Source organism: Oncorhynchus tshawytscha, linkage group LG03 (assembly GCF_018296145.1).
Source record: "Oncorhynchus tshawytscha isolate Ot180627B linkage group LG03, Otsh_v2.0, whole genome shotgun sequence".
Classification (NCBI taxonomy): domain Eukaryota; kingdom Metazoa; phylum Chordata; class Actinopteri; order Salmoniformes; family Salmonidae; genus Oncorhynchus; species Oncorhynchus tshawytscha.
This window is the reverse complement of record NC_056431.1, coordinates 27,880,081-27,941,028: the sequence shown is the minus strand read 5'-3', so window position 1 is coordinate 27,941,028 and position 60,948 is coordinate 27,880,081. Positions and strand designations below refer to the sequence as shown.

At 41.3% G+C, this 60,948-nt stretch overlaps 4 protein-coding genes across 12 annotated transcripts in view; 2 read left to right on the top strand and 2 right to left on the bottom strand.

The window, feature by feature from the left end:
- Window positions 1-2,252: 2,252 nt before the first annotated feature.
- Window positions 2,253-14,346, bottom strand: LOC112232505 (dual specificity protein kinase Ttk-like). Of its 4 annotated transcripts, none has more exons than XM_042313537.1 (25): window positions 14,251-14,346; window positions 10,795-10,887; window positions 10,437-10,659; window positions 9,769-9,875; window positions 9,337-9,480; window positions 9,010-9,121; window positions 8,783-8,867; window positions 8,124-8,233; window positions 7,951-8,032; window positions 7,684-7,792; window positions 7,273-7,495; window positions 7,049-7,155; window positions 6,809-6,952; window positions 6,428-6,594; window positions 6,071-6,210; window positions 5,480-5,612; window positions 5,199-5,291; window positions 4,862-5,019; window positions 4,134-4,285; window positions 3,874-3,998; window positions 3,690-3,764; window positions 3,374-3,550; window positions 3,168-3,267; window positions 2,949-3,034; window positions 2,253-2,861 (listed from the first exon to the last, which is right to left on the bottom strand). In XM_042313537.1, the coding sequence occupies exons 1-25, from the start codon at window positions 14,252-14,254 to the stop codon at window positions 2,775-2,777; spliced, it is 3,036 nt and encodes a 1,011-aa protein (XP_042169471.1). In that variant the 5' UTR covers window positions 14,255-14,346; the 3' UTR covers window positions 2,253-2,774. The 4 variants fall into 4 exon arrangements, with proteins under 4 accessions (XP_042169471.1, XP_042169483.1, XP_042169477.1 ...); XM_042313549.1 differs by lacking the exon at window positions 14,251-14,346 and adding an exon at window positions 11,287-11,429; XM_042313543.1 differs by lacking the exon at window positions 14,251-14,346 and adding an exon at window positions 11,287-11,427 and having other exon boundaries at window positions 10,795-10,902.
- Window positions 14,346-27,529, top strand: LOC112232538 (receptor-binding cancer antigen expressed on SiSo cells). Its single transcript, XM_024399576.2, has 6 exons — window positions 14,346-14,434; window positions 14,733-14,811; window positions 15,032-15,184; window positions 15,804-15,911; window positions 18,633-18,727; window positions 26,954-27,529. The coding sequence occupies exons 1-6, from the start codon at window positions 14,352-14,354 to the stop codon at window positions 27,069-27,071; spliced, it is 636 nt and encodes a 211-aa protein (XP_024255344.1). The 5' UTR covers window positions 14,346-14,351; the 3' UTR covers window positions 27,072-27,529.
- Window positions 27,530-33,802: 6,273 nt separating this feature from the next.
- sybu (syntabulin (syntaxin-interacting)) lies at window positions 33,803-48,274 on the bottom strand. 6 transcript variants are annotated; one of them, XM_024399519.2, is made up of 8 exons: window positions 48,090-48,274; window positions 43,025-43,079; window positions 42,523-42,709; window positions 41,390-41,584; window positions 37,846-37,945; window positions 37,357-37,506; window positions 35,740-35,892; window positions 33,803-35,600 (listed from the first exon to the last, which is right to left on the bottom strand). In XM_024399519.2, the coding sequence occupies exons 2-8, from the start codon at window positions 43,046-43,048 to the stop codon at window positions 34,439-34,441; spliced, it is 1,971 nt and encodes a 656-aa protein (XP_024255287.1). In that variant the 5' UTR covers window positions 43,049-43,079; window positions 48,090-48,274; the 3' UTR covers window positions 33,803-34,438. The 6 variants fall into 6 exon arrangements, with proteins under 6 accessions (XP_024255287.1, XP_024255279.1, XP_024255310.1 ...); XM_024399511.2 differs by having other exon boundaries at window positions 35,740-35,895; window positions 48,086-48,271; XM_024399542.2 differs by having other exon boundaries at window positions 41,390-41,530; window positions 48,090-48,271.
- A 7,548-nt stretch (window positions 48,275-55,822) lies between these two features.
- The window catches only part of LOC112233055 (growth/differentiation factor 6-A), a 6,314-nt gene continuing 1,188 nt past the window's right edge, over window positions 55,823-60,948 (top strand). The window contains exons 1-2 of the mRNA XM_024400438.2: window positions 55,823-56,444; window positions 60,527-60,948. The exon at window positions 60,527-60,948 is cut by the window's right edge and continues 1,188 nt beyond it. Of these exons, the coding sequence (XP_024256206.1) occupies window positions 56,093-56,444; window positions 60,527-60,948 (774 nt within the window). The 5' untranslated portion in view covers window positions 55,823-56,092. The remainder of the gene's footprint in view (window positions 56,445-60,526) is intronic.

Genomic DNA, 60,948 nt, shown 5'->3' with positions numbered 1-60,948 from the left:
TTTTGCTTTGTCATTATGGAGTATTGTGTGTAAATTGACGAGGGGAAAAAATATTTAACACATTTTAGAAAAAGGCTGTAACGAAACTAAATGTGGAAAAACTCAAGGGGTCTGAATACATTCTGAATGCACTGTTATTTAGACTGCTAGCATTTTTACTTTCAAAAGACACATCATTGGCCTGAAAGGTGAGTCCAACGAGGCCAGGCTGTTCTAGTGTTAATCACTGGCACGGCGACCAATCAAAGTAGATCAGCTTTGTATTAGGTTACATGCTGCATATTAAAACACCCTAAAAGGAAATTTAGAGAATTGCCTAACAGTATGCTAATACACACAATAAGGTACGAGGTTGTGGTATATGCCCTATATACCACGGCTAAGGGCTGTTCTTGGCAGGACGCAACACGGAGTGCCTGGATACAGCTCTTAGCCGTGGTATATTGGCCGCATACCACGAAGCCCTGAGATGCCTTATTGCTATTATAATCTGGCTACCAACATAATTAGAGCAGTAAAAATAAATGCTTTGTCATACCCGGGGTATACTGTCTGAAATACCACGGCTGTCAGCCAATCAGCATTCAGGGCTCAAATCACCCAGTTTATAATAATAATAATAATAGGCCATAGCCTATATAGACTGGAACAGTGGTCACCAACCTTTTATTTGTCGAGATCACTTTATGAGTCAAAATGCAAGCAGAGTGCAATTCTCTGCTGGGCGCAAGTGATCAAGTGCACCTACCATGTATTGTGTAATATCAATTAAATGATCAATAGCCTATAGGGCCTAACTATAGTGCAAAAGCACAGGGCATATTTATATTTCCAATTCAATTACATTTCTACAAATTATGAGCTATTTACACTGACTGGAAATATTGTTTCATGCATTTGCCTATTTTCATTTACAATAAGAGGTCATATTTTCTTAATGTAGGCCTTCCCCTTAATATAACATAGAGTTGCTTATATTTCAAAACTTGAGTCTCAAACTAGACGATATGAAAACACTGGTAATAGGCCATTTTTTTTCACTGGACATGGAGGGAGAGTGCGAATTGAAGTGGAGAAGAGTGTTTCATGATTTCTAAAAGTGCTGAATAAAAACAGCATTGGTGTTGATCAGTCTCAATGTCCTGAAACTGAAAAAAATTGAAGTGAGCTTTGTTTGCCCACTTGTTTTTGCTAGTTTTGTGAGTCAAGCTAGCTAATGTGGAGTAACCTACACAGCAATAGCTACTGTTCACCGCACATGATACCATGTGAAGTGACAGAACCCAGATATTATTAAAAAAATAAGCTGATCGTTATTAAGATGTTATATTTTCCCTGTAAATAAAGCAACATTCTAATTCATTATAGGCCTAAATCAAAGATTTAATATATAGTACCAGATTTGATGTAAGATGTCTTTAAAATGTATTATGAGTGTCCCGAAAGGCATCTGCCCAATAAAATGTATTATTGTCAATATATACCATATCCCTTTCCCACCCCTCCTAGCTATGAATTTTACCAGGCTGTAAATGCATCTTTAGGCCAGTGTTTGATTTGACCTGAAATAGGTGCCAGTACTCATATTTAGTTGCAGGAATTCAATACCTTCAAGATATGAGGTGCAGCAACTCTATCAGAATAAAATCTGAGGTGCCTTTACCCTTTACCCCCCCCCAAGTACTGTGCTTAGGTAAAAAGACAACAAATTACCTGTTTAACCACACTGCTAACCTTAAAGACCAAAAAGCTCATTATTGTTTTCACAAAGTATTACAAAAGACAATGTTGACTTTGTGGCTGTGCTGTCTAGTGAAAACCATTCCTGTGTGCAAAAAGGTGAAAAAGAGAGATGTCTGGTGTCATGTCATGAAGAGCATGTAACAGTCATGCTGGAGGTAATAGAAAATGGTGCACGCAGTATTGGTCCATTTTCATAGCTGTCCCTGATGTGGTGCTGAAACCCTTTGGTTGGTTTTGATATGAATTTGAGACAGCATTATTACCATACGTTGAAGTCATCCCATTTTACATTGTCAGAGCAGGTTATTCCCCCCCTCCACATAAAATGCCCCCTTTTGTCCATTCAGCAGCTTCACTGTAATTCATTCAAGACCACTGGTAGGATACAAATAACTGAAAGTCTTGAATGAATTATATAATATATATATATATATATAATATAAATATAATATATATACACACTATAATCACTATATCTGTCTATCCACAGATGAAACTGACAGCTGAAATAAACAAACATCAGTTAGCTAGTTTATTTGAGCATTTTTTTGCAGTTACATGCTTGAGAGTACAGTAAAATGTGTAAAGTAAAGAAACACAAAAAATGTCAGTCTAAAAAAAGAAAGAAAAAAGTTTAGATTCGTATCTGTCAAGATGCAAGCAAGGGGAAGTCATGAGGACATAAAACATGGAGATAGTAGAGCGCTGTAGGGCAGATATGGACCCCGGCTTAAAAAGCTTCCTTCTTTCCTCTCATCCTCTGTGTCAGCACTGATCTGACATACTTGGATAAAATAAAAGTAAAGGTTCCACTTCAAAGCTTTCACCAATCCAGACATGTCAGATCAGTGATTACTTCAAGGGGAAGGAAGGATACATTTTCAAACAAGGCCAGTGTACTGCCAAGCAGGATGTATTTTTCAGGTTGTGCTGAAGCATGGGTAAAGCACGACTTAGACTATAAATGGAGTCCCATCTGCTGACACCTATGGTTTTTTTTAGGCCATCAGTGGAGCATCTACATGGCCAGATCACATCTTCCAGTTGAGCAGGCTGGATGACTTTACACACCCTGCAGCATCCAGTTTTCGACCACTGTTGCACATTTTCGCCAAGTTCTGTCGATTGCAGAGAAGACGCCAGTCAGTTAAAAGCAAATGACAATAAGATGAATATTATTGAAATTCACACATTGTTATGCTCACATTAGTTGCCCTGGCAATGCTGTTGGGAGACTGTAAGGCAGCGAGCTCATTGAGGATCCTCTTCAGATCGTTATTGTCAGGAGGTGCTGAAAGGAGATATAGAAGACAAAATTACATTTGTTGCAATTCTTTTTCTTATTAATAAAATATAATAAAAAACACTTGGTATTATGGCAGGTATAAGTTAAAAATATGCATAATGTGTGGACATTTATGTACCTGGCACAGGTGACTGTTGCTGAGACTGAAGCTTTAGGTATGAATGCTCCAGCAGCTCCACGATGGAAATCCGCTCTCTTGGGTTTCGTACCAAGCACCTCTGGTGGTAGAAAAACAAAACAAAAAACATATCCCCATCAGATCCATGTAATTCACAGTAAATCAAAACTCAACCAAAAAGCCAAATACATAGCGGAATCACTCACCTTCAACACATCTAGCAGATCCTTCTCTGCAATGTCAGGGAACTCTATCTCATGGGTCGGGTCAATGATGGCGTGTAGCTTGGTGATCTGGTTGGTGATGGTCTGGAATGGAGTCTTCCCATAGGTCATGCAGTACATGATGCAACCAAGGGACCACACATCACCTTTAGTACTAATCTATGAATCAAAGAAACAAAAATATTTATTATACATCATTTCACATGCATATACTTCCAGCATTGATACAAATGAGTCCATATGGAATATGCATGTAATTAAAAATACATTGTTTTGGAAGGACGGGACATCAGCTCACCTTAAACCGTGCCTTCCCTGGCTGGGATGAAGTGTCTTTGATGGCTTCAGGGGGCATGTAGTTCAAGGTCCCCACCTGTGTTTTGGATATTTTTCTTGAAGATCAATATCCTTATTTTGGCAAGCTTCTGGTTATGCATACATACATTATGAACTACAGTTGGAGATGGGGGTTGTGCTCTTACCTGAGAATCTTTCATAATGCTTGTCACATCAGGCTGGATGCGGTTTGCAATGCCAAAGTCGATCAATTTCAGCGAGGCATTCACAATCACAAAATTGGCAGGCTTCAAGTCACTATGGACAATACCTACACACAAAAAAGTAACTGAAAAAACTAAAAAAGATTCTTATAGAGCGCAATGTTTGGGTATGAGGAACTTAGAAAACAATTGTTACTGATGAAGAGAGATACAGAGTTCAAGACAGATGGAGAGATAATAACCATGTTTGTGGATGGTCTGGACTGCCTCCAGCATATTCTTCCAGTAGAACTTCCTCTCCAGCGGGTTGACAGTTTTACGGTTCCGTAGCCAGGTGTTGAGGTCCAGGTTACCACATTCCATTAGCATGTAGATGTAGCTGTTGGTTATTTCACTGGAACACAAGAGAACTCGACTGATAAAATGCACTGCTCACTGGGAATCCCATGACATGTATAGTGGGATGGAACAGAGGACCACAATCGAAATACATTGTGTTGGGCCCTCCCGAGTGGCACAGCGGTCTAAGGCAGTGCATCGCAGTGTTGAGGCGTCACTACAGCCCGGGGTTTAATCCCTGCAAGCTGACTTCACTTGTCAGTTGAACGGTGTTTCCTCTGACACATTTGTGCGGATGGCTTCCAGGTTAAACGAGCAGGTGTTAATAGTGCAGGTTAGCTAGCGGGTCATGTTTTGAAGGACGCACGACTCGACCTTCGCCTCTCCCGTTTGGGAGTTGATACAACATCGATGAGACAAAAAAAATGTCAAACTTAAATAATAGATTTATGTTGTTATCATTCCTTTTTTTATATGTAGGCCATATGACTATGTATTTTATTTTTATGTATGTATCAGTACCACCAGTTTTTGTGTTTTGGATGTATAGTGTATGCATTTTTATAAAAATCCAAATAATTTATTGCTAGACCCTAGCGGAATAAGTCAGTAGCAAACACTGAACACTCACTAATCATACAGCTTGATGATCTGATCACTGTACTGCTGCAGGTGATTGAGATGCTCGATCTCATTCTTGTAGCTCTCCACTGTCTGGGGATCAGCCTCCTCCAGGTTCACATACTTCACAGCAAACAGCTGATTCCGTTGGTCCAGAACCTGGTACACCTGAAATGACAGAGGACCTACCATCAAACCAGCTGGCTAATCGGCCATCCAACCACCTGTAGTACTTCCCTGGTATCTTAAAATGTCCAACAAGTAACTGTCTTTCGTTTTCCGTTGCACAAGGTTTTTGAGAGCTTTTGTTACATTGTGCCTTAATGAACAAGACAACTGGACCCTACCTTACTGGATCCACCTCGGCCAATCATTTTCAGGACGAGGAACTGTTTGCCTTTTATCACGATGGACTCGTTTGAGAGAGCAGTGGTGGAACCCTGAAGTAAGGGACAAGTGCAGAGTCATTCAACCATCAAGTTCACATTTCATTTGACATAGGCCTTTAACTTAAACAGAAAACTCACAAATAGAGAACATAACTAGCTAGGGACATGAGTTAGTTCCTCCTGACCTGACTGCGTCTCAAGTGATCAGGGAAATCCCATGGATGGCGTTTGTGGTTTACCTGGTGGGTCTGTTGGGCATAGGACACCTGGCTGAGGGGGGTGCACGGCTGCTGCTGGGCAGGGCCGGCTTTATGGGCTGCTGAGAGAGGGGCCGCAAACGGGGGGTTCCTCTTGACCACGGGGGTAACGTAACTGAGGAAAAAAGGGAATTGAAATGTCAAAGAAAGTCCTATTTTCTGCACCACTGCTTCCCATCTTTCCTCTTGATTCCAAGACGAAACACACTCAGATCTCACCACACTGTCTGCCGTGACTGTTACTTAAGCCACGTCACAGGATGGATGACAGTCTTAACTTTGAACTATGCCAGTTCAGATTAAAATATGCTCATTTTTCAAGAGGTAGTTCTCAAAGTAACCTTTTCAAAGTAACTTTAGTTAAACAAAATATATATTTTTTATTGAGGGTAGCTTTACTGTAGCGCAGCTTCTTGCAGTGGGAAGTAATATTTTCAGGTTAGCTTCCCCAACACTGACAATACCATTTCCTAATATATCTCAAGAGCTGAAATAGAATCATTAGATTATGGTGATTAGGATCATTGCACAAGAGCTTTTATGTCAGATACATGTCCACTCCAGCCCCCTCACCAGTTGGCCCTGGGGTCTTTGTAGTTGGGCGTCTGGCAGGTGACGGGTGGGTTGAGTCTGGACGGGAGAGGGAGGGATGGGGTGGGCAGAGAGTCTGCCAGACGTGGAATGGGTCTGAGATCAGGAGGGGTGTGCTTCTCCTGATGACGACCAAAAACACACACAGATAAACCCAAAGGTTAAAATAGAAGAATCCAAATGAAAACAAGTGTTAAGTGTCAAAACAGAGGCAAAAAGAGAGACAGAAATGTAGTTAACTCAGCCATAAGAATGAACAAACTAAATTGGAGTTTGATGCTAGCACTTTTCATGTTGATGACACAGTAGTAACACCAAAAATAAAATAGCAAGCCAAACCTCTGGAGACACGACTCGGCTGACACGGGCTGGCATTTTCCACCCTGAAGACAGCTCCATGCTGGAGGGTTTGGGCTGTGTCTGGCTCAGAGGTAAACGGGCGGGAATCTCCAGCTCCCTCTCTCTACCATAGTTTGACAGACTCAATGACCCGTGGGACTGTGGCTCTGTAAAAAGAAACACGTATAAAGAATCTATTCAACTAAAACTTACATCAGGTTTGCAAGCTTGAAGCCATTATCACTTTGTAGTCAGGATGAACAGGGTCATGTTCATTAGGTACCAAACAGGAGAAAACAGAGGGACTACATTTTCCATTGCAATGCCCTAACGAACACCACCAAGACATAGCATAATTGACTAAATTTAAATGAAACCTACCTGGGACACTCTCTCGGTCTTCTGCGGGGAGAAACTGGTAATTCCCGACTTTTAGCTTCTGCATTGCCGTCTCAATTAGTTCAGTGGGCTTTGCGTTCACCTGAAGGGCTTTCTGTAGTATTGAGGTGCCTTTCTTGACCTGACCTATTGGAAGAATATGAACAAAAATCTCTTTAGTATCAGAACTCTATATTACGCACAATCGTTTATGTAAGATACAAATACAAATGGGCAATCTACCTTGAGCCACCTCAAACTGAGCATGTGCTATGTGCACAAAGGCAAAGCCTTTGCAGTTGGATCTCACAACGATGAAGTTGTCCCGAGCATCATCTGGATCATCAATACTACAGAGGACATTTTTAGACAGCCATCAAACCAACAAACCAATTCTAGAACACTAGAAACACATCTGAATACATGCATGTTTTTTTATTTACAAAAATATCCTTTAGTACACTCACCCTTTGAGTTCGGCAAATCGGACCAGCATCTTGGCATAGCTTTCGTTTTTGCTGTACATTCCCAATGGCAGTCTGGAGAAGACTCTGGAATAGCAGTCCTTCAGCTTTAGGAGAAGGTTGGTGTCCGTCTGAGGATTGCCCCTCTTCTCCAGCTTAGTCAGATAGAGCCGGCAAGCCTCAGGGGAGTTGGAACCGATTATCTGGTTTATATGGTCAGTGGTATCTACCATTGAAACAGCAGAGAACATATGAGTGAGGAACTTTTTTTTCCCTCACAAGTTTACCAATCGGTTAGTGAGCACCTCTTTGAATATGTGGGTGTGCACCAACTAATGCTTTTCACTAAACAAGCTTTTTGTACCGTCAACTACTAGGTCAAAATGGCTTCACTTCAATGTAAACGGTTTTCACCTTCCACCCTAGTGGCATCTCTCCTGTCTTGCCTGTGCAGCAGTGTCGTGGTGGAGTCTACCATTCCCATGTCCTCCCATGGGCGTGGCTCAGGGCTAATGATCGGTGTCTGAGAGAGCACATCAACAACAAATCAATCCAATCAACTCGTCTTTAAAATAGGATTATGTGAGATATCATATGCTCTGCTCTCCATGTTATTTCAACAACCCCCCCCCCCGCAATCTATAATTACAACTGAAACAGTGGGGATTTTCATTCACAGACCTTTAGATTGAGGAAGTCTCCATCTTCAACACGCTTTTGGGCTGAGGACAAGGTAAACATGGCACTTGAACCAGATGTTTGCCTAAAAGAAAGTTCCATTCATCAGTTTAGGCTTTGTAATCCTGTGTTCTGAACGTGTTTCCTTGAAATAGGTAAAAAATAAAAATGCTTACCTGGACAAGCTACTTGGGATGAGAGCCTCCCTCCTCTTCACCTGTCTTCCATCACTGTCATCATCATCCATTTCATAGATAGAGCGATGGACTACAGGCACTCTCCCTGGCTAGAAGGGCAGGATAATAACGAACAAGAGATGATTTAAAGCCAGAGAAGTGATGGGGGGGGGGAACTACTTTAAAACTAGGGCTCACAATATGATATTCTCACGATACTTAGGTACCGATACGACATGTATTGCGAATCTCACGATTCTATATGTATCGCGATTCGATACTGCGATTTTATTGCGATTTGATGTTCCTAACATATTGCTCACTATATGTCTGCTGCAGAGACAAGAGAGCCATAATGAAAACAAGGTTTGATCAGGCATGAAAATAAAAGTGCGAACATGTTGGCTAACAATTTAAAAAGATGGAGAACAAGCTACAGGATGAAAAATACCCAGGTTTTGGCAGAGATACAACCAACTGGCGCTAGCTAACGCTACCTAGCAAAAAACACAATCGATACATGGAGTCAAAGTATCGATACAATATCGTCCAAAGTAATATTGCGATATGCAACTGTATCAACCCCCCCCAACACTATTTAAAACTACTACTAATAAAAACGAATGTAGAATCTTTAAAAGACTAAAATCAAACTTTACTATGCCAACGGCTCTCTTTCGTTGAGACCCAGACCTCCAAGCTGGAGCCTGGTCCTCTAGGGGTCCATTCCGTGGTTCCATTGTTCTAAGGGAATGAGAAGAACAGTGTCAACAACAAAAATTTCACGAGACAGAATAGAAGAATGTAAATCCAAACAGAGAGAAGCTTGGTGTGAGAACATGGCACTGTAAAAAAATACACAAAAAAAAAACACTTGTTTTTTTACCCCGAAGAAAATATACTGGAGAGCTGCAAGTCGCCTGTACCGTCAGAGTCTCTGGAGACTTTGCGAAATTCTTTGCCATTTTTTGCAGAACCATTTATATTATAAGTTGAGACTGAAAGAAAAATTGTTTTAACAACACATTAAGACAATCAATATACAGTACTAAAACCCTAAAGTAGCATAATAGTGATTTCATTCAAATCTAGGGTGAAGAAACATGTTCATGTATTATACTATTTTTTGTTTTTGACAGTTTAAAAAAAGAGAGAAAATGGGCTTCCGGTTAATACTGATCTCAAATGGGATTGGAAATTGGACATAACTAACCTGGTACATTTTCCTTATCCTCAGAGGAAAGAAGTTCTGCTTTGCCCAGTGTCAAGTTCTGCATAGCAGCCTCCAGCAGGTCATTGGGTTTGGCATTCAGTTCAATTGCCCTCTGAAGTATCCAAGTACTTTTCTTTGTGTTGCCTTTTGAGATGGGATAGTAAAGAAATAAGAATCTTACTGACTAGATACCAATAATACCTTCCTGCAGCAGTATGGAGTTCCTGAATGGGAGTTTCACAGATTGGACTGATGCATTCATCATTGGCATGATATGAGTAACATGTTAGAGATTCAATAGTTGTATTGGGTGAATATGAAAAAGCTGGTAAAACCATGGAGCCAAAGTTGAATAAATAACCCAAATTGTGTTGCCTGTGTGTATAAATCATCTATGCCAGTCGAACCAAAGATAGTTGTACATCTCTCTACCTTGAGACAGTTCAAACTGAGCGTGTGCAATGTGGACAAAAGCGAAATCCTGGCAGTGTGTAGTCGCAACATTGAAGTTGCCCTCTGCCCCACTGGGGTCTTGAATTCTGAAAGAAATTAAAGGACTCATTCGACAATGTGAAGGAAATAAATAAATACCAAAAGGTTGTCGGTTAAAGGGGCAATCTGGGATTGGTACATACATTTTTAGACTTAAATTCTGAAATAAGCCATTGGTTTTTTTGAATAAAATAATTTACCAGTATAAATGCCTCCAGAGCTTAGTTCAACTGTCAGAATCCGTCAGAGACCTCAACATCTAAACGTATTTCACTTCCATTATTTGTAAACCATGTAATTGTAAACAAACACTGAATAGCTTCAACATATGGATAGAACTATTATTTTGAGCTCATGGATGGTCAGTCCTTGCATCTGTGAATTTGAGAATGGTTACCTTTTTGCTAGCCTTATCACTCAGCTGTTAACCAAAAAGTGGCAATGTGGCCACTTTGTAGTTTTCCCAAATCCTAGATTGCCACTTTAATATTATTAATACACACCACACTTTGTATTTAGCCGATGTAGCTACGTACAGTCAACAGAGGAACATGTTGCAAAACAAAGCTCAAGCCTCTCATGGTACAGCATGATCATGGTTCACTCACACATTCAGCTCTGCAAATCTGACCAGCATTTTGGCATAGCTCTCATTTTGGCAGTGTTTTCCCAGTGGCATAGTTGAGAATACACGGGTATAGAAGTCTGTAAGCTTTGTGAGATGACTAGCATCCAAGTGAGGGTCTCCTTTCTTCTCCAAGACCATCAGATATGCGAGACACGTTTCAGGCGAATTGGAGCCAATGGCCTGGTTGATATTATCAGTGTCATCTGCATGAAAATGGGAGGAAAAAAAGACAGTGAGTGACCGTTTGCAAACTCAGTGGTCTTATATGGGCATATCATTATGTACAATATATGAGGCATGTTGTCTTCGCCATGGAACGAATTAAATGGTTTTATTACCTTCGATTAGACATCTTGTTTTAATTCGGTCGAGCTTCTGACACAACATGGCAAGTTGGTGCTGTCTGTCGGTATGTTCCTCCTCCAACATCGCTGCAAAGAATGTAGCTAACGTCACCGTCGATAAGTTAGCTAATGGATATTGAGGCAGTTACTGACTGTAAGCCTAGCTAGCTATTCACACATATGACATCTACGCTATAGTGCGATATATACTCCTGATGTGTGAATCAACAAGCATACAACGGACCCTGATGTAAATAACCAGCTCGCTGGGATATGTGTTGCTAAATTAACGTCCTTAGCTAGCTAACCATTTGCATCTCGTCTAGCCAAAGAAAAGCTAGCTTAGCTAATAACGCGTTAGCTACTAGTTCTAGCTAGTTAGCTACCGGATTATGGCGTATGCCGTAGCACAAAGATTTGCAAGGAAACAAAGCTATAAAGAAATCAAAATCACAAAATCGCACATTAGATTAAAACGCATCTCACCTTTTTATCAAATGTAGTTTCACGTGAAATAATTACACTTCCCAGCTAAAAAAAAAAACCAACAACGTCAGTCTGTCTGTTTATAACACACTTTCAAATCTACCACGTCCAAGTACTTCGTCAGCTCATTGGCCAGTTTGTATGGATGACTACGCCCCAAATATTCAAAATACTTCGCCCACTTCGATTAAAATAATTTGTAATTTTGTAATTATGGAATTGCTCAAATGTACTTAAGTATCAAAAGTAAAAATATAAACCATTTCAAATTCCTTACATGTTCTATTGACGGATAGCCAGGGGCACACTCCAACACTCAGTAATATGTGTTGGAGTAAAAAGTACATGATTTTCTTTAGGAAAGTCGTGAAGTAAAAGTTGGCAAAAATATAAATAGTAAAGTACAGATAGCCCAAAAAACGACTTTAAGTGGTAATTTCAAGTATTTGTACTTAAGTACTTTACACCACTGGTTAATGGTCCTAATTGTTTTACTCATAATAAATCCATAGTTTGCCTGGGTGACATTTATACTTTTATTAAACAAATGCGTTTTTTTTATGCCTATAACATTTCACAGAACAGCTCAAATAAAGCCAAAGTCCTATGATATGTTCTACCACTGGGGGGCAGAAGGCCAACGCCTACCATAGCCCAGAGATACTTAGTGTGCCTCTTGCCCCGGCTTTGGTTCCACATCCTCTCCCCAGTTTCAAGATGGCAGCCATGAGGCAATGAAGAAGCGACAAATATTTATGGAATAAATAATGAGAACGGATGCTAGGTAGCAGCTGTTAGACACATATGCTTGTGATATGACTGGTGTCATTATTGCAAGTGTATTGTTTCGAGAGTGAAATTTACAAGGAAAAATACGTTGCATATCGGTATGCTGTTTTGCTAAGTTAGCGCTAGCTAGCTAAACACATGAATTCTGGGGACGACCACATCTGATTCGACAGCTGTCAGCTAAGCAAGTATATTGAGCTGTACGGTGAGTGTCTGTATTTTAACAATGAACACACTGTCTATATCCGTTTCAGACCCCCAAAAATATATCTAACGTTACCTAGACTTGATTAGAATGCCGCGTTCAGAACAACTGGGAACTCTGAAATCTCAGACTTAATTGCGTCCAAAACAACTCGGAATCCAGAAATAAACGATCTTCAATGGAAAATCGATATGAACCGTAATCCAACTCGGATTTCCAACTCGGGAACTCGGACCTCTTTCTTGAGTTTCGACTTTCCGACCTGCATGATTTGAGCTCGTATTTGTATGAGTTCTCAGTTGTTTTGAATGGGTGCATTAGATGATGCAGAAATTGAGCCCCACGGTGGTCTCATAATATCCATAAAACCTAGCGTTCAAACAGGGAAATGGTTCCAATAGTTCTTCAAACAGAAATTTTACCCATAGAGATTTTCGAAACAGTTCATTAAGGGTTGTTTCGTGTAGGCTTACCCTGGCGTGACGTTTTGATAACCATGGAAATCTCTCGGACAATGTGACTTATCAATACATTTATTTTTTAACCATTATTTAACTAGGCAAGTCAAAACAAATTATTATTTACAATAACGGCCTACCAAAAGGCCTGTGTGGACGGGGGCTGGGATATAATTAAGACAAAACACTTCACGACAAGAGACAACTACATAAAGAGAGACCTTGCTGACAACAGCATGGTAGCAACATGGCAGCAGCACAACATGGCACAAACATTATTGGGCACAGACAACAGCACAAAGGGCAAGAAGGTTGAGACAACAATACATCACGCAAAGCAGCCACAATTGTCAGTAAGAGTGTCCATGATTGACTCTTTGAATGAAGAGATTGAGATAAAACTGTCCAGTTTGAGTGTGTTTTTGCAACTCGTTCCAGTCGCCAGCTGCAGCGAACTGAAAAGACAAGCGACCCAAGGATGTGTGTGCTTTGGGGGCCTTTAACAGAATGTGACTGGCGGAACGGGTGTTGTATGTGGAGGATGAGGGCTGCAGTAGATTTCTCAGATAGGGTGGAGTGAGCCCTAAGAGTTTTATAAATAAGCATCAACCAGTGCGTCTTGTGACAGATATACAGAGATGACCAGTTTACAGAGGAGTATAGAGTTCAGTGATGTGCCTTTGGGTACTCCCTTGGTGATGGGCAGTGGCTGAGACAGCGAATGTTCTGACTTTATACACTGCACTCTGAGAGTAGTTAGCAAACCAGGCCAAAGACCCCTCAGATACACCAATATTTCTTAACCGGCCCACAAGAATGGAATGGTCTACCGTATCAAAAGCTTTGGCCAAATCAATAAAAATAACAGCACAACTATTTACTCTCAGATTTGAAAATGCTAAGTAGCATCAAAGTAGACGACATGCTAAACTACAAATCCCTGCAAGCTCCTACACATCATCTCTAGCTGACACATTTGCTAACAGGCATTGTCAATTTAAAACTTGCACAAGACGGTTCACATAATTGCCCATTTAAAGAAATGTAGCCAATTTATTCATTACTACATTTAGCTAACATAGTTAATCCAGAGATGCTTACCTTTGCCTCGATTTGGCAGTCTCGTCCAGATCCTGGCATTTGTAGTTCTTTATGATGGCCACATTAGAAGCTAATTAGCATTTCATTTTTGGGGTTAAATACAGGCAGGTATTTTGTTAGTCACATTGTCCTAGAGAGATTTACACAGTTATCAAAATGTCACGCCAGGATAAGCCTACACGAAACGCAGCCCTTATTTTTTTTTAATATCTAAAATCCCTTATGGTAAACATTAATGGTGTAAAAACAATTGGAACCATTTCCCTGTTTGACTGCTAGGTTTTATGGGTATTATGACTCATACTGTGATACTTTTTAAATTGCCAGGAGGAAGTAGTAACCAGGAAGAAAATAGCTAGCTAACTTTCTAGCTATGCTAATGACAAAAGCTATTACAGCTAGCAAACTTACTCATTTATTTGATGGATGTTGATGACAGTCTTGCTTGAAAATTCTGATTATAAATCAAATTAGCTAATAATGGTATGTCCTCCTTTTAGCTCAGCTTCACCATGGCCATCTCTCAGTTTCGCCTTTTCAAGATTTGCACATGGCTTGCAACCTTCCTTTCATTCTTCAGAAGGTTAATATGCAGGTAAGGAACAACCATTATGTTGAATTGAAAGAAGCAAAACTGATCTAGAACCCTTTGCCGTGTCAGATTCGGTCAAATCTGACAGCCGTAGTCTGTAAGCTTTCCAGTCACTTTACTTAATGTTGAAATTAATGATATAGAATGCCATTCCTTGAGCACTACCAAATACATTAGCATAGAAATCAAATTCTATTTGCATGTGAAAATTGCTTCCCATGGAATGCCTTTGCTCTAAAAATGTCTGTTTTTGTGGTGGCCCACAGTTTTGACGGTAAGCACATTTCCTGTTTTGACATAGATCTGGGAGGTTGCGTAAGCTAAGTGGGGATCAGATATCTCTTCCAACGACGGTTGATTTTTCATCAGTACCCAAACCGGTCAGTGATATACAAGTTTATAAGATGCATCATGTTAGCAATAATATGCTGTAAGTGCTTAGTCGATTCGCTTTACATCCCTAACAAACCTTTTTCCCCCCTATTGTCATTAATTACATCATCAAGCATTTATTGTGCAACCAACAGTCAATTTTTACTTTGTGGCACACTTAAATCCTTTCTCTTTATTTTCATCATTATTTGACCAAACCCTGTGCAGGCAGAAATTGAAGAATGGAGCTCGTGGGATGAAGATGGTCCCACAAGTATCAAGATTGAGGGCGGTAATGGCAATGTGCCACCACAGTCCGGCGAGGAAGTGGAACCAGACTACTTCAAAGACATGGCTCCCACCATCAGGAAAACACAGAAAGTAGGCTGGGTCTTCATTTAAAGCTGAAATCTGTGCCACTGTTCGCCCCAGTGTCTTTTGTTGTTGTGTTTGTTTTGTTTAGTTGATGAAACTCAGGAGGGGAGTGTCAGACAGCATGATAAAAAAAAAATGCAGTACTGCACATACTCTAGTATTATATGTGCATGCAATGATGTCCAAGGGGGAAAAGGTGTTTGTTGTTTGACTTAACTTCTTTGTTGAAATATCCCAAATGGATGAGGCATTTTCACAAATTATGGATTCCAACTTAAAGTGCATTTCTCAACACTAATTAAAGGTAGACTCAGCAATATACTTTTACCAGAAGGGAGGAGCAGGGTAACTCCCAACACAAACATAAATTGTCTAAAGGGCGAGGCTGCACTGTACAACATTTTGTTTTCACCGAGCTATCACATGGCATGAGAGGGCTAAGCAAACTCCCGTGCACATGCACTGATGCTTAACAGTATTTGTTTTGGTGATGAAGAGTGCAGCCTCTTGCCTCACACTCTGTCGACAATATCGCTGGCCACACTGCTGCTTGTAGTCGCGCCATATCATATTGTTGAGTCTTAGTAGTTTTAACTTGTCTCTTTTCTCTCTGTCCCCACCCTAGATTGTACTGAAGAAGAGGGAGCCACTCAACTACGTGGTACCCGATGGCAGTGCGGGCTTCTCCAGCAGACTGGCAGCCACTCAGGACACCTCCTTCATTCAGCCATCTGTGAGTTTGTGTAGCATCGCCCAGAGTACAGTGCCTATAGAAAGTTTACACCCTCTTGAGCTTTTTTTCTCACATTTTGTTGCCATAAAATGTAATCTAAAATTAGATATTTTTTTTAGACAGCGCAGCTGTTAATAATTTGGAATGAGATTCTAACAACTTTACACAACTCTTAGGGCAACAAACTCAGCAAAAAAAGAAACGTCCCTTTTTTAGGACCCTGTCTTTCAAAGATAATTAGTAAAAATCCAAATAACTTCACAGATCTTCATTGTAAAGGATTTAAACACTGTTTCCCATGCTTGTTCAATGAACCATAAACAATTAATGAACATGCACCTGTGAAACAGTCGTTAAGACACTAACAGCTTACAGACTGTAGGCAATTAAGATCACAGTTATGAAAACTTAGGACACTAAAGAGGCCTTCTACTGACTCTGAAAAACACCAAAAGAAATGCGTGAATGTGCCCTTAGGCATGCTACAAGGAAGCATGAGGACTGCAGATGTGGCCAGGGCAATACATTGCAATATCCCTACTGTGAGACGCCTAAAACAGCGCTACAGGACGGACAGCTGATCGTCCTCGCAGTGGCAGACCACGCCTGCACAGGATTGGTACATCCGAACATCACACTTGCGGGACAGGTACAGGATGGCAACAACAACTGCCAGAGTTACACCAGGAACGCACAATTTCTCCATCAGTGCTCAGACTTTCCACAATCAGCTGAGAGAGGCTGGACTGAGGGCTTGTAGGCCTGTTGTAAGGCTGGTCCTCACCAGACATCACCTGCAAGAATGTCGCCTATGGGCACAAACCCACCGTTGATGGACCAGACAGGACTGGTAAAAGTGCTCTTCACTGATGAGTCGCGGTTTTGTCTTACCATGGGTGATGGTCGGATTCTCGTTTATCGTCGAAGGAATGAGCGTCACACCGAGGCCTGTACTCTGGAGCGGGATCGATTTGGGGGTGGAGGGTCCGTCATGGTTTGGGGGCGGCGTGTCACAGCATCATCGGACTGAGCTTGTTGTCATTGCAGACAATCTCAAGATTTTGACCCCCCCCCCTTGTTCATGGACACATTATTCCATTTATGTTAGTCACATGTCTGTGGAAGTTGTTAAATTTAGTTATGCTCATACAAATATTTGCACATGTTAAGTTTGCTGAAAATAAACGCAGTTGACCGTGAGAGGACGTTTCTTTTTTTGCTGAGTTTATATCCATTGTTTTTGTTAAAATTGCTCAAACTCATAACATTTGGTTGGGGATCATTTACAGACAGCAATATTTAAACTTGGATTATTTTACGCCGATTAAAGTCAGGACTGAGACTAGACCACACAGGACACTCAGCACCTCTTGGAAAGCCATTCTGGTGTGTCTTTGGCATTAAAATGTGTGTAATTGTCTCGCTGAAAAAATGTATCTCAGGTTTAGGTTTACAGAAGACCGAGTCGGGTTTTCCGCAAACTTTTTTTATCCTGACAAACTCTGCAGTCCCTGCTGATGACAAGCATACCCATAAAATTTTGCCACCACATTACTTGAAAATATAGAGGGTTTCACTCTGTGTTGTATTGGATTTGACCCAATCCTGTAGTTTTTAATATTACTTATCAGCCTTGTTGCAAACATAATGGATCATTTGGAGTGGATTATTTCTTATTTTTAAATTGTATTTTTTTATAAAATGTACACAGGTGTATTTATTTCCACTTTGTCATACAGGCCAGTAATATGGAATGAATGCAATGTTGTTGCATTCAGTTTTCTGAAAACCTGACTGTGGGATAGACCCACTAGAAATACTTTTTAGTCCTGAATGAAATTTGCTTGAAAATCTGATACCAGTTTTTTGGGATATTGCTGTCCGTCAAAGATTTCCAACCAAATGTAACGAGCTTGAGCAATTTTGACGAAAACAATGGATTTATATTGCCCTAAGAGTTGTGCAAAATTGGTAGAATCTTATTCCAAGTTATTCACACACAGCTGTAATGGCTGCCAAAGGTGCTTCCACCAAGTATAGACTCAGGGGGGTGGAGAATTATCCAATTATGATATTTCAGTTTTGCTTTCTTTCCCTTAATTTGGAAAATGTTCTATAACTTTCACTTTAAAACTATGGAGTAGGTTGCCTTAATTGAATCTCTATCTCCTTGTACGGTGGATTAGCGGTACTTATTATTTTGATGAATACTGATTTTTGCAGGGGTGGTGTTTGAAGTTAGGGTGGGGTTTTTAACTTGAATGTTCTAATGCACACTGCTAATCTCTGAAATAGTTGTAAACCGGTGTCTTTTGAAAGGGGACGGGCTGGTGAGGGGCTTTGAGAGAGATGGTACTGCTCTATCCACTGTCCAGATTTCAAAACCTCAGCCACCAAAAAACGGAGCAGCTAGACAACGCCTGTCCAATTTCTTGTTTCAAGGATTACAGACCATCTCTCTATAGCAATATGAGGAAGTCTGAGTCTCTTTTTAGTTCACCATCTCAAATGTCTGTTTTAGTTGGACCAGTGCTCTGACATTGTTCATTCCCAGGAGTGCACAAGTCCTCCAGGGCCACAATTCTCTGTATTCATGTTGAATAAAGGTTTTATAGTGTTGTGAAGAATAGTTGCTAATGGAGATTAGGTCCCACTGCCATCCTATACTGTGTCAGCGACCGTGTCCTGACTGCATTCCTGTCCTCCTCCTCTGTCCCACAGTCTGAGCTTGGAGACATGGATACCTGGCATGAGGACGCCAACGCCTGGGAGGATGAGTCGTCAGATGCTGCCTGGGAGGCCGATTTGGTGCTCAGGTGATAGCATTTTTAATAATGTGAAGAGCAAGGGTATTCAAATCTTACACTACAGGTCCAGAGCCTGCTGGTTTTCTGTTTTACCTGACAATGAATTTCACCTAACTGGTGTCCCAGGTCTAAATCAGACCCTGATTGGAGGGGAAGAATGGGGGGGGAGCAGTGGAACTGGCTTCGACGTAGTCTGTGCGGGACTGATTTCTTCCTCCTGCTCCCAACTGCTATCCGCATAACTGGTTCTGAACCCAACCGCTGTCTTGTGATGTTATTTTAGGCGTATGTACGCAGCTCACTTCTCAGCCACAAGTGGCCCGTTTATATTAAGCTATCAGTAATAGTGGGCTATCAGCCAATATGCTAGACGTAGAGAGACTTGCACTTTCTCTTGAGCTATTTTTATAGCCTACCTTTTTAGAAGTGGGAGAATTTTCAGACTGAGACAAATATGGGTTAGAAATATGTATTTATAGGCAATGTAGTGAACAATAGCCTAATCATATTCATGTAGTACATTTCCTTGGAAAGATAACTGCCAGTGATTCTCCACCCATGCATTGGCAGCCTACTCTATTTCAATGAGACCACACATATACACTACATTACCAAAAGTATGTGGACACCTGCTCATCGAACATCTTTTCAAACTCATGGGCATTAATATGGGGTTGGTCTCCCATTTGCTGCTATAACAGCCTCTACTGTTCTTGGAAGGTTTTCCACTAGATGTTGGAACGTTGTTGAGGCTTCCATTCAGACACGAGCATTCGTGTGGTCGGGCATTGATGTTGGGCGATTAGGCCTGGATCGCAGTCGGCGTTCCAATTCATCCCAAAGGTGTTCAATGGGGTTGAGGTCAGAGCTCTGTGCAGGCCAGTCAAGTTATTCCAAACCGATCTCAACAAACCGTTTCTGTATGGACCTCGCTTTTTGCATGGGGGTATTTTCATGCTGAAACAGGAAAGGGCCTTCCCCAAAATATTGCCACAAAGTTGGAAGATCAGAATTGTTTAGAAATGTCACTATATGCTGTAGTGTTAAGATTTCCCTTCACTGGAACTAAAGGGCCTAGCCCGAACCATGGAAAACAGCCCCAGACCATTATTCCTCCTCCACTAAACTAAACAATTGGCACTATGAATTGTGGCAGGTAGCTTTCCCCTGGTATCCGCCAAACCCAGATGGGTCCGTCGGACTGCAAGATGGTGAAGCGTGATTCATCCCTCCAGAGAATGCGTTTCCACTGCTGCGGAGTCCAATGGTGGCGAGTTTTACACCACTCAAGCCGATGCTTGGTATTGAGCATAGTGATCTTAGGCTTGTGTGGTGCTGCTTGGCCATGGAAACCCATTTCATGATGCTCCCGACGAACAGTTCTTGTACTGCCGTTGTTTCCCTTGGCAGTTTGGAACTCGGTATTGAGTGTTGCAACTGAGGACAGACAATTTTTATGCGCTTCAGCACTGTGAGCTTCTGTGGCCTACCACTTTGCGGCTGAGCCCTTGTTACTCCCATCATATGGCGGTGGCATCATATGGCGGTGCCACTTTGAAAGTCACTGAGCTCTTCAGTAAGGCCATTCTACTGCCGATGTTTGTCTATGGATAATGCGTGGCTGTGTGCTTGGTTTTTATACACCTGTCAGCAACGAGTGTGGTGGAAATAGCAAAATCCACATACTTTTGTGTACGAGTCGTGCTTGATCTCACGCCCAACTAGATGAGAGATACATTGCTAAAGTTGAAGCAGCGAATTCTGAGTGTGTGTGAATGTGACAAAGATGTGCTTTTAATACAATAGGAAGGCCAACGCATACAAAGAAGAACGATGACCGTTTCCAAATAATCTGTGCAACAACATATAATTTAATCCAGAAGTCATCTGTCTGCCTACTCCCACCCACAGCATGAAAAAGGCTGACCTCACCGCAATGATCTCTGTCGGGACCCACAGGCAGCCCTCTACTTCGAGGTTCAGATTTGAGTTTGAGGGGTCTAGAGAATATTTTAAATGCAATTCCGTTTTTGAAAATATTTTTGAGACCTATACCATGTAGATATGGCTCCTGATATATTTGTGTATTGGGAATACATAGACTCTCAAGGATTCAGTTGAAGTCGGAAGTTTACATACACCTTAGCCAAATGCATTTACACTCAGTTTTTCACAATTCCTGACCTGATCCTAGTAAAGAATTGCCTGTCTTAGGTCAGTTACGATCACCACTTTATTTTAAGAATGTGAAATGTCAGAATAATAGTAGAGAATGCTAATTTCGGCTTTTATTGCTTTCATCACATTCCCAGTGGGTCAGAAGTTTACATGCACTCAATTAGTATTTGGTAGCATTGCTTTTAAAATTGTTTAACTTGGGTCAAACGTTTCGGGTAGCCTTCCACAAGCTTCCCACAATAAGTTGGGTGAATTTTGGCCCATCCTGACAGAGCTGGTGTAACTGAGTCAGGTTTGAAGGCCTCCATCCTCGCACATCCTTTTTCAGTTTTGCCCACAACTTTTCTATAGGATTGAGGTCAGGGCTTTGTGATGGCCACTCCAATACCTTGACTGTGTTTTCCTTAATCCATTTTGCCACAACTTGGAAGTATGCTTGGGGTCATTGGAAGACCCATTTGCGACCAAACTTTAACTTCCTGACTGATGTTTTGAGATGTTGCTTCAATATGTCCACATAATTTTCCTTCTCATGATGCCATCTATTTTGTGAAGTGCACCAGTCCCTCCTGCAGCAAAGCACCCCCACAACATGATGCTTCCACCCTGTGCTTCACGGTTGGGATGGTGTTCTTCGGCTTGCAAACCTCCCCCTTTTTCCTCCCAACATAACGGTCATTATGGCCAAACAGTTCTATAGACCAGAGGACATTTCTCCAAAAAGTATGATCTTTGTCCCCATGTGCCAAATCATAGTCTGGCTTTTTTTATGGAGATTTTGTAGCAGTGGCTTCTTCCTTGCTGAGCGGCCTTTAAGGTTATGTCTATAGGACTCGTTTTTACTGTGGATATAAATACGCTTTTACCTGTTTCCTCCAGCAGCTTCACAAGGTCCTTTGCTGTTCCAGGATTGATTTGCACTTTTCGCACAAAAGTACATTAATCTCTAGGAGGATGAACCAGACTTGTGGAGGTCTACAATTGGTTTTCTGAGGTCTTTGATGATTTCTTTTGATTTTCCCATGATGTCAAGCAGAGGCACTGAGTTAGTCGACTGGTCGATTGTTTGGGCAATAGGCTGTAGGTCGACTGAGATTTCTTTAGACGATCAGTAGCAAAACAAAATGAATCATGGTGTATAAGACACCTGTCAGATTTGCGCCTGTCTGAGTGGACTGTGTGGAGGCTGTGGGGATGGCACAGTCCATCACATTTGTTCTACTGGAAATGTATATGGTTATATTACGTAAGAACAGTGGTGCGACACTAATAACAATTATTATTTTATAACAAATGTGCTTTCTCCCGCGACAGCGGTCGCTCTCTGCGGAAACACATCAGTGCGCTGTTGAATTGGCGCCTTTTCCTAGGCTATGTGAGTAATATCAACGTTAAACAGCATATTGGTGTTGAAAACCAGTGGTGGCAAAAGTACCCAATTGTAAAAGATAACTTAAACCTCTTGATACTACCCATCCCGGGTCCGGGAGCGTTGTCATCAACTGACACTAATTAGCATAACGCAACGCACATAAATATTACTAGAAAATATTCCTATTCATGAAATCACAAGTGAAATATATTGAAACACATTTTAGCCTTTTGTTAATCACCCTGTCATCTCAGATTTTGAAAATATGCTTTACAGCCAAAGCATGACAAGCATTTGTGTAAGTTTATTGATAGCCTAGCATAGCATTATGCCTAGCTAGCAGCAGGCAACCTGGTCACAAATCAGAAAAGCAATCAAATTAAATCGTTTACCTTTGAGCTTCGGATGTTTTCACTCATTTGACTTCCAGTTAGATAGCAAATGTTCCTTTTTTCCAAAAATATTATTTTTGTAGGCGAAATAGCTCCGTTTGTTCTTCACGTTTGACTGAGAAATCGACCGGATATTACGGTCATGAAAACGCTGAAAAATATTCCAAATTAGCTACATAATATCGACAGAAACATGGCAAACGTTGTTTATAATCAATCCTCAAGGTGTTTTTCAAATATCTATTCGCTAATATATCAACCGGGACTGGTGGCTTCTTAGTAGGATAGAGAGAAACAATGGCCTTTACGCACAAAACAGAGAGACTTCAGCTGACCACTGACGCAATGTTGACGTTCAGGCTCATTTTTCAAAATAAAAGCCTGAAACTATGTATTGTGACACTAGACACATTAGGGAAGCCATAGAAAAATGAATCTGGTTGATATCCCTTTCACTGCTCAATAGGGACGCATAGGAACGCAGAGGTTTCTAAATAAGAGTCACTTCCTGATTGGATTTTTCTCAGGCTTTCGCCTGCAATATCAGTTCTGTTATACTCACAGACAATATTCTTACAGTTTTGGAAACTTTAGAGTGTTTTCTATCCTAAGCTGTCAATTATATGCATATTCTAGCATCTTGTCCTGACAAAATAGCCCGTTTACTTTTTGGGATGTTATTTTTCCAAAAATAGTGCCCCCTAGATTCAAGAGGTTAACGGTACTGTTTTTGTTGTATTTATTTTTTCGTATTAAATTCTTATTTTTTAGGATAGCTAGGGCACACTCCAAGACTCAGACATCATTTACAAACCAAGCATGTGTTTAGTGAGCCCGCCAGATCAGAGGCAGTAGGCTAACCAGGGATGTTCTTGTTAAGTACATGAATTAGACCATTTCCTGTCATGCATTCAAAACGGAACAAGCTCTTTTGGGTGTCAGGGAAATTGTATGGAGTAAAAAGTACATTATTTTCAATTCGGATGTAGTAAAGTAAAAGTTGTGTAAAATATAAATACCCCCAGAAATGAGAAGTTGTATTTTTACTTAAGCAATTTACACCACTGTTGAGAACAATGGTTGGTGACAGCAGCGGTGTTAGGAGACGAGAACAGCCCTTGCCTTAATTTTCTAAGAAAAGTGAGGCGATAGGAAACCCCAACTTAATTAGGTCTATAATCAATAGCCTAACTGTTAAATGTGTATGTGGTAAGAATAAGTATGTGAACCCTTTGGAAATACCTGGATTTCTGCATCAATTGGTCATAAAATTTGATCTGATCTTCATCTAGGTCACAACAATGGACACAGTCTGCTTAAACTGATAACACAAACAATTACACGTTTTCATGTCTTTATTGAACACACAGTGTAAACATTCACAGTGCAGGGTGGAAAAATATGTGAACCCTTGGTTTTAATAACTGGTTGACCCTCCTTTGGCAGCAATAACCTCAACCAAATGTTTTCTGTAGTCAGGAGGAATTTTGGACCTTTCCTCTTTACTAAACTGTATCAGTTCAGCAATATTCTGGGATGTCTGGTGTGAACTGCTCTCTTTAGGTCATGTCACAGTATCTCAATCGGGTTGAGGTCAGGACTCTGACTGGGCCACTCCAGAAGGTGTATTTTCTTCTGTTGAAGCTTTTCTGTTGGTGATTTGCTTCTGTGTTTTGGGTCGGTGTCCTGTTGCGTCACCCAACTTCTGTTGCGCTTCAATTGGCAGACAAAGAGCCTAACATTCTCCTGCAAAATGTCTTGATAAACTTGAATTCATTTTCCTGTCGATGATAGCTGGCTGTCCAGGCCCTGAGGCAGCAATGCAGCCCCAAACCATGATGCTCCCTCCACCATACTTTACAGTTGGGATGAGGTTTTGATGTTGGTGTGCTGTGCCTTTTTTTCCTCCACACATTGTGTTGTGTTCCTTCCAAACAACTCAACTGTAGTTTCATCTGTCCACAGAATATTTTGCCAGTAGCACTGTGGAACATCCAGGTGCACTTTTGCAAACTTCAGATGTTCAGCAATGTTTTGTTTTTTTTGGACAGCAGTGGCTTCTTCCGTGGTGGCCTTCCAAGAACACCATTCTTGTTTAGTGTTTTACGTATCGTAGACTCGTCGATAGAGATGTTAACATGTAACAAGTCTTTAGCTGACACTAGGATTCTTCTTAACCTCCTTGAGCATTCTGCGCTGTGCTCTTGCAGTCATCTTTGCAGGACGGCCACTTCTAGGGAGAGTAGCAACAGTGCTGAACGTTCTCCATTTATAGACCGTTTGTCTTACAGTTGACTGATGAACATCAAGGCTTTTGGTACTTTGGTAACCCTTTCCGGCTTTATGCAAGTCAACCATTCTTAATCTTAGGTCTTCTGAGATCTCTTTTGTTTGAGGCATGGTTTGCATCATGCAATGCTTCTTGTGAATAGCGAACTCAAATTTAGTGATTTAAAAAATGTATAGGGAACGGAAGCTCCTAACCAACATCTCCAATCTCGTCTCATTGATTGGGCTCCAGTTTAGCTGACTCCTGACCCCAATTAGCTTTTGGAGAAGTCATTAGCCTAGAGGTTCACATACTTTTTCCAACCTACACTGTGAATGTTTAAATGATGTATTCAATATAGACAAAAATACAATCATTTGTGTTATTAGCTTAAGCACACTATTTTTGTCTTGTTGTGACTTAGATGATCAAACTTGACTAATTTAAGCATAAATCCAGGTGATTCCACAGGGTTCACATCCTTGTGACTTCTTGCCACTGATTATTTAATCCATATATATCAACAGAAATAAGACAGATCCTGCTTTGATGCTTTTTTTTGTGTGTTTGTTTAATAGCCTGTCCATTCCGTCAGCACCAAGCCTCACGCAACCACATGTCAGATAAACAATTTCACATTCGTCTGTTTTTAATCTTTGCTATGCTGTCATAAAAGCTTTACACTTTTTCCCCCGTTAGAACAGCCTCTGGTATTATTTTATTGTTTATACTGTTCCAAATTGTCAGAAGAAATAATATTTGTAATAACACTTTTTTTTCTTGATCTCCTTATTGTTATTATTATTATGATCATCCTTATTATTATTATTATTATTATAAGTAATGTCATTATCATTAGTAAGTTTAAATAACATCCTTGTATAACCACCGTAGGCCTAAGAGTGCATCCTGTTTAGGCTTAATACGGTAACTTACTTAGGCCTGTATTTAAATACTTCTGTAGGCTACTGTATCCATTAATCATTCATTCATGTCATCACACAGCATACGAGTCATTCATGATTTGAGATGCAATCCAGCATTTTCGTTTTAAAATAAAGCATTCCTTGAGTAATTGGCGTAAACAATAAATAAACCGTTTCATTTTGGAAATTGCATTCATGAATGAATGCGACTGTTTTTGAGTCTTTGCTGTAATAAAGGCTTTACTAAAAAAAAACTTTTCTTGACCTCCAATATTGGAGTTTGTTATCCAAGTTATTGATGTGATTATGGTATAGGTCAGTCCCCAGTGGTCACACGCATGCGACGCATACATTTGTCACGTAAATAGAGCAAGGGTTGAGGGGAATAGGGAATGTTTTTCCTAAACAAATGAAGGATTTCGGTACCAGAACCTTTGTCAGAAATGGCTGTAATTATGTTGTAGCTTCAGCAAAAAAAATAAGCAATAGATTGATGTTCTGTGGTCACTGCAGCAGGGAGGTGAGTCACAGTCACTCACTGTAAAAAAAATGTAACCAGTGCCGCAAGTCTGAACCCAGCCCTACACAATCAAATCAAATGCGGTCGTACTCCCTTTAGTCATTTGTGTGTCTTTGAACTATTTCATCAAACGGTGTGCTTAAAGCATCAGCCAAGCTCAGTACATATAGTTGATTTGATTTAAAACACATAGGATGTGTCATTTTATGGGGGAAAACACGTTTAAAAATTTGGACCAGATGAATTGTCGGGGACAGCCCTAGTTCAATGTGACAATCCTGTCATGTTCAGTGTCCTATTACTGTCATATTGTCAAGAGATCTGCAAGTTTAGTTGTTATCCAGCAGGTGGCAGTATATTAAGAATGTTCAGCATAAAGTCAACATGAAAGAAAGGCATTATTTGCACACAGAAATTTCAGGGACTTCAGGGAAACTTGGTTGGCAGTACTTTTTGAGTTTTTTGTTTTTTCTCTCTCTACCTCCTGAACTATCACCTTTGCTCTCTCAAAAAGCTTAGTAATGAGGTTTGTTGCAATCCTTTAAACTCACACCTTTTTGTGTTTCCCTGTCTACCAGACAACAGAAGATGGCTGAGAGAGAAAAGCGTTCCATGGAGCAGCAGAGGAAGAAGATGGAGAAGGAGGTTCAAAGGATGATGAAGAAGGACCAGAAGATTGCGGTCAAGCTCTCGTAACGTTTTTTAGAGCACTCACCCCGTGAGCCGGAGGGCAAGAAAAGGAACACTTAGACAAACGTCATCACTCTATCCTCTAGTCATCTCCACACGAAGATCATCTCTACTCCACACAGCGGTCATTTTAAAAATCTCTGTCCACCAGCCATCATCAGAGACATGGCTTGGCCAGTGTGATGTTTGTTCAAAGACTGTTGCATTTAGCTTCCGGAAAGGCACAGCATACCTGGGATGTGTTCATTAGGGCACGCAACGGAAGTTTTTTTTATCTAACAAGTTCAGGAAGTCACCCCCTGTATCAGTTTATTTTTTTGGCCGAATGAACACTACCCTGATTTACAGTTGAAGTCGGAAGTTTACATACACCTTAGTCAAATACATTTAAACTCAGGCTTTCACAATTCCTGACATTTAATCCTAGTAAAAATTCCCTGTCTTAGGTCAGTTAGGATCACGACTTAATTTTAAGAATGTGAAATGTCAGAATAATAGTAGAGAGAATTATTTATTTCTGCTTTTATTTTCATCACATTCCCAGTGGGTCAGGAGTTTACATACACTAAATTAGTATTTGGTAGCATTGCCTTAAAATTGTGAGCTGGTGTAACTGAGTCAGGTTTGTAGGCCTCCTTGCTCGCACATGCTTTTTCAGTTCTGCCCACAAATGTTCTATAGGATTGAGGTCAGAGCTTTGTGATGGCCACTTCAATACCTTGACTTTGTTGTCCTTAAGACATTTTGCCTCAACTTTGGAAGTATGCTTGGGGTCATTGTCCACTTGGAAGACCCATTTGCGACCAAGCTTTAACTTCCTGACTGATGTCTTGATGTTGCTTCATTATATCTACATAATTTTCCTTCCTCATAGTGCCATCTATTTTGTGAAGTGCACCAGTCCCTCCTGCAGCAAAGCACCCCCACAATGTGATGCTGCCACCCACGTGCTTCATGGTTGGGATGGTGTTCTTCGGCTTGCAAGCCTCCCCCTTTTTCCTCCCAACATAATGATGGTCATTATGGCCGAACAGTTCTATTTTTCATTTCATCAGACCAGAGGACATTTCTCCAAAAAGTATGATCTTTGTCCCCATGTGCAGTTGCAAACCGTAGTCTGGCTTTTTTATGGTGGTTTTGGAGCAGTGGCTTCTTCCTTGCTCATCCGCCTTTCAGGTTATGTCAGTATAGGACTTTTTTTTCTGTGGATATAGATAGTTATGTACCGGTTTCCTCCAGCATCTTCACAAGGTCCTTTGCTGTTGTTCTGGGATTGATTTGCACTTTTCCCACCAAAGAACGTTCATCTCTAGGAGATAGAACACGTCTCCTTCCTGAGCGGTATGACAGCTGCGTGGTCCCATGGTGTTTATACTTACGTACTATTGTTTGTACGTATGAACATGGTACATTCAGGCGTTTGGAAATTGCTCCCAAGGATGAACCAGACTTGTGTTCTTGGCTGATTTCTTTTGATTTTCCCATGATGTCAAGCAAAGAGGCACTGAGTTTGAAGGTAGGCCTTGAAATACATCCTCGGGTACACCTCCAATTGACTCAAATGATGTCAATTAGCCTATCAGAAGCTTCTAAAGCCATGACATAATTTTCTGGAATTTTCCAACCTATTTAAAGGCACAGTCAACTTAGTGTATGTACACTTCTGACCCACTGGAATTGTGATGCAGTGAATTATAAGTTAAATAATCTGTGTGTAAGCAATTTTTGGACAAATTACTCTGAACCGACTTGCCAAAACTATAGTTTGTTAACAAGAAATTTGTGGAGTGGTTGAAAAATGAGTTTTAATGACTCCAACCTAAGTGTATGTAAACTTCCGACTTCAACTGCAATTGCAGTTCGTGTGACAATATTTTGAGTCTGAAGGGTTAAATAAGTACTCTGCAATGCCCTATGGCATTGCCCTATATCAAAGACTTGCTATCAAATGTCACTCTGGCTAGGTATGACTCTGGGTTCAGTAATTTAGATTTGAGTTACAGAAAACAAACTGTCCATTTGTATTTCCCAGGAATATGTGTAAATATTCTGGTACTTATAGTACAAGTGAACTCTCAAGAGACCTATTTCTCTGGCATTGTCTTATAACAAGAAGGACGAAGGTGTGTAATTAAATGTAAGTCTCACTGTTTATCAGTTACATACATCCCTTTGTTGCCTTGGTTATTGTGCTTTTTAATTATGTTTCTCGTCTTTGTTCAAAAACACATTCTCTCATTGATGTTGCTTGATATTCCTGAAGTACTTTTACTGTACAGCCTTCAATAAACTGGAATTGTACTTTTTAATTGAAGGCTTAAAAAGAAGTTTCAAACTGAGTGTGTGGACACTGTCAAAGGGATTTGGGAATTTAATTGAGCCATACTCAAGAGTTGACTGTGGGTTCCTATGGTAATCCTGTGGTTACTAATCTGCCTGGCTCAACATCTCTGACATCTTGAATAATCAAATGTTCCTGCTTGTTCTTATCCCTGCTTTTTAATACACCAAAATAGAAGCGACACCTCTAATGACTTTTGCCTTTGTTATTATGTTGAATGTTTTTTTTTGTGTTTTTTTTTTTTTACACATTCAATGTAGCATAACACACACAAACTCCTGTCTCTGTGTTATCTGAGACATCTTGGTGATCAGACTTGGATGGCCAACTGACATCCTTGATTGGTGATCATAGCAAATAAAAAGATGCAAAGCTCAGTGCTTCCCTCTGTAATTTGTGGACCGTTTAATAACAGAATTGGTCAATAGATTTCATAAGTCAGCCTTTCGCATTGACTGGACTAAACCTGTTACGTATCAATATGATTTTGGTATGGTCAATCGATGTCAAATCAATTGGAGCTTTTTGTGATGGAAGTGTGCGCTTTTGTGCGAGTTCCCAGCAACCGGTGTATGAGACTGGAATGTCAAGCAGAAGGGTCTAGTTGCCATGGAAACATATATGCAGAGATGGAGCTGTAAGAGCTGACATGCATTTGCAATTAAACAGACCTGTTGGATGAGAGGAACTGATAGTCCCTTTTACACATGTGTTTTCCTTGTTCCGTCACTGGGGTATCCTGTGTATAATATGGGGACTTTGGCAAAAATAGTTGTTATATAGAATGTCTAAATGAACGATGCCTTTGAAACCTATGGTTATTTTAGGTGGGGCTTTGTGGTAAATGAGGGATTAATTTATGTTTTTCAGACTCTTGATATCGATAGTATTATATTACCCATTGCATGGAACATTGGATCGTGAAGAAAGAGGTTGTTAGCCACAGAGAATTATGAAAATAATACTGCTGACAATTGTCATTTTTGCTTTCTTTGCAAATACTTCTTCCAATTGTTATCAAAGTCAGCATGATTGGGATATGTGCTTTATGTTTATCTTTGTCAAATGTCTTTTTTTGCACATTACTTAATTTTCTGTAATAAATCTCTGGGTCCCTTTTCAATTGTCTGAATGTTAACCAATATTAGAGTCATGACAGAAACAAAGGTACAAAACCAGTTAAGCAAGTGGATTTTAAGATTAAATCTGCATTAAATCACTTTTTGTTTTTTTCAGACTTGTTTGTGATTGAACATCATTTTTAGTATTGGACTAAAATGTCCTCCTGAGATTCACTCAAGTCATATTTCTCTGTACCACCCACGATTTATTGCATTAGGAAAAACTACCATTCTGAATAAACCTTTTACGTGCATGGAGCCCAGTGTCATTAGATATGCTTGTTCTCTTAAGTAGATTTAATAGGGCATTTTAATCTCGTGCAATGCAAATGCTTTTCAAACCCAAAACCTAGTTGTCCTGACTCTCTTCATTTCTGGCCATAACATGTAACAACATCGTCACAAAGTCACTATCTGTTTCCAAAAAACACCCCTGCTTGACCAAACCACTCAGACTGATCATGACCTACTTCTTGGAACAAAATGTCTCACTCGTCAGTTTTTTGGCAAGAGTTGGGGTAGAGGGATCGCTGAAGGATAATCTGCTCTGTTCCTGCAGAATTATAATTTTTCCATTGTAAAACTGAAAATGTCTCATCTGTGTCAATAATAGCCATTCTAAGTAAAGTATCCATATTTTATTCTGTTGGTATCTCAATCCATCTCTCCTTGATTCCTCACATCTTACCGCCTCGCCTCCTCAGAATGCATTGGAGAAGGTCAGAGGGGAGGGACCTTGGTTCATCATCTCCAATACAATTGAGAAGGATGCAGGGAGATTAGGATGCATGGAATCAAAGAAAGACAAATTGAGGCAGCCCTGAACTCAGCTAATGCTGCATTCGTAACCAAGTGGGAGGTGGGAATTGACCAGTTGTGAAGTCATAAATAACAGTTGGATGCATTCACATGCTATGAACCCGTTGAGAAACGCCAGATGGCTAATGGCCAACCAGCTGAGCAAACCATAATCTAAAAGTTCAGCTATCAAGGATGTAAACAAATGACGTTCAAAAACCATATTAATAGATTGCCTTTTATAAAGTTTTATAGCATTTAACTGCTGAAAATGCTGTTATCAAGGTAATTTCCTTAGTAGTTGATGTCAGAAGTCAGCAGGTGAGACAAATGAGAGAGTTCAGGAGGATAGATGAGTTCCCCACTAGTAATTACCTGTTGGAGGGCCATTCGTCTGTGGTAAATTCCCACTGGTTACGAACGCATCATGACTCCAACCCCCCTCCCAATATTGATTCAACCTTCTCTTTTCTACCAGACCTGGTTGCAGAGAGAGATTACAACAGATGGAATGATTCATCAGTCTCCTTGCACTCTAATGAACAGAGGGTCATGGTTATGTAATGCAACATCCCCATATGGCAGTAGGGGAAATGGGTTATTTAGCATCGCATGGGGCTTCTCATTCCAATTCGTCTCATTTCATCAGTCTGCCAGCTGATTAGATTTACTTTAACCCTCACACAAACATAGATGTAACGTGACAGGTGAAAACATTGTGTGTGTGTAAATAGTCACTGCTGATCTGTGGCATGACCTTTCTTCGAAGATGGTCAGTCAATTGAATAAATGAATTAGGCCCTAATCTATGGATATCACATGACTGGGAATACAGATATGCATCTTTTGGTGACAGATACCTTAAACAAATGTTAGGGTCCTGGATCAGAAAACCAGCCAGTATCTGGTGTAACCACCATTTGCCTCATGCAGTGTGACACATCTCCTTCGAATAGAGATGATCAGGCTGTTGATTGTGACCTGTGGAGTCTTGTTCCACTCCTCTTCAATGTGCTTAATTGCTGGATATTGGCAGAAACTGGAACACACTGTTGTACACGTAGATCCAGAGCATTCCAAACATGCTCAATGGGTGACATGTCTGGTGGGTATTCAGGCCATGGAAGAACTGGGACATTTTTCAGCTTCCAGGAATTGTGTTCAGATCCTTGTGACATGGGGCCGTGATTTATCATGCTGAAAAATGAGGTTACGGCGGCGGATGATTGGCACGACAATGGGCTTCAGGTTCTCATCACGGTGTCTCTGTGCATTCTATAAAATGCAATTGTGTACCATAACCCTGTACGATAACCCCACTGCCACGATGCACAACGCCGACATCAGCAAACTGCTCGCCCACATGACGCCATACACGCTGCTATCTGCCCAGTACAGTTGAAACCGGGATTCATCCGTGAAGAGCACACTTCTCCAGCGTGCCAGTGGCCATTGAAGGTGAGAATTTGCCCACTGAAGTCAGTTACGACGTCAAACAGCAGTCAGGTCAAGACCCTGGTGAAGAAAAGACAATCCCGCAGGTGAAGAACCTGGATGTGGAGGTCCTGGGCATGCATGGTTACACGTGGTCTGAGGTTCAGGCCAGTTGGACGTACTGACAAATTCTCCAACTACGTTGGAGGCGGCTTATGGTAGAGAAATTAACATTGAATTCGCTGGCAACAGCTCTGGTTGACATTCCTGCAGTCCGCATGACAATTGCATGCTCCCTCAAAACATGCCACAGATGTGACAAAATTACACATTTTAGAGTGGCCTTGTGTCCCCAGCACAAGGTGCACCTGTGTAATGATCATGCCATTTAATCAGCTTCTTGATATGCCACACCTGTCAGGTGGATTAATTGTGTCAAAGGAGAAACGCAAACTAATTTGTGCACAAAATGAGAAGCTTTTTGAGCATATGGAAATGATTTGGGATCTTTAATTTAGGCTCAAACACTTTACATAATGCGTTTTTATTTTTGTTCAGTGTATTATGCAGTCATATGGAAAGGCTCAGACAGATCAGTTTATTAATTCATTTGAACTTGTTCCTTAGTTAAGAGCTGTTGTGCGGATGCAGAAACATGTACCCTCGTGTTTGGAGCCGGGAACATTGCGTTCTGCTGTTCTCAGAGCTGGCCTCTGACATGTGTGGCTTTGCAATTAAGGATTCCCCCTCTACTCTGGAGATTAATAACAGTACATCCGAGAAATATTTTTAGTTTCATTTGCTCACTGAAATATCCTTCTTGTTGGCATTTAAAGAGAAACTATGAAAATAATCAATTGAAATTGGCACCCATGAGAAAGACAAGAGCTGAACGATGCATCTCAATTGGTTGTAGAACGAGACAACGGTTGTGTGCCGTTGCTAGATATGGCATGTAGAATGTATGGACACTAGAAATGCTTGGGATGAAAGTCTACTCAACCCTTCCCACCAGAAAATGCCCAAGAGGAATCAAACATGGATTGGATTATCATGCTTTAATAAATATATTAGGACATTTGATGTTAAGAGTATTACACAAAGTAGCTCAGGCACAAACGAGTATGGGATGTTTCAAAGCATTGAGCTCATACTCCAATCAACAATTTGTTACACACGTACGTAAAAAGCTCTACTCCCAGGTAGAAAAATAAACATTAAGAGTGAACGTTCACTAATGAAGCTTTGGCTGCAGGTTTAAGATTTGGGAACATAAACCATTACAAACTTGCTTAAACTAACATTCAATTTCATCCCCACCCTCAGAAATCCTAATACTTTCAGAAAAATAACATAGTTGCTTTAAGTAGGGGTAACTAGTGCCAGCCCAGGACATCAATGATGCATAACCACCTACTCAGATTATCCATTTAGACACAATTATGATAACACAACAGATGGAAAGTAAATAAAATCCCTTCACCATAAATTTCACATAACTCACAACAACTGTACACAGTGCAAAGTAACCGCGTGGGAACCTAAATTAATAACTGTAGCTTTAATATTCACAAGTGTAGAAAAACTAAAGATTTTCACAAATACTCTTTGATTAACTGATGTTTAAGTGCTTCAAGTTGAGGGGTCGGGCTGTGCATGCAGGGGTCAGAGGCCGTTCGTTACACATCTGCCCCATGATGATGAGTGACATGACGGAGAGAGTGCAAGCCCATCATGCAACAGCCACGGATCAGTGCTGCGATGTTGTAGACTGGCGCCGCCCCATCCACGCCATGCCGGGAATACAGCCAGGCCACCGTGGGCAACACTGGTACGGCCACAGCAACAAGATCGACAAGGAAGCTGCTGCTCCAATAGCGTTTGTTGACCACGTCCATCTCGGGGGCACTGCAGGGCTCCTCACTGCTCACCTCAAAATCCAGCTCCTCCATGAAGCGCATGGAGACCATCACCTCAGGGTCTGAGCAACACAGGCCTGAATCACTGGACATGTCAGGGCTCACTGGCAAAACTGGTGTGGGCTGGCTGGGGCTAGGCAGGCTCAAGGTGGACTGGTTAGGGCTGGATGGGATAGGGGCCGAGGCTGGGCCCTGCAGTGCTGGGATTTCTAGGAGGCTGGTAGAAGCTGGGAGGAGAGCATCTCCAACTGCACCACCATGGAGCTTCAGCAGCTGCAGCAGGAGGGTGTGCAGGTCAGGAGGGAAGGACACCACCTCGGTCTGTACGGCCTTGTCCTCTGGAGCAGGGAAGGGGAGTGTGCTGCAGCAGAACGTGTTGGAGGGTGGTGAAGGCAGTGGTGTGACCTTCTCCTCCAGACTGTGGAGTAGAGTGGACACCCCTGGACCAGCCTCTGGGTGGCAGCGCAGCTTACCGCTAGAGTCGTGGCTGGAGTCCACCGCCGTGGACATGAGCACGTGCTCCAGGTTGTCGTTGACCAGCAGCCCACTGTCCACCATCTCCTCCACCGCCTGGTCACCCACCTCCCCCTGCTGGTCGTTGACAGGGGAGTCGGAGTCGCCACAGATGAAGTCCATGGTTGGCTCGTCTTGCAGCGTGGAGCCACTCTGGGCCATCTCCATGCTGTGCAGCAGGGACTCCAGCTTGCGGTTCTGGATGTTGATGTCGACAAAGTACTTCTGGATGCCCTTGTCCTTCTCCATCAGGCTGCTCTTCATGGTCTCCACAACCTGCCGGAGCTGCTTGATCTCCTTTCGTGCCTCCTTTAGGGCCAGCTGTGCCTCGACGCGGTGGCACTCCTCCTCGATCCAGTCCTCCCTCATCCGTCCCAGCTGGGACTTGAGATTCTCAATCTCAGACTCCCTGAGGGAGAAAAGAGAGGGTCAGCTAGTAGTTACAGCTGTGTGGGATTGCAATGTTTGGCTACACTGTAGGTGGAATGCACTCTATGGGATGAATTTAGGAAATAAGCTAAACATGTGATGTTCACTGAGAAGGTAACCTGTCGTGGACGGTGTTCTCCACCTCGCTCAGCTTGCTCCTCAGGTGGCGAATGGCCACCTCCTTCTGTTGCAGGGGGGTGAGGTACTGCTCTGGATTGGGGGGTCTGATGCCATGGTTGTCCCCACAGGAGTGGTATCTTCTGGGGGTCATCCTTCTGGGGAGACAAGACAGGAAGTTACACCTTTGCCCAGAGTCACATACTGTATGTTCTACTGGTCAGATGCCATCTTTTTCTCAATATGGATACTGATGAAGAGGACACCACGTCTATTATACACACCATCCTGTACTGTGCCCCATCTAAAGTACGCTCCCTCAGTTCTGTGGGGAAGGAACTAGGCCATGCAAAAAAAATAAAGGGATTGGTGCAACTTGCACGATGCAAAGTTCAAAGTCCGACTGGGACACAAGCTAACCAGCCAGCAGACTTCATGCTGCAAAAAAAGCTAAAATGCGAGGTTGGTCAAAAGCTTGCAGGGATAGATAGGAAAACAATGAATTGGGAGGGAAAACCCAAATTACATTTGCTCTAGTCTACAAGGTAAGTGTTTTTGCCCGAGAAATCCCTGAAACACCTATATTTATCACTACAAGCACATTAACCTTCAATTGTACATTAGCAGTTCTGGAATATCCCTGTGATCAGGGCTCAGTTTTTTTTTTTTAAGGGTTGAAGAAACGTTTTTGTTTCAGAGGATGGATTTGGCTAATATGCAGAGCAGCCCCTCTTACAAACAGGCTTAAAAGCTAGCGCTATATCCTAGCAACAACCTGGGACTTGTTCTTTGATGTGAGCTCTCTGCATCCCTGCCAGAAATAGAACAGGCTAGCAGAAGGTAGTGAGAGAACTAGGACGTCACACGAAACCCAGCCAGGCAGAAGAGAGCGGAGGGGAACAAGGACAAAAATCCTGTAGCAATAAAATGACTTCAGAAACAAATGCAGTCGTGGACATTTTCACGTCCGCATAAGATCCATAAGTACATAAGTATTCTCTGTGTTGCATAGAGAATGAATCACGTTAAGGCTGTGGGCTGAATTCAAGAGGACTCTGGTTAGTTATTTTTACAGTCCGAGCAGAAAGGCAAGGTTGAGCTTGTTTGAGCAGTGCTGCTGTCATGGCAGCACAGGAACCCTCAAGTGAATATTCTGCCACATAGCAACATGAGAACCCAGAAGCGCGACCACAAATGTCAGACAGTAAGTGAAAAAGGCAGGGATGCAGCCAGGCAAGCACGTCTGGCTAGCGACTGAGATAGGATGAAATATTAATGAACTCTTCCTCTCCTATAAACCCAAGGTTGACACCCACACACCAAAATAATCCTGACTGTTTATAAAATCCTCTAATCTCAGTATAGCCCAATCCTGACCGATATAATCCCTCAGGAGGGGGGAGGGGAGACGACAAAAAGTCCCAGCATAGAGCCTAATCTATCCACCCTTGCCCCACCTAGTGAACGCCCACCCCTCACAGAGCAACATATGCGTCATTACAAATTGACCCCTAACCCCTTCTTCCTAGGGCATTTCATGTTGATCGGAAAGGATATTAACATGGTAGTTGCTCATGTCCTTCGATAGGCTAAGTGGAATTATTGACATGGCTGTTTACCTGGAGGGTACGGTGGGGCTAGAGTTGCTGCTGCTGTTGGTGGTGGATGAGGGAACTGTCCTGTACGGGGCATAGAGCTCTGCATCACGGGATGCTGAGGGGATCCCTGCCAGCTTGAACACAGGGAGGCTCCTGATGTGGGCACCCCGACTGTGGGGAAAGACCGGCAAAGCTAGAGAAGACATTTTCCACAATACCAGTCTTGTAATGTTGTGCATTTATCATTGAAAAAAACAAAATACCAGTGGGGGCGGGGAAATATACAGCAATAAAGAAAATAGCATCGCTATTATTAGAACAGTTTCCCAGACCCAATTACATTTTTTTGTTGAAAGTGCATTTTAGTTTAGGATCAGGCTGAATCTGGGTCAGGGAAAACAGGCCCTTTAAGTATAACACCCACTAGTGGGGGAAGATAAATGGTAAAGGCATGGCGTGTCTGCTTCTACAATGGAGGCAGTAGAGAAACAGAGCCACCTCATACATCACCTGCGTGAGGAGATCTTCTTCCCTGTGGAGCTGTGGGCCAGGCTCCCCCCTCGCTTTAGGCTGCCAGTGCTGCTGGAGGAGCTGAAGTCTGCCTCACTACCTGCAGAGTCAGACAAACACATCAGGATATTACTACTGACCTGGCATCAGCAGGCAGGACACACTAAACACTCATGCCATACACACACACTTGCATTCTGCTTTTCCATGACTACACATCTTGCAGTTGTGTTCCATGTCTATTTCAAAAACCTACTTTCCTGCATTCAGATATTAAAAAAAACATATGTTTTTGACACACCATGTGAGCTACTTTAAAACGGTAAACAAACCGAATAGCTTCATCCTGCTGCAAAGCCCTACCTTGTTAGAGGCTATGGTGCGTTTGTGGTTGGCAACAATGGCATGATTCAAGCAGAGGCTATTAGATTACACAGCTGCCATAAAATAAGCAGGCCCGATCGGTTCAACCTTGCACGAGAGGGTACCTAATAAATGCAGCCTCACCCGCTAACCCATTCATAGCCACTAACTACCTTTAGCGCCTATTGACGATAGGCTCTACTGGCCGAGCGAGTTTATTATGAGCCCCAACGCTCGTACTTGAACGTTATCATGCGTCGCTTACAGTACGGGTTTGGAAACATAAGGAACGAATCTTTATTTTTTTCCTCGCTGATATAAAAGGTGTGTAGCAATTTAACCTTTCATAGGTTTCCCACAAGGACATATTTCCATGTTATAGCGCTTGTTTACGGAGGACAGACAGAAGACAGCTAAGTAGCACTGGTAGTTGACTGAGTCTTCGAACACCTGTGTCATTGAACAATACTGTCAGCTGCAATTGAAAACAGCGTACAGCAAGTAGATTTTGGATTTGTGATATGAAATTAGAGGGCAAAGTTTAGAACCGACTCAATTTAAATGGAGTATTTGGCTGCCAGAGCCAATTCACCTCTGAAACTGAACCTGTGAGTTGATTGGACTATAAGGAATAACATTGGGTTCCTTTAGTCCATTATCGGGCAAGGCCATGAGATCCGTCACTCACCTATCTGGTGGCTGCATGATAGGCTGTGGCATCCCTTGCCCTAACCTCTCCATCCCTCATGCACTACAGTAATCTACTGACATGAAGGGCCGATACAATATCGTTTTGCATCAACCACTTCATAAAAACATTTTAAATCCAGTTAATCCCTAGAAAACCAAACATAGTACATTTAAGCATCATATCACCTAGTAAAGATTCTGACCAGATTATTAATGAAAAGAACAGGGCCAACCTAACGTACCTACAGTAGAGCTGTACCAAATCATGACAACCAATTTTATTCCATAAATAACCTCTGAAGACATGTTGCTAAATTAGTGCAAAAATACTATTGCAATATTGCATTCTCAAACAAAATAATCACTCTCAGAATGAGCCAGCGAGGCAACTCAATATGTGGGTAGAACATCATTCTCCCTAATCAGTGATGGGTAAACTCCTGAAATAAATGACATACCTGAGTAGCATCTCTTCCCATTCGATAAAACCATAGTAAAGTGCTCACAGTGAAGTTGTGATTAAATAACAACAAAACTGAACCTTCAACACTGGGTGAGTGAATCAAGTGCAAGTACAACGTGAAGTCTGACTGCTACTCCTAATTGGAAAACCTCCCGTCCAAACATTATTTATCCAATCAGCAGCCTCTCTGGATTTGAACCTTGATTAAGGCATTTGGTCGGATTCAATTATGCTGAGCCTCGGGTTGCGTGACGTGAATGGGCAAAAGGAGTAAGGAAGGATGCCCATCTCAAATCAAACAGTAATCTTCGCTTCTCGGTCATGTCTTCAACAAGGCAGCATGGCGAATCTATTTTCCATACAGTATATATTTGAATTTTCAAACTTTTTTCAAATTTAGCATGTGAAAACACAGAATCCTACTCATTACTCCACATGCTTAATTACATCACTTTTGTTTTGTGCCAACTTCAACGTGGGCTTTAAACGGGATCCCTGGGCCAGATTAATCGAATCCCCTCATTTTTGGCATTCTTCTGCACAGACCTTGCTGACACATGCCAGATTTTACAAAGCCTAGATAAGTATTTTATATATCAGCTAACCACATCATATGTCAGCAATCTGGTGCCCAAAGGCACAGAAGATGTGGTGTCATGCAACCATTGGTTAATACATGCAATGTCTGAGCAGCGGAACACAACCATTGAGTGCGTCCCAATAATATCTCCTTCTTCCTGCATTTGTTCATTATTCCCCAGAAATGTAAAAGCATTGGATTGGTGTAGACATGGGCTAGAGGAAGTTTCTATCATATGTCTTATACCAGTCAGTTCCTTTCAAATCCATGAAGGGAAGTGAACAAGTGTACACTGAAGAGGTAGGAGAGATATTTGGGATGTAACCATAGGGAGAACCTCAATTGCATACTTATAAAAAAAAAAGGTTTAGCGTCTCGCCTCCTTCTCAAACCCCATTGGACGAGAAAGCCAGAGGTCCTGCCGCTCTGACTGTCTCCTCCTATGGATGTTTTGCAATCTCCCATTCTCCCAAGCAAATCATTGTTGCTTATGTAACAGTTTAGCTTCCGTCCATCTCCTCACCCCTACCTGGGCTCGAACCTGGGACCCTCTGCACACATCAACAACTGCCTCCCATGAAGCATTGTTACCCATCGCCCCGCAAAAGCCACGGCCCTTGCAGAGCAAAGGGAACAACTACTTCAAGGTCTCAGAGTGAGTGACGTCACCGATTGAAACACTATTAACGCTCACACCGCTAACTAGCTAGCCATTTCACATCAGTTACACTTACTTTCTACTGCTAAAATTACATGAAAACAATACTATGCAGATAGTGTATACACACAAACCATGTAGAAATCGGGGTTGGGCTCAATTTGAATTAAAGGCAGTCAAGTAGGAAATTATTAGAATTTAAAATGCAGACATTTAAAAACAAAATGAAATAAATACCTTCTACTTTTGAGTTTATTGAGAAGTCATTGAAAATAAATGCCCTTTTTTCTATTATTGGATTGTGATTTTTAGTTTACTTCCTGAATTGACTGCTTTCAATTCAAATTGAGCCCAACCCTGGTCTACAAGAAACCATTTCACATGGCTATTTCATATATATTTAATCTGATGTAGATGTATTTTGTAAATCTATTTTAATTGACAGTTAGACAAGTACTGAAATCAAACAAATACACAGAATGAGCATTGAGAGAAATGCCTAAGACAGGGCTGCCCAACCCTCTTCCTGAAGATCTACTGTCCTGTAGGTTTTCAGTTCAACCCTAATTCAGCGTATCTGATTCAGCTCGTTAAAGGTCTTGTTGATGAGCAGCTAATTAGTAGAGTCAGGTGTGTTAAATTAGGTTTGGACTGAAAACCCACAGGACGGTAGATCTCCAGGAAGAGGGTTGGTCAGCCCTGGCCTAAGATCTACTAGGACAACGTATGTATGATCCTCCTAACCCCACCTACAAAATAAAAACTGAAGCCATTCCCTGCAGTAGCCTACCTCTGGGCAATGTGGACGATCGCTGCTCCCTCTTGTGCCTTGGCGGGGGTGCGTGCCACTCTTCCATCACCCTCACCCTCTTCACCTTGGTCTTGCACTCGGCGGTGGGCGTGGGGGAGCCATGCGGACTGTTGTCTGAGCCTGATGGGGTTTTGGAGGGGGACACAGACTGACTACTGGGGCAGCCGGTGTCATCTATGTAGTCAGGTATAGCCAAGAATACGCATGCAGCATGGAACACACAGCAGTCAATCAATCATACAGAGCTCGAGGTTCACTCCCTCGTATCTGTTCATACTGTAACTCATCCAACCAACAGTGTTCATGTTACCAACGCCACAGCACTGTTATGGAAGCTGAAGGGAGGCGAAAGGGGTGACGAGGAACTTCCATGATGACTTAATGTTATTCAATATACGTCAATATGTTGTAACCTCATTTTGGTTAGGTGTAACTGTTGTCAAAATAATGTCTATAGAGAAAATAATCTAGGCCTACTACAGACGGCTAGGTCATTTCTGGAATAATGCCAACTATTATGCAAACTTTTATGCTTGCCAACTTTGTTGTTTGTGGTAGGTTAGTAGCCTTGTGTAATTCAAATTTGTTGCAACAGTATGCTAGTTGTTTGAAACAACAGTAATCAACAAGCTTTCATGTGATATGATGAGGACTTCTCTTTACATAATTTGACTTGGCAACACTCACAAAATCTCCAGTGCATGATTATATAACCAATGCCCTGACTATTATGTGATAAGATGTGGATTCGGCCTACTTGGCCAGAATGGCATAACAAAGCCTACATAAGTGTGTTAGCATGATTTCAGACATTTTTTATATGATGAACGCTGGCTGCAGGGTTGGACTGGGATCGGAAATCGTCCTGGGCATTGCTAACACACAGGCGGCCATTCACTCTGCACCCAAAACATTCCATTTAGATAAACCAGCCCATCTGCCATTGCCAGAACTGCCCGGGCAGCCATAAAAAATATGACAATAGTGACAGGTGAAAGCAAATTCCTATCAATTGTATGTTTTCAGCTACATTTAGTGAGGTTAGAAGAGGAAACTACTTTAAACTTTTAGGATGTACCCTAACCTTGATCTGAAACATGGGAACCACATACCTGAGCAAAAGCTGTTGGTGCTGATGGTCCGTTTGGAGTTGTCCGAGCTGATGTCACAGTCCTTACCCTCCTCCTCTGAAATGGGTGATTCGGACAGGGGCGACCCTTTCTCATTAGGCTGGAAAGGATGGAGGATCAAGCGTGGGATGCGGCTGCGGGGGCTCTCCTTCCCTGGCGACTTCTTTTCCTGAGCACCATACAAGTATCACAACTATGCTCGCCACTTGAATTTTTGCCACAAGAACAAATCAGATTCATATCAGAATCGGTGTGCACAAATGCAACTTTGCGCATTTTGTTTTTGTCTCACTAGCTCTGTCACAGCAACACAGTCAGGAACTAATTATGGTCTGCTATTGTGACTGTGACAGTCTAGATTAGATAACTATCATTCTCATGATGTGAAATTTTAACCAAAATATTAGCTGAATTGTTAAGATTCAAAATGATAGCCTAATATAGCAAGAATGATTGACTTTGAAAGTGTTGCAATGACACGCACCTCATATTCCTGGAATGGTCCCATGGTGCTTAACGCTGCCTTTTCCCCTTTGGATCTGTGAGAAAAGTAAAACTAGGTGAGATGTATTTCTGTCCAAGGCATCATGACGTGGCACACTGGCACTGAACCCTTTACGAACAAGGGGCGACTCTGTCTGGAATCTGTTATGTAAAATCATGTCACCCCCGCCCACGTCCACCCCTGCCTGGCACAGATGGCACAGACACTGACCGGACCTTGGTCATTAAACCAGTGAGACCCACATCAGAAATAGGCTACCAGATGGAAAATATTTTTGTTTTACTTGAAAATACTTTGCATGTATTTCCTCAAACATGGAACAAAGGCATGAGACCGTTTCTTACATCCAATAAAACAAAAGCTTTACTGTCCTTCACATGCATGTGCCACAGAAAAATGCAACAACCTAAAAACGCATGATCCGATTACGTTATCGATGTAATTGAATGATGATTGAAATCTAGTTGTAAATGACGCTGCAGATAGGAACTGGGTGGGGTTCTAACTCTTAATTTATTCATGTATTTCTAAATGATGTCCCACCAGGTGGAAAACAGACAGCAGCATCTTCAAACATCTATAAGAAAGAGGTTGACTAAGTGCCATGAGTTATTCTGCCAAGATAAAAAAAAAAAAAAACGCAGAAATATGACATAATTTCTTCCTTTTGGGATCCTGTGCCAAAGAGCCTTTTTCCTGCCAAATAGATGACACCAGAGAGTAACACACCGGCAAACCGCTCACTGAATATTGAGATAAGAATTACAGAATAATAGTGTACAATGTTTGGGTTGTATATCGATTTTCACAGACCCTATACAGGTAGTTCAATTCACCCTCTCCATTTTTGACTTAGACATGCAAAGGCCTCCAGGCTCCAGTACATGCACAAAAGTGTATGTTTTATTGATGTGTGACGGCTGAATAATTCAAGGTTCACATAATGCCCGACTGCACATTATAACATACCTCCATTCTTTATCCATTCCCTCTCTCCTGTTGAATGTTGTGCCGCTTAGCATCATCGCTTAAAGGAGTTGGTTATGTAAGTGTGTACGTCTTTGGCCTTCTCCTTTTTTATATCAAGAATGACGTAATTGACCCCTAAGGTCCTTATCACTTTACTGAATCCAGACTTCTTTCCCCCCCTTACAGTCCAGATGCTCTCTCTTTATTCTGACTGCATGGCACCCAGGATGTTGGTAAATATAGCAGCTGTCCCTGTCACCAAGCAAACACCCCTCTTGAAATACACTGTGTAGCCTGACCATCATGTCTTCCACTACAGGTACATTTTCAGCAAGTAAGGGCAAAGACATCAGTTAAACAGTTAAACCACAAAAAATAATACTTGAAGGCAGGTTTTATACCAGATTGTATGCACTTTTAGTCTTCCAGGTCCCCCAGCCCTGATATGAGAACACCCCAAATGTTCACCTGAAATTAGTTCAGCTTTTTTTTTACCTCTTAAGGCAACTGAGAAGTGTGTCATGAGCATCACAATAAAACAGCAGTACGCCAGCATTTTATGCCTCGATATGTTTTCCTTTTGTTTCTACCCGCCTCTGGATAGCTGGCACACAAGCACACAGCTTCAGAGTGGAATCAGATTAGGCAGCAGGCACAGTCACAGAGCTACCCACCAAACAATGCCCTAGCAACAGACTTAGCAACAGAGGAAAATTACTGCAAGGAAGAAACAGGCTAAATTGGGCCAATTAAATTTGCAGACAGTTCTATGTTCAGCATCTTCCGAGAGTGCAATAGGAAGGTTTTCCTCCTGCAACATAAAAAATGTCAATGTTGTTTACTTTGGGAGTGGCCTATGGCAGTGTGGGGGAGTGTTACAGACTGGAACAAGGTCAGGTGTGCTCCCATATGAGTAAGTGCACGTGAGCCATTGTCTTTGTGCACTTCAACAGCAATCAATGTCAGGAAAATGCTATCAAGTTTGTGCATTGCTATACTCAATAGTTGTTAACGTATCATGTCCATACAGTGTCTCAATGCTGATTGAATCTCAGTAGTGCTTCTAAACCTCCTCCTGGGTCATGAGGAATGACCCAGGTAGAAGAAAAGGTCAAAGGAAATGGACTGAAACGGTGAGGGACTACCTGGACTTGTCAAATAACAAGCACATATTTTCGCTTTCTGTTACAAAATATTTTAAAACATTTCATTTTCCATGCAGGCAAATGTAACCCTGGTGGTCCCTTAGAAGATAGAGACCTGGGTGGAGGGTTGACAGCCTCAGATTCACGGAGAGATGTTTTCATCTAAGCCTGCCCATGCATGCTCTCGGTAGATAAGATGCAAAACAACATGAGCATCTCCACAGCGGGAGCCGTATGGCTGCAACAAGCTCTCACGGTCTCACGTTAGAATGAGATGTTTGTCCATCTTTCTCAATCGAAATTCGACGCTTGAGAAAGATGGACGAACATGGACAAACGTTTAATTCTGACAACAGCCAGAGCGCCAGACGGCTCCCGCTGTGGAGATGGTAACGTTGGTCAACACCTCTCGGTGAATCTGAGGCTGTCAACCCTTCACCCAGGTCTCTATCTGCCAAGGCACCACCAGGGTTACAACGTCAAATTTCGAAGTGTTTAAGGTTAAGTTTAGCCATTAACTCTGAACTTTTAAGGTTAGGGCCAGGTTTAGGCATTAACTCTAAATTTTTAAGGTTAGTGCCAGGTTAAAGCATTAACTCTGAATTTTTAAGGTTAGGGCCAGGTTTAGGCATTAACTCCAAAATCTTAAGGTTAGGCATTAACTCCGAATGGGCTATGGTAAGGGTTAAGGTTTGGGGGGAAAAAAAGAAGAAAAAAAACGTTCTATTGCTGGATTCAAAATTGCAACCTGGCACCAGAAGCAGATGCTTAGGCATTAACTCCGAATGATTTAGTTAAGGGACAAAAATCTAAAAAAACAACTTCTACAGCTGGATTTGAACATGCAACCTTTGGCACCAGAAGCAGATCCTTACACCCATCCCTGTCCACATCAAAAACATAAACCTGCTTGAAACTAACACCGCTCACTGTTGCCCCTTGTGGATGGATTCCACATAATCCCCTGACATCCTCAGAGATGGATTTACGTCTACCACTGATTTGGCATCATGGGTGACCTGGCTGTGTTGTTCACAGTGTTCCAGGCTTTGGTCCTTTGGCTGGAACTTATGCAATCAACTGGGTATCAAACCTGGGTGTTTTGCACAACACAAGACTATGTTAGCTTACCAAGCTAAAGTCTATAGACCTCAGCTCTGGGAGTTAACAGTAATTTTCTGTTCTGCAGGCAAGGTTACTCAGCGAGTGGTTTGCAGCCGTTAATCTCAATAATTTCTGGGTAATAATGATGTACCTTGCTGTAATTGTTTTAAATTAAAATGGTCAAAAATAAACAAAAATAGCTTCTTAGCAAAGAGCAATTTCTCAAAGAAGAATTTTGCTAGGACTGTCTGGTAGTGGTCTGAGTGGGAAGGGGAAAACTGAAATTAGCTGTCATTGGCAGAGAGGTTTGGAACACTCTTTGTTATTGGTCTATTAACACATTTACCACCTGGTGGTGTCACCAGGCAGGCCAAAATGCCATCCCACCAAAACAGGCTGACATTTTAGGTGGTCTATTCAAACAGCTCTTACACTAAAAGGGCATTATCATAATTTCTTCTAACCTCATAGTGTGGAAATATATAAGACCTCTGGGCCTTTAAATAGCTGCACAGATCTGCAGGGTATGGCAAGCTCATATTTAACAAGATAACTCATTTAGTTAGTATGATGTGTTGTTTTATTTGTTATTTGCACTACACTTTAATTCTGAGCTGGGAATTACTTCATGATACTGTATCCTCATTCTGTTCATTGTCTGCCTACTTGGCTTTTAATTGTATTAAATTAATTGTATACCTGTATGTGCAGGTATTGCGTATGGTGTGTGTGTGTTTGTGTGTGTGTGTATGTGTGTGTGTGTGTGTGTGCGTGTGTGTGTGTGCGTGTGTGCGTGCATGTGTGTGCGTGTGTGCGTGTGTGTGTGCGTGTGTGTGTGTGTGCATGTGTGTAAGAACATGCAAACGTGTGTGAGCATTCAGCAGGATGATAGAAACTATGTGTTTCAAGGTGTCTACTTTTCTGTCTTTTGATGATGTTCACAAACTAATACATTACAGTTTCTCCAATAAAACCACATCTAAAAATGTCCAGCTCTATAAAGTGCTTTGATAGATTTCCCCCAAATTCAACAGATTTTCCTTATCATCCTGAACCTTATGGTGTGCATAAAATTCCCATAAAATACCCATAACAATGGCAAGGTGTAAAAGCTTTCATTTGCTTTTTGGTGGTTGATAACATTCAGTTATCAACAGTTATCCCATTCAGTGCACTCTAAATACACACATTATGTACAGAGAGAGTACAGACAACCAATTTATGACGGCAAAACGTTCCTTAGTATCCTTATAATATCTGTTTCTGCAAATGCTGACCATGTTTGTCCATGTTTAAGTCACATTATGTGATGTGCTTCATGGACTTGGATGAAGGTCTCCCCCTTTTTAATATCAAAGGTAGGCCTAATATCAAAAGTTATCCGCCACATGTATAAATTCTTAATATTGACGGTTTGAAAATTATTTTAGACCATTCTACTAAAATCCAACAACGAAGGCAAAACATATAGTCTAGCCCATAAATGTACTGAATTATGGCTACCAAAACATGCATTGTCGCTCTTGTAACCCCAGAAGAAAGATATCAAAGCATTGGGGGGATGGTCGCCCATGGGATTATCGTAATACGCAGTTGAAATCAGTGGCGCTGTCCACTGTCTTGTGGTGCTGAACATGAGTTCAAACTTAACCTGACCATCCTTTCAACCTGCCCCACCTTTAACATTTGGTTAGTGCGAAATGGGAAAGTAAACAACATCATAGGCTAGCTAGAAATCAGAATTACATGCGTATCGTTTTTCCTATTCCTATTTTTTCCTAAATCTTTTCATCAAGCTATTTACATAAACATATAATTATACTTGCTTGGATGTTTGGTGTTGATTCCCCCAGTCGCAAAGGATGCGCGTGTAGCCTAAACCACGGACACCACAACGAGTCCCGCGTTACTCCAGTGTTCCTCACGAGTCTGACTGTGGAGCCCATCCCACTCTGTGTTTTGATATGAGGAAATTACACTGTGCACACAGGATTGGACGAGGATGAAGCTGCTAAACACTCACCACCAGTGACAGCGCGTGCTCGAAGTCAAGTATGACCAATGTTCCAGCAGTGTAGGGTTACATAACGCAGGCATGATTGTTCTGAACTCAAATAGCCTTCTTCCGCCCCCCATAGCCTAATGTAGCGAGATTCAGATTTGATTTTGTTCCCCCAAAATGACACAGACAATAAGATCAGGATGTGTGACAACAACAAATGCATGAAATAACAACAAATATCTACATTTTGAAACAATATAGTTGCATCTCAGGCAATGTCAGTACGATTGAGGCGCAGCATGGGTTTCCTGTCCATGGTGCTGAAGTCACTGGGCGAGTCCAGGAATTGAGCAGTAGCGTCATTAGGCCTGGGCTTTTTGCTCCAGCCCCCAACCTTCTTACATTTCAGTCTGATATGAGTTTCCATAACCACACATCACTTGCACTATGCAGTATTTATAAGAAAACATTTTACTGACACATTTTTGTGACAAAAATAAACAATACAATATAATGCGCTAGGCAGAAGGCACTGAAAGGAGCCCCTAGAATGACAAAGTGCCTGCTGTGATCGATCGAGATTTCACATCGCAATGGACCACTCACGTCCCTTGACCCCTTGACCACCCTTGCGGCACCGGTTAGATGTCAATGTCGTCACTCAGCAAAATGCCTGTCACTCAGTCAGAATCTGGATATTCGGAACTTCTTCCAAAAGAGTGCAAGCAGGTTGAGCAAGTTGAGGTAGCAGTGAATGAGGTAGAGAGGTTGCAGAACAGCCATGAAGTCAATGTGCAGCAACAGCAGAGTTGTAGGTTTGTGCAGGGTTGGTAGTAGCTAACTGAATTGTCTCTCTCGGTATAAGGGTTGGCTAATGCTAAGAAGCTATAATTAGCGCTATGCATCCTTAAGCTATTGGGTGTCAGTCAGAGTTATTTAACAGTATATTTAGTGAATGGGCAAGCAAAGGATATTGATGTAAGTCGTGATGAAAAGTGTTCATTTTCAGCTAGTGTATTTGATGGGTTTTGTTTCTGTAGCTAGCTTGGCTGGCTATACACTTTGGTAGCTACTGGCTGGTTTTCATGGTTTGGGCTAGGCCCTTTAGTTCCATTGAAGGGAAATATTAATGATACAGCATACAATGACATTCTAGATGATTATGTGCTTCTAACTTTGAGGCAATAGTTTGGGGAAGGCCCTTTTGTGTTTCAGTATAACAATGCCCCTGTGCACAAAGCGAGGTCCATACAGAAATGGTTTGTCAAGATCGGTGTGGAAGAACTTGACTGGCCTGCACAGAGCCCTGACCTCAACCCCTTCGAACGCACACCCCATCAGTGAGCGACCTCACTAATTATCTTGTGGCTGAATGGGAGCAAGTCCCCGCAGAAATGTTCCAACATCTAGCGGAAAGCCTTTCCAGAAAAGTGTTATAGCAGCAAAGTGGGGACCAACTCCATATGAATGATTTTGGAATTAAATGTTGTCGAGCTGGTGTCCACATACTTTTGATCATGTAGTGTACATAGACCCTTAAATGGTGCAATCTAAAACATCTACGATTAGCTGGTGGAACTGATTAAATTAAATGAATAATATAGGTCTTATAACTTATTCCACTCTGCAGGTCCACGTTTTGGCTCATTTATCATTATATCCATATACAGTGCATTCGGAAAGTATTCAGATCCCTTGACTTTTTCCACATTTTGTTACATTACAGCCTCATTCCAAAATATATTTTAAAAATCCCCCCTCATCAATCTACACACTATACCCCATAATGACAAAGCAAAAACTGTATTTTAGACATTTTTGCAAATATCTAAACAATTCTCCCATTCTTCTCTGCAGATCCTCTCAAGCTCTGTCGGGTTGGGTGGGGAGTGTCCCTGCACAGCTATTTTCAGGTCTCTCCGCTCTGAATGGACCACACAAGGACATTCATAGACTTATCCCGAAGCCACTCCTGCGTTGTCTTGGCTGTGTGCTTAGGGTTGTTGTCCTGTTGGAAGGTGAACTTTCACCCCAGTCTGAGGTCCTGAGCGCTCTGGAGCAGGTTTTCATCAAGGATCTCTCTGTACTTTGCTCATCTTTCCCTCGATCCTGACTAGTCTCCCAGTTCCTGCCGCTGAAAAACATCCCCACAGCATGATGCTGACACCACCATGCTTCACTGTAGGGATGGTGCCAGGTTTCCTCCAGACGTGAGGCTTGGCATTCAGGCCAAAAGAGTTCAATCTTGTTAATTAATTAATTAATTAGCAAAAATGTCTAAAAACCTGTTTTTCGCCTTTTCATTATGGTGTATTGTGTGTTGATTGATGAGGATTCTTTTTATTTAATCAATTTTAGAATAAGACTGCAACGTAACAAAATGTGGATACAGCGAATGGGTCTGAATGCACTGCCTAGGACAGGGATGGGCAACTCCAGTCCTCGGGGGCCTGATTGGTGTCACACTTTTGCCCCAGGCCCAGTTCACAAACCCGTCTCCAATAATCTACTAATCATGATCTTCAGCTCAGAATGCATTTAGTTTAATCAGCTGTGTATGCTAGGAATGGGGGAAAAGTGTGGTACCACTCCAGCCCCCGAAGACTGGAGTTGCCCGTCCCTGGCCTAAGGGCTAGTTAGGGACCATTGGTAAATTACACAATGTAAATGGGACAATATGTTAAAATTCCAATAGCTCCGAATGTCAATGACTTAAAAACCTCAAACACACTATAAATTGTAACAATTGTACAATTATTGAAAGCATTTAATGAGTAAACTAAAAGGTGTGCAACATGGAAATATTGTCTCATTTACATTGTGTAATTTAATGTCTGTCAAAGTCAGACAGACTGCTGTAGATAATTGGCAAAATAATTTGGCTTACTCTTCCCATCTGCGAACAAACACACCAGACACCCACATCACACTACACCCCAAAACCAACTCATGTTTGAATTCATTCATGGCCGCTAGCATTTCTTAATTAACCAAATCTAAAATGATGCCAAAACAGGAAGTTCTGTCTCTTTAAAACTAACTAAGGACATGTTGCACCTCTACCCTGCTACCTTTCAGATGAGCCTAGAAGGAGGACAGATGAGAATTGGAGGCCAGTGGAGTTTTGGGAAATACACGGTAGATGTATGTATTCCAGAGTAAAGATTGTTCTATAGTAGAGAGACCCACAGCAGCAACTGTAATTGAGTACTGGCAGTGTCTGCTGTGACAGGTGGGAAGGTGAAAGTTCATCTCAAAGTGCACCAAATTCATGCATATAGCTGTTGAAATTGCTTCTTTTTTTGTGCTGGGGGAGAATGCCCTCAGCCCCACCTACTGGTTCAGGGCTAAGCCCTGACTGTCTTCAAATCATAGAAATACCCCAGATTGTCAGTATGGAAAAGCAATTCTGTCTCTGACTAGAATTTGAATAGAATTAATACTTCTATGTCTAAAGGGGGGGGGGGTAAATGTAAATAGTCATAAATCTCGATTTAGCCTGAGCAAATTTTCAAATAAATTATTGCTTTTTCTAAAAAAAATAATACAAATACAATACTACAATCTCATTGTCAGTTCAATGTGTTTTTTTTTACTGTACTCTTCCATAATGTATGGTAAAGCATAAATACATTAACCTTGTTTTATTTCTTACAACCTTCAACAGCACAGGTAACCTTCCATTATCTTACAAAGAGAGAAAAAACTGTCTATCAGAGATTTTCTGTACTCCGACTTTCTATTAAAATATTGTCAAATCTGAGAGTAATTTGAAGCACTTGAAGCCTAGTTGATAGAAAACTAAAGTCTTTAGTTATTCTCGTTGACTTTGCAAAGGATTGTAAGCGTTCCTTTGAAATGACGTCACATACTACTCTGCTTATCACCTTTACCTGCAGATCAGTTTCGCGCCGGGCGAAGTGGCGCATGCCTGTAACCCAAGTCACCCGGGGGCTGAGGTTGGCGCATTGTGTGAGCTGAGACGCTCTATGTCGAACGGGTGTCTGCACTAAATTCAGTATCGATATAGTGCTCCTGGGAAGGCCGGGCCCTCCATGTCGTCTAAGGAGGGCTGCACTGGCCCAGGTTGGAAACGAAGCAGGTCAAATCCCAGGTGCAGTCCAGTAGTGGGATAGCGTCTGTGAGTAGACTCTGCAGCGCATCATTCGCAAGACTTCACAATCCAATTTGTATCATCCCCCCAAAAAAGTGTTTAAAAAAAATCTGCTTTATGGTGAGAATTGCTTCTACAGCATGCTTAGTAACCATTCGACCAATTTAATCAGGTGCTCTTCTGAGAACTATACTGACTCATACTGACGAAAGAAGTGTATAACGTAATTCAGCAGGGCCCGTTGAGAGCAACATTTATTTGAGGACAAGTAACTGCCAAAGCTCTCCAAACTCAATGTTCAGATTGCAGAGATCAGCAGACGGAGGCTGTTAAAAAAAAAAAACAGATCAAAGAGGTGGGGAATACTGAGTAGCTTCACACTTGTGGCCAGAACATTCAAGTAGCCTACCCCTGTGACCAATGGCTACCTAATTGTGTGAGACATCAAAAGGCCTATTCTCATGTGAAACATTTGGATTAAAATACTGACCCTGTCCATGTGTCTTAGAGTAAACTTAAAGAGTGAAAGCTCCATGTCAAAGCGACAGATATCAGGAGGTGGTGGACAAATGCTGCCATCTGCTGGAGTGTACTGCAACACAATGGAATAGTAAATCATGCTATTTCAACCACGTGCTATTTTATGGACTGATTTAATCATGTTTATTTCTCCACATACCAATTTATAGAGATGCAAATAGATAATCATTCACACTAAAGTTTTAGATAAATGTAATAAATGCATTTAAAGGTTTTAAATCCTAATTTAAAACCTCAAATATGCCATATACACTACCGGACAAAAGTTTTAAAACTCCTACTCATTCAAGGGTTTTTCTTTATTTTTACTATTTTAGTGAAGACGTCAAAACAAGAAATAACACATATGGAATCATGTAGTAACCAAAAAAGTGTTAAACAAATCAAAATATATTTTATATTTGACATTCTTCAAATAGCCACCCTTTGACTTGATGACAGCTTTGCACACTCTTGGCATTCTCTCAACCAGCTTCATTAGGTAGTCACCTGGGATGCATTTCAATTAACAGGTGAGCCTTCTTAAAGGTTCATTTGTAGAATTTCTTTCCTTCTTAATGCCATTCTTCGTCTTTGAGCCAATCAGTTGTGTTGTGAAAAGGTAGGGTGGTTTACAGACGATAGACCTATTTTTTTTTAAACCAAGTCCATAATATGGCAAGAACAGCTCAAATAAGCAAAGAGAAACGATAGTCCATCATTACTTTAAGACATGAAGGTCAGTCAATACGGAACATTTCAAGAACTTTGAAGGTTTCTTCAGGTGCAGTCGCAAAAACCATTAAGCGCTATGATGAAACAGGCTCTCATGAGGACCACCACAGTAAAGGAAGACCCAGAGTTATCTCTGCTGCAGAGGATAAGTTCATTAGAGTTACCAGCCTCAGAAATTGCAGCCCAAATAAATGCTTCACAGAGTTCAAGAAACAGACACATCTGTGTGAATCAGGCCATCATGGTCAAATTGCTGCAAAGATACCACTACTAAAGGACACCAATAATAGGAAGAGACTTGCTTGGGCCAAGAAACACGCGCAATGGACATTAGACGGGTGGAAATTTGTCCTTTGGTCTGGAGTCCAAATTGGAGATTTTTTTGTTCCAACCGCAGTATCATTGTGAGACGCATTGTGGGTGAATGGATGATCTCTGCATGTGTATTTCCCACCGTAAAGCATGGAGGAGGAGGTGTTATGGTGTGGGGGTGCTTTGCTGGTGACACTGTCAGTGATTTATTTAGAATTCAAGGCACACTTAACCAGCATGGCTACCGCAGCATTCTGCATCGATACGTAATCCCATCCGGTTTGGGCTTAGTGGGACTATCATTTGTTTTTCAACAGGACAATGACCCTGTGTATGGGCTATTTTACCAAGAAGGAGAGTGATGTAGTGCTGCATCAGATGACCTGGCCTCCATCCCCCGACCTCAACCAAATTGAGATGGTTTGGGATGAGTCGGACCGCAGAGTGAAGGAAAAGCAGCCAACAAGTGCTCAGTATACGTGGGAACTCCTTCAAGACTGTTGGAAAAGCATTCCAGATGAAGCTGGTTGAAAGAATGCTAAGAGTGTGCAAAGTTGTCATCAAGGCATAGGGTTGGCTATTTGAAGAATCTCAAATATAAAATATATTTTGATTTGTGTAACACTTTTTTAGTTACCACATGATTCCATATATGTGTTATTTCATAGTTTTGATGTCTTCATTATTATTCTACAATGTAGAAAATAATAAAAAATAAAGAAAAACCCTTGAATGAGTAGGTGTTCTTAAACTTTTCACGGGTAGTGTAGATAAAAGCTCAAACTTTACATACCACAAAAAAAATCTGCATCTGAAATTGATTTTGTGGAGTTCTTCAAAACTGGGTAAAGTATTTGGTTGGTGAATCTTCTGGATCCAATCTTACCCAACTGTCATTAGAAATAGGGCCTGCATAGAGGTTGGCTTTAGTCCTAAACATACACAGAGTAAAAACTATGGCAGACACACAATTAGTGAATGCATCAATACCTGCATGCATTATAAATCACTGTGAAGTTGTTTCCTGTCTCAAACTATTTAAAATCTTATCACTGTGAAGGACCTTGTCGGTTTGTTGACCTACTAACACCACAGTTAGTTAATATGTTACTGACAAGGCCTATGCATACATCTTATCTCTGACTAACCCGTTCAAGATTGGAGATTTCCACAAGGGATTTTCATTGTCCTTTATCTGGAGACATGATGGCCTTATCATGAACTGAATGACACATTTTTGAGGATACATTATTATCATGTCTTCATCAAGTGGGCCTAGATATTTAGAGAAGTACGGGTCGTATGATTTTGAAGCAACTTGCAGTTCATGGCAATGCCATTGGAGGCCGGTAGAGTACAGCAAAAAGATAGGCTGAATAGCGTAATGAATAGTGTTCGTGCCATTTATTTTCTTGAACGGAACACATTCTCTTCTAGTACTTTCAGAATCTATTGATACCCATTGCCAATTTGGTTCACGCACAGAAATACAATATATATAACCGAGGTCCTTTGTCTTGAAAAGTAAAGATTGCACCTGTGACCTTCGTTAGGGATGTAGAACATCGTCCCAAATAGCTGAACTATTGCGAAAGGTTTTTATAAAGTAAAACAAGATGGCCCCAAATTCTTTTCATGTTTGAAATAAATAAAATGTTTTCGTGTCTAAAAGTTTATTGGGGGGGGGGGGTCTTAGATAATTGGTTACATTCATCAATATAGGCCAATAGGCTACTCTCTCAGCTGGTTAGGAACGTTCCATGACCTCTGCTCTGTTGAAATCTTTGTCCAACTCTTGACCTATGCCAACGTGTTATTGTACCTTTAAACTTGGCTTCCTGTGGCGTTACTTATGGCGGTGAGACACGACTTCTCGGCCATCGGAGATGTCTCCTCCGTCTTAACGTCCATAGAAAGACTGGGAAAAGTTCTCCAATAAGTAGGCTACATGAGCGTCTGCAAGTGGGCGTGTTTCTCTATTGATTCAACAGTCTCCGCTCTTGTGTGAAGTCGAGGGCGCGAACGCACTTTTCTGGTGAGAAGGGAACGCAGAAGTCTAACTGACGCGCAGTCTATCTTCAGCTCTTGCTGTCTAAAATCGCTTCATTGTGGAGAGGGCTTCGAAACATCTTTGGGACACTATCACCATGGACGCATTTCAAGTACTATCGTTATATTTGTTACTCCTCTTCATTTGGAATATACCATGTTTTCAGTCAGCTGCCATCATATCCCCCTCTATGCCAAGGAGAAACAAGGGAGTGAAGATACTTCATGATGGACAAAGGTCAACCACATTTCTCAAAGAGGTCTTCGCATCATCCCCTATGTTAAGCCGTCACCGAGAAGACTTTAATAAGGACGCAATTGTGCCCCACGATTACATGCTCTCCATATACAGAACGTATTCGGCTGCAGAGAGACTCGGACTAAACGCAAGTTTTTTCCGCTCCTCAAAGTCTGCAAACACCATAACAAGTTTTGTGGACAGAGGAACAGGTTGGTCTCATCTAAAATGACTTAGCTATGTAGTCTACTACCGTTGCATACGACCAAGTAACAATCTTGCTACGTTTGTTCTAGATTTGCACACATCGCTGCAGCCATGGTATGCATTTTTTTTAATCTAAAAAAAAACACCCCCTTTCACAATAGCATAAACTATTAATTTTACAATGGCTGTCTTATTGAAAGAAATGCTGGAGTTGCAAGTTGAAATGTGGAAAAATTGTGTGCCTGTTCTACTCTTGACCCATAAAGAGTGCCATAAATTAAAATAACCACATCAAAATAGAGTGTGCTGGCCAATCTAAATATGTAGAAGTTTGAATTGTAAAAGGTACTATTAATGAGTGCATAAAACGATATATCACAAGCTAAAGTGCAATTATCTTGTCAGCCTCAAAGTTGCACTGGAACGTTATCACCGTTTATGAGGGACGCATTACGTTTTGTTGTCGCATTCAGTTCACTTTGAGCCCTTGGGACACATTTTAAAGAGCCATAGGCGTACGTCAGTTTTGCAAAGTAAAAAGTTATATTATACTTACATTGACCCCCAGGTAAAACGACAATAAAACACTAATTGAGGCCCTATCTAAATGAAGGTAGTAAATCATTCTCTATTGGTCCCCGCGTGCACCAAACCCATCCTGCTCAAACCTTGCCTTGTCGTCCGACTAGACTATCTCAAAACAGAGCCAATTGTGATCATCATAGAAAAAGTTATATTTCCAAAGAACTTGTGCATTCATTTACAAATTGGTGTAGGACTATGTGAATCAGTGAACACGTCAAACAGGAAATTACAGTTGGCTTGCATCAAGATAGCAATGAACAGTTTGTGTTACAGATCATCATGCAATCTGTATGGCCAACTCTGCAGTTAATAAACGGATATATTAGAATGGATTAGGGTGGGCTACAGGTGATTAGGGACAGTTAACTGTGTAACAAGGTGATTTGACGGATTTGATTAGACAGACAAAGGAAGATAAACACCAACAAACCGAACACATGTACGTCTGCTTTATCTTTAGAGGAGAAATGCAATCAGTTAACGTCATTGTTGCCATTATTTCCCATCTGTAACATAGAGATGATTTGGTGAAAAAGCCTCACTTTCCCCCTGATTTTGATTTGATGTGTCACTGGCTCTGACCCTTCTCTGGACTCTCTGAGGGTTGCTTAGCATCGAACCGCTGATTGGAGTATTTGAACTCGTGATCTAATTGAGTGTTCATGTCATAACATATCAAACACTGTCTATTCTCCCATAATGACCCAGCTCAGCCAATGGCACATCACCAAAAACGAAGGAAAAAAATGTAAGAGCACGTCCTTCGCTATGAAGTGGTTAGTATTTTACTGTGTACCTCCCTGTGCGACCGCCACTTTAATTACTGACAATATTTTTTCTTCCGTTCTCTTAGCACATTGGTTGTTTCTGTTAAGATTCTACCAGGCCCTCGAGTGTTGAGTTGTATTGTTTAATAGGTTACAACATAATGTTTTTTGCACTTTAAAAAGTCCGAAAAGTAATATTCATGCGACGGCGTCCGTGCGTAATATATGCATTTTGCGCTTTTTCAGCTATTACGCACAGCTCTTTTTGGAAACACTTGTACTATAGACGACACTTTTGTATACAACTGAAATGTTTTATATTGTGTAGCCTTTCCCCTCTGCAGGTAAAATAAAAACAATTTATGCAAAACAGATTAGGAGACGTCCCTATGTTCGTTATGGTCGCAAGGTCAGACAAGAATAAACCAAATGTATAAAAATTACTTTTGGCACTTGAAGTAACTCATTAAAACGCAGATGGTGCTCGCTGGCCTCGGAAGCCACAGCACTAGAAATCTCTCTCTCTCTCTTAATTTATATATATATATATATACTCCTCTCCTCCTCACTCCTCTCCTCTTCGGTCTCTTTCTCAACCTTCAGAAAGTTGTAGCCTAATACATAAAAGAAAGCGTAACATCAATGTTATATGTTGTCCACAAACTCAGATAATACAACAATAGGCCTAACATAAATGGACGACGCCGTATCGTTCATATTTTGGTCAGATAAATATGTAAATTACATATTATTTTAATTTGTCGAGTCTTATCTCCAAATCAACAAACTGTAATGTCTTTAAAAGTTCTTTAAAACAGATTCCCGCTGTAACTTAAAGTCAGCATAATCAGGCCAAGCACTTTTGAACCGGGAGTGTTGTCGTTGGCAAGAGGAGATTAAATATAAGCGGGTAAGTATTTTAATGAGGAAGAGGGGAATTCAGAACTGTTAATTATTTGGTGACCTTGTATACGATTTGTTTGAGGTCTTATAAAAAACCTTAATGTAGACCATACGTGCAATGTTACTGAAACAAACACAAGGTTTCACTCTACTTTTACTATTAAACTCTGCAGGGTTCACAGAGGGGGGAAAGTTCTGGCAACCATGTTCAAATATCTATTTAGAATCAAATATTATTTTTATATATGGCATCTATATTGGAGTAATAGATTAATAGCCTACACACAGGGCGCAATTGTTTAGGCCTAGAACAGGCTACCAAGAGTTGTTGTTTTTATTAAATAAAATGTTTTTCAGTGCATTTAATTTGATGGACAAATGATAAACGGAATCACATTTGGTTGATATTTCAGAACACCACAGATTGATCTGTTTTATGTAGGCCGAGTATATTCCTGTTATCGTGAATTGCTAAAGAAAATCGCATTTAGTTTGGGGAAATAATTTGTTCATGGTAGCCTTTTTACTTCCGCCTATTTGAGTATTTACCCAATTATGCCTAAGTATATTTATATTTGACTGATGAAAGATGAGGAAAATCAAAAGTTCTGTGTTTAAAAAAAACTATAAAGTATTTGATGAAATCTTGGGTTTTAGATATAAAAATAAAACACTGCATACCGCCGGTATACCCTTCACAGAAGAAATGAACAATATTCTAACTTAGATGAGAGCACATTGACTCGCTGGGATCAAATATGTGTGGCCTTGGCCTCGTGGGTCTCGAGCAGGGAATAATGTATTAATTCTGTATTGTTCAGTTGAGTGTACAGTAGCCTATGTCGCCTTTGGTCGGTTGAGTCTGGCAGAATCCCCATCCGTCATGTCACTAGGCCCCTCGTTTCTTTGCTTCACAACTTTGATAATCGTTTCAGAAATTATTTTTCCCAAGCAAAGAATAATGAATAAACTTGTTTGATAAAATATTCACTAATTTAATCAGGCTCTTCGTTTAGTGGTGATAGGCCTACATTGAAAAAGAAAAGTATTCTCAGAAGGGATTCATTTGGGGTGTTATTAGAAAACAATAGCCTAATATAATTGACATTTAAAATGAATGATACTATTCAAGTTTGCTTCTGAATTTCACATTTATCTCCCAATAATAATTAAATGACATAGGCTATATTTCGATTCTGTTCTAATAATAAAAAGTGACAACATTTAAAGTACAGGGCAAAAGTATAGGAATATAGGCTACTGAACGGTATTTTGCACATCGAAAATGTATCAAATCCAAAAGGAGAGAGAGAGAGAGAGAGAGAGAGAGAGATGTAATTGCCTGCTGTTGTATTGTGTTCATAGGCTTAGCCTACAATATTCAGGCTACTGTCTCAACAATTGTATCTAAGTTTCATGGAAATAAAGTTGATTCAAACAGGTGACACCTCATCATATTAGGCATAATGGGCAAATCTAAATAATTGATTATTATGGTAGTTGTTTTGACAAGTTTGCACCTGTTGATTATTGATGTTAAGAGTGAAGATGGTTTATTCTACATTACCAAAATGAAAATCACCCTTTCTGCTCAGAAATTATATCAAATAGCCTATGATGTTAACTACGAGACCTTTAAAAAAAATCTAATTTGATGACGTGTCAGTCGTAGTTTGTCTCAGCTCGACATTGGAGTGGGCACAGAAAAACAAGAGAGAAGGCCAGTGGATCTGGCCTCTTTGTGAGAATGTGAACCCTCCTCCTCCCTCCCTCTCCTGAACACTGTACACCCTAAGTGAATCTGACTGCAATTATTTCTTTTTATCTTGCAGACGATCTCTTGCACTCTCCTTTGCGAAGACAAAAGTATCTGTTTGATGTCTCAACCCTTTCAGACAAAGAGGAGTTGGTTGGAGCTGAATTAAGGATATTTAGAAAAGTGCCCGGGGATTTGCAAACGTCCCCGACAGGTCTCTATGACATTCAATTACTCTCCTGTCGATCAGAACGGCTACTGGATTCCAGATCCCTTGATCCTCTGGATTCCCGAAAACCAGGATGGGAGGTTTTGGACGTGTGGGAAATGTTTAAAAACCGGCATCACTCTGCCCAGGGGAGCCAGCTTTGTCTCCAGCTCAAGGGCACTCTTGGTAAATCAGAAATGGAAATCGATTTAAAACAGATGGGATTTGACAGAACCGGTCGAAACCAGCAAGAGAAGGCCATCTTGGTGGTTTACACCAGGTCCAAGAAA

Coding starts and splice junctions, on each gene's coding strand:
- LOC112232505 (XM_042313537.1), bottom strand. Junction 8,234..8,782: donor GAAAGAGAGCCGTTGGCATA/GTAAAGTTTGAT, acceptor CTGCCCTTCTAG/CCAGGGAGAGTGCCTGTAGT. Junction 7,793..7,950: donor GAGACTTCCTCAATCTAAAG/GTCTGTGAATGA, acceptor GTGCTCTCTCAG/ACACCGATCATTAGCCCTGA.
- LOC112232538 (XM_024399576.2), top strand. CDS start 14,352: ATGGCCATCTCTCAGTTTCGCCTTTTCAAGATTTGCACATGGCTTGCA. Junction 14,435..14,732: donor TTCAGAAGGTTAATATGCAG/GTAAGGAACAAC, acceptor GTTTTGACATAG/ATCTGGGAGGTTGCGTAAGC. Junction 14,812..15,031: donor TTTCATCAGTACCCAAACCG/GTCAGTGATATA, acceptor AACCCTGTGCAG/GCAGAAATTGAAGAATGGAG.
- sybu (XM_024399511.2), bottom strand. CDS start 43,048: ATGGGACCATTCCAGGAATATGAG. Junction 41,585..42,522: donor CACCAACAGCTTTTGCTCAG/GTATGTGGTTCC, acceptor CTGACTACATAG/ATGACACCGGCTGCCCCAGT. Junction 35,601..35,739: donor GAGAACACCGTCCACGACAG/GTTACCTTCTCA, acceptor TTTCTCCCTCAG/GGAGTCTGAGATTGAGAATC.